The 72,089-nt window shown below is 47.8% G+C and overlaps 1 protein-coding gene and 1 non-coding gene across 2 annotated transcripts; both read right to left on the reverse strand.

Moving 5' to 3' along the window:
• Positions 1-16,432: 16,432 nt before the first annotated feature.
• On the reverse strand, positions 16,433-50,082 carry LOC144100095 (uncharacterized). The gene is made up of 8 exons (XM_077633136.1): positions 49,704-50,082; positions 44,964-45,055; positions 41,512-41,710; positions 36,923-36,974; positions 21,816-21,913; positions 20,494-20,585; positions 19,836-20,067; positions 16,433-16,608 (listed from the first exon to the last, which is right to left on the reverse strand). The coding sequence occupies exons 1-8, from the start codon at positions 49,812-49,814 to the stop codon at positions 16,585-16,587; spliced, it is 900 nt and encodes a 299-aa protein (XP_077489262.1). The 5' UTR covers positions 49,815-50,082; the 3' UTR covers positions 16,433-16,584.
• On the reverse strand, positions 25,021-25,094 carry TRNAP-CGG (transfer RNA proline (anticodon CGG)). The gene has a single exon. It is a non-coding gene; the product is annotated as a tRNA-Pro (tRNA).
• Positions 50,083-72,089: the final 22,007 nt, after the last annotated feature.

The raw sequence follows: 72,089 nt of genomic DNA on the forward strand, positions 1-72,089 counted from the left end.
CATACTGGGTTCCCTTTTCGCCACCTGTGGGCTTCCGTGTTCTGAATTTATCTCGGAATCCCTTGGGGGTGAGTGGGAATCGCTTAAGCAAGGCGGCTTTTACCTCCTACATTGCATTTATTTCAGACCCATAATACTGTACGTGTAAGCCATATGTATGAAAACAAACTTTTACGCTTATATCACCTCTCTTCCGCCAGCTTTCGGGCACTTCTAGAAATAACTGCTTCATTTCAATCCCAAACTAACAACTTAAACACAAGAAACAAAGACAAATGGTTAAGTTTTTATTTCCGCACCGATTACAAGCTCTACTCCTTGGGCCACAATCTCCCGTTCATCTGAAATAAGTGCTCACCCATCAACTGCCCAACGCCGCTTCAAGTACTACTGCTTTCACCAGTTTGTGATCTCAAATTATTGCTCCAAAATATGTTTTGTTATTGTTTGTTTGTATTTCTGTCGCTTAGATCCCTGTTCATAAATTCCATTCAATTTGTCGCTTTCATTAAATTTGTGCCTTTATATTAAATTTTTTATTTAGTTGTGCAGCAACATATTAGGATTGTTCAGAGGTCTCGCTTGTACTGCCTTGCGACGATTGCTCGAGCCTCGCCAAGCTGTTTGATTTCAGCGTTTAGCCTGGTTATCCAGCAGAATGTCTGGTCAAAAAATTTCAATGTCAATGTCCCCAAGTTGTTTTGTGGCAGTCTGTACTGAGTTGGATGGTTGCAGCGATGGCGTAGAGGTAGAACATCCGCCTCGCGTGCAAGAGGACCGGGGTTCAAATCCTGGTGCCGCGCAACTCTCTACCGGGTTTAAAAAAAAATCCGCGTGTCGATGGAATTGCATAACCAGGCCTGGAGTGCGGCCTTATCTCGGTGACCAGAACCGACAACGCACTCTCTCACCAGAGCAGGATTTGGCCACCCTGGTGTAGTACTTGGCCACAACCTTCTATGATCAAACCAATTAACCCTCGGCCCTCAGTCCCCAGCGGCTGCAGAGCAACTGACCACGGCGGCGGTCAGACCTGTGACGCAGCGGAGGGTGCTAAGAATCTCTGGCTCCGGACAGGCCGCCATTGGAATCTGAACCTGGCAACGTTTAACGCTAGAACTTTAGCTAGTGAGGCTTGCCTAGCAGTGCTGTTTGAGGAACTAGCGGGAATTAAATGGGATGTGATAGGGCTTAGCGAAGTTAGGAGGAGAGGTGAGGCGTATACAGTCCTAAAGGACGGACACATACTGTGCTATCGCGGGTTAGAGGATAGACGAGAACTAGGTGTGGGTTTCCTCATTAATAAGGATATAGCTGGCAACGTAGAGGAGCTCTACGGTATTAACGAGAGGGTAGCAGCTATAGTAATTAGGCTGAATAGGAGGTACAAGCTGAAAGTGGTGCAGGCCTACGCACCCACATCCAGCCATGATGACCAGACCGTTGAAAGTTTCTATGAGGACGTAGAATCGGCAATGAATCAAGTAAAATCGCAGTACACTGTACTGATGGGCGACTTCAATGCGAAGGTGGGCAAGAAGCAGGCTGACGACCACGCGGTAGGTGACTATGGGGTAGGCTCTAGAAATAGCAGGGGAGAGTTATTAGTCGAATTCGCGGATAGAAATAATTTACGGATCATGAATACCTTCTTCCGCAAACGAGAAAACAGGAAGTGGACCTGGAAGAGCCCGAATGGTGAGATTAAAAATGAAATCGACTTCATACTATGCGCTAAACCTGGGATCATTCAGGATGTGGCCGTCCTCGGAAGGGTGCGTTGCAGCGACCATAGAATGGTAAGGTCTAGAATTGGCTTAAACTTGATGAGGGAACGGAAGAAGCTAGCGAAGAAGAAGACCATTAACGAGTTAGCCGTAAGAGGGAAAGCACAGGAGTTTAGGATAGCGCTGCAAAACAAATATTCGGCTTTAACTGAGGAAGATGATCTTGATGTTCATTCAATGCACGATAACCTGACATCAATAATTACGGAGTGCGCAGTAGAAGTAGGCGGTAGGACAGTTCGAAAAGATGCCGGGAAGCTATCTCAGGTGACGAAAGATCTGATTAAGAAGCGTCAAAACATGAAGGCATCTAACACTACCGATAGAATAGAACTAACGCAGCTATCAAAGTTAATAAATAAGCGCAAGGTAGCCGACATAAGGAAGTTTAATATGGAGAGAATCGAGCATGCTATAAAGAACAGAGGTAGCATAAAAACAGTGAAGAGGAAACTAGGCATAGGTAAAAACCAGATGTATGCATTAAGAGACAAGCAGGGCAATGCCATTAGCAATATGGATAAGATAGTTAACGTAGCCGAAGAGTTCTACACAGACCTGTACAGTAGCCAATGTAATCAGAGCGCTAATGAGAAAGACAGCAGTGCACAGCAATGCGTCATCCCGCCAGTAACGAAAGATGAAGTAAAGAAAGCCTTAGAAGCAATGAAAAGGGGAAAAGCAGCTGGGGAGGATCAGGTAACAGCAGATCTGTTGAAGGATGGAGGGGACATCGTGCTAGAAAAACTAGCCACCCTGTATACGCAATGCCTTATGACCTCAACTGTACCAGAAGCTTGGAAGAATGCAAACATTATCTTAATTCATAAGAAGGGAGACGCCAAGGACTTGAAAAATTACAGGCCGATCAGCTTACTATCCATTGCCTACAAAGTATTTACTAAGGTAATCGCTAATAGAGTCAGGGCAACGTTAGACTTTAATCAACCAAATGATCAAGCAGGCTTTCGTAAAGGATATTCCACAATAGATCATATTCACACTATCAATCAGGTGATAGAGAAATGCGCAGAATATAACCAACCTCTATATATAGCTTTCATTGATTACGAGAAAGCATTCGACTCAGTGGAAACCTCAGCAGTCATACAGGCATTGCGTAATCAGGGGGTAGAAGAGCCTTATGTCAAAATACTGGAAGATATATATAGCAACTGCACAGCTACTATAGTCCTCCATAAAGTCAGCAATAAAATTCCAATAAGGAAGGGCGTCAGGCAAGGAGACACGATCTCGCCAATGCTGTTCACCGCATGTTTGCAGGAGGTATTTCGAAGCCTGAATTGGGAACAGTTGGGAATAAGAATAAATGGAGAATACCTAAATAATCTGCGATTTGCTGATGACATTGCCTTGCTGAGTCACTCAGGAGGTGAACTGCAAATCATGATCAACGAGTTAGACAGGCAGAGCAGATCGATGGGTCTAAAAATTAACATGCAGAAAACCAAGGTAATGTTCAACAGCCTAGCAAGGGAACAACAGTTCACAATTGGCAGCGAGAGACTAGAAATTGTGCCGGAATACGTCTACTTAGGGCAGGTAGTGAAAGCTGATCCACATCATGAGAGGGAGATAACTAGAAGGATAAGAATGGGCTGGAGCGCATATGGCAAATTCTCGCAGATCATGAGTGGCAGTTTACCAATTTCCCTCAAGAGGAAAGTGTACAACAGCATAATCTTACCGGTACTCACCTACGGGGCAGAAACGTGGAGGCTAACGAAAAGAGTTCAGCTTAGGTTAAGGACAACGCAGCGAGCCATGGAAAGAAAAATGATAGGTGTAACATTAAGAGATCGGAAGCGGGCAGAGTGGGTGAGGGAACAAACACGGGTTAATGACATCCTAGTCGAAATCAAGAGAAAGAAATGGGCTTGGGCAGGGCATGTAATGCGAAGGCAAGATAACCGCTGGTCCTTAAGGGTAACGGAGTGGGTTCCAAAAGAAAGTAAGCGTAGCAGGGGGCGGCAGAAGGTTAGGTGGGCGGATGAGATTAAGAAGTTTGCTGGCAAAGGGTGGATGCAGCTGGCAAAGGATAGGGTTAATTGGAGAGACATGGGAGAGGCCTTTGCCCTGCAGTGGGTGTAGTAAGGCTGATGATGATGATGATGATGATGTACTGAGTTGACAGGGCAGCCTTCAAACCTACGCTAAAGTCTACGCAAGACGTACACAGTGCCGGTGCCTCGAAATGTTTATTTGGAGCCATTCGGGTTAGTTACAAGTGCGTATTCAAGCGAGGATCTTCACGATCAGCAGCGAGAAGCAGTTTCCAAGGGTGAATTTGCTGTGCGCAGAGCAAGCTTCACTGCGCAGTGACAAATGTGAGTGTAGTGGAAGTGACTGTGGTCGAAACGAGGGATTTTGCATCAGTAAGCTTTACCGCCTGCTAGTATAATTGCGTTTGAAAAGCTCGCTACGTGTGCCTTGTTTTGCAAATGCTGAAATGAACTTCGAGCTGCACAGCAGATCCTGGTTCGGGTGCACGCGTGTGCACTGTGTTTGGGAAATGCCGTGATTGCGAGGTGATGAACTTCGAGCTCTACTGCTAGTCGCATTCGTTGCAGCGGTTGCTGTGATCACGAGTACAAGTCCTTGTTCTTGTGGCGTAGCCATCACCGATATTTATCGTAGTTCGTGTGTACTGTGTTAGTCAACCGCCTTGAGTGGAACGTGGCCATTCTGAAAGCTGTGTTTTGCGGATGCTAAATGACCTCGGCTGCTCGGCCGTTGAGTTCTTTTCTGCCGGGACTACACAAACGTCGCCACCATACGGCGGCATTGTGCTCCGTAAAGTGCATTTTGCGACTATGAGAAGCCGCATTACGGTGGTGCGCCGGCAGCAATGTGTAATCTGTGTGAAATGCACATGAGTGTGCATGGAAGCTTTCACTTCTGGGACGTCTTTTTTAATTTCCTGCCAGCTAGAGGGGCCTTGGACGCCCCCTTAGCTGGCCCTTCCCATTGCACCTCAAGCTTGTTTCTTTTTGACGGACGCAGCAACATCACCTGGTCACCAGGTTGAAAGGTGCGCTTGCGTGCCGATTTGTCGTAGTACACTTTAGACAGTGACTGCGCTGATCTGACATTTTCTTCCACGAGGTCTCTGGTTTTCGCAAGTCTTTCCAGTAGTTTCAGGACGTATTTCACTACACAGGGATCCTCTTCGTAACCCTCCGATGACTCCCTTAGCATGCGCAATGGAGTCCTCAAGTCACGCCCGTAGGCTAGTTCAGCGGAGCTAAATCCTGTGCTTTCGTGGGGGACGTATCTCATTGCAAAGATTGCTGCTGGAATTCAGCCTTCCCAATCACAGAGACCTAAGTATCCGCTTTAGCACTGAGTGCATACGCTCGACTGGATTTGACTGAGGGTGGTGAATGGAACTGCGGATTATTTTAATCCCACACCGTTCAAAGAACGTTGTTGTGAACACGCTCCCGTTATCGCTTTGTATCTCTGCAGGGAACCCCACGCGAGAGAAAATTGACAAAAAGGCATATATAACACATGCGGAACTTAGCTCCTTCAAGGGAATGGCCTCGGGAAATTTGGTTGCCTCGCACAGTGAGGTCAGAATGTAGCGACAGCCAGAGTTGGACGCTGGCAGTTGGCCGACAGTATCTATTACAAGTCGCGGAAAGGGCTCTGTAATTATGGGAACTAGTGTCGTGGGTGCTTTCCATTTATCCGTCGACTTGCTGACCCGCTAGCAGATGTCGCAAGATCTAACAAGCTGTTCCAGATTTTTCCAGCAGCGAGGCCAGTAATATTCGAGGGCTAATCTAGCTTTTGTTTTCTTTATGCCCAGGTGGCCCACCCATGCATTTCCGTGTGCGAGCTCTAGAAGCCGCCGCCGGTACTTCTCAGGCAATAGGAGTTGCTCATATGCGCGTCCCTTTGAGTCGCAGTATTTCTGGTACTGAAGGCCTGATTTCTCATGAAAGCTGATGTTCTTTCTTGCGACTCTCTCGCTCACCTTATTGCTTAGAGCTCTTAACGATGGGTCGTTTTTCTGCTCTGCAATAAGTGCTTTCCTATCAACCTTAGTCAACTCCTCCCAACAAGCCGAAGCAGCTGTTAATGTCGAACCGTTCGCGTTGGTTTCTGTTGCCCCATTCTCTACGGAATCGGCAGTTCCTTGGATTTCGTAAGCTGCCACTTGTTCGGGAACACCTTCACGGTCATGCTCATGCGGTTTAGACGGATCAGTTTTTCTGCAAGGATCCCCCGGCTGGTCTAGAGAGGGGTTCGGTGCCTGCTCATTTATCGGAGCGCAGTCGAGTTTCATTGCGAGATTTCGCGCTCGAGAACGTGTTAGCGCCATGCAAGCCAAGCCCGAGGTAAAAGAGAGACCTTTCTCTTTCAGCAGCTGCTCGGATTTGTTCGAAAACAGGTAGGGCAAGTGTGTCGGCAAGTTTGCGCAAACTGCCGCTTTTGTGTCTAGCCTGCCAAGAGTCCCCTCTAGGGTCACCTTCGCTATAGGCAAGCATGCACTCCGTTCTTCGGCGACCTGCTTAATCCAGGCGCATTCGCCGGTGTAGTCCGTGGAGGAAACACAGGACAGGTGAGCAACATGCATGGTAGCCGCTGAATCCAGCAGTGCCCTGAATTTCTTGCCATATATAACCACGTCCCGCATGTATGGCTCGAGCAATTTAAGGTTTTCCTCCGACTATCGAAATGCACGCGAACGCCTCTTTTGCTGTTTGGAGTTCACTGAGATGTGACCCTCCTTGTTTCAATTACAGCAGACAATGGGCTTTCGCGCTTCAAACGCGCGAGCTCCATTTGTCTGCTGTTTCGGCGAATCGGCAGATTTCGGTGACTCCATCTTGTTTTCGCTACCTCCTCCTTTTGATCCCGCTTCCTCTGTTCAGTGATCTCGGCATGCTGGTGGCACCCGTCGGTCGGGGATTCTCTTTAAATAGGTTTCTTCCTTTCCTAACATGTTATCGTACCCTGTCTTGCTTTGGAGGTTTCGGCGAACGTAATACTCGCCTGCGAGCTGTGCTGCTTTGTCTAGGTCTATATCTGTTAGCCTATCTTGCAGCCAAATCCTCAGATCTTCTGGAATTGCGCTATAGTACTGCTCTAGTGCGATGCACTCCAGTACATTGTCATGACTTCCGTGCACCTCAGCGGTCTTAAGCCACTCGTTTAAGTTGACTTTAAGCCGGCACGCTGTGTCAGTATGAGACTCTCCGCCTTTCTTTGCCTGCCTGAATCGCTGCCTAAAGGCTACAGCAGAAAGCCGGTACTTTCTAAGCAGTGCGCTCTTTACCTTCTCGTAGTCATCACACTCTTCCCGTGAGAGGCCAGCCACCACTTCGGCCGCCTCGCACGGAAGGAGACGAAGTAACTTCTCAGACCAAGCGCTCTTGTCGATGTGCACCTTCCCGCATGCGCGTTCCAAATTTACCAAAAAGAGTGTAATATCGCCTCCTACGCGGTATGGTGAGACAAGATCCTGCAATCTCTGCCTCCCTTGTTCTTCTACCGAAGCTACAGGGCTAAGACGCGCCATATTCCCTCCCTTCGACGCGATTTCGAGCTCCTTCATTTTTCGAGCATGTTCTCTCGCTTTTTCCTCTGCCTCACGGACCTCCGGTCCCTCTTGAGCCAAACGAAGCTCTTCTTTTTCTTTCTGCTCGCACAAATCCCGTCTCTTTTGTGCCAACCGAAGCTCTTCTTTTTCTTTCTTGCGTCCAACAATCGTTTCCAAAGCCTCGTCGACCTCCTCAGTAGTCACCTCCTCCTGCAGCATAACCTGGAGAATTTCTTTTTTTCTTTTCGCGGAACGTAGCGAAATCCCCAGCTCCTGGCAAATTTCGAGCAGGTCCTGCGCTTTTAACTTCTCCATCGTGAGTTCCACCATGCGTTAGCAAGCCCACTAAAGCAAAAGCCCTATCTTGAAGTGGACAAAGCCGTTTCCCTAAATCAATTTCCCAGACAACAGGAATCCGCACCTAGCATCTGCCTGTGCTAGTACGGTCTGGAGAAATGAACGGAAAACATTGGGCACTCACCCTGCCAAGGTAAAGCTGACGCCTGTCAGTCCCTTAGCTGCCGAGGTCCGTTGGAGCCGGTAACTTCACGTGGACGTCCCACATCTGCCATCCAGTTGTTGGAATTCAGGTAGCAGCATCCCACCGCTGACACCAGTTGTTGGGATTCAGGTAGCGTGACTGGGCCGGAGAAGAGACGAGGACGATCGGAGGAAGAAAACTTGGAAAACTTTATACAAGGACGATTTACATTATCTACAAGTACGGGCAACTGAGAGTGCTTCTCAGTAAAGAAAGCTTCTTAGGAGTCGGGAGTCTCTGATACCTCTCAAGAAGAGGGCTCTCTCTCTTGGTATCAAACCAGCAGCTCCTTAAATACTCTTCGTATTCCCTAGATCCCTAGCTGAGGAATACAGTTCGAAGAAAGATGTCCAATCACACGATGGCACTCATGATACCACCCACGGCAGGGCGGTCCTGATGTTTCTTCACAGCTCGGTCGAGGGAAAGGGAACAGGACCCGGTCACGTTGTCGTCCCCGCGGCTTCCAGTTGGCCACGCACGTGCGTCCGGAGGGCACCTGCATGACAGGAATGCAGGCTGTCTCCCCGCAGGTGTCGAAAGAGCTTGACTGGTGACCGGAACGCGGACGCTCTGTCGCAGGTGCGGCACTCGGGCAATTGTTCAAATCCAGCGTGACTGAAGGGGACCACATTGATACCGCACTTCGTCGTGGCGAGGACCGGAACGAATACGCTTATGGTAGTCGTTGGCATTCTTGTTGAACGCTATCGTCGCTATGGGGATGCTATCGTCGCTGCTTCCGGCATTCGTGTTCGAACACGTGAGGACGCTATTGTCGTCGTTCCCCCTGGCAGTCCTGCAGTCACGTCTCCCCCAGACGGCTCACCCACCCTCGCGGTGGTCTTCAGGGAATCCTCCCCATGCCCCACTTCGCCAAATTCCACAGCAGGAAGGAAGCGCGAGCACAACAGCAGGCTGGCAGATGCGTGAACGGCGGCTTGTTGAGCACGCAGATTTACTAGGAAGGGACTCTTTTGTCTGTATTAGAGTACTGGGCCGAAAATTCAAGTGCACGCCACACTTTCCAATCAACCTGTTCCGTCATCTGGAGCAGGTAACTCGTGAAGTGATGGACGCCTTTTTTATAAGGAAAACACTAACCCGTGTCTCAGTAATCCTACAGTGTCCTTGTCAGCAAAGTATTCCGCTACTGAGATGCCCAGCTGCCCCCTGCTTCTGAATAGTATTTATGTATTGGTTTTCTTTCCTTGGCACTTATTTCACCTTGTCTTCAGGTTATGATGTGCGCAGTTTTCTATGGTTCTCTGCATTTATGCAATTGCCTTTTCATTAAACCTTTACTTGCGAGTCAGCGCATGTGATGTCTTCTTTCTCTTGCGTGGTGCGTATAGTTTACTCTGTTTTTCACTGCGAATATTCATCAAGTAGCCCAAACTTCTGCTTCGCTACAATTTCACTGCCTGGACATCAAAGGGTAAAAAAGATCCCTTACCTTGATATACCGATTCTTGATTAAAATTATAAGGTGGCAGAAATATAGCCCTAGCGCTCTATTACGTCGCGTATCGTACGCAATATGTAGCTAAGGCTTGTAAACAGATACTAATTTGATTTCAAGTGCCAATATGCTTCACGTAACGATAACTCACTTTCTGTTTCGCCTAGGCAGGGTACAGGGGGAGTCAGGATTGTTTCCCGCCCGGCTAACTGCAGTCTCGGCAACTGGATAAAAGTGGTGTGCCTACCTGTACTTCTCGTCTTTGCCGCTACAGCACTCATCTGCATGACAACGACGCATTGGGTGCGGATCCAGCGCGGGGATTTTTGGAGCACAAGCCCACTGCGGCACCGCGTTAAGAACTCTGATCCACCCAAACAAAGACTTCTATCGATTTGTGTGTGACGGCTAGAGGCAACAGCACCGTGTGCTGTCTGTTGCGGATGCTGCACAGGACATGATGTACACCCGTGCGCTCAATGACATTGAGGGGGATCCCGGATTCGCCATGAGTAAAAATACTGCAGCAGCGTCGGTGCCGAACGTCCGAAAAAGGGTAGCCGATTTGGTTGCGTTCTGCGTGCAGTATTCTCGGAACAGCCTACACGAACTGAAAATATTCTTGGCCGAACGACACCTCCCATGGCCTGCTACCTCTCCCAGGGACCTGTTAGAGATTTTGCTCGACTTCTCAGGAAAGTGGAATCTCCACTTATGGTTCCAAGTGACCTTAGGCCTGGCACCTTACCGCAGCGGGACGGGACAGCCCTTGTTCAAGTTTGGAAACAGCGCCTCTTTCCGAGCCTGGATATTTTTGATGCGTGTGTTGAGCGACCAAGGAAAGGAGACCCCGATGTCTCTACGCTACCGGAAGTACATCAGAAGTGTGTTGGGTCTCTTCAGAGTTTCGGAGTCACGAGCAGAACAACTCACCTCTCCTATCCAGGAGATGGATCGGCTGACACTGAATGTGTTAGGTATCGCGATGGCCGATCCCGAACAGAAGATCCTTCGCATGTCAATTCACAACATGACTGCAACTGCGACACCTGGCATCCCAACCGGCCGCTAGTTGCCCCTTCTGAACGAGTACTTCGCCTGGGTGCGGCTCTTTTTTGCTAACAATTGTGGAAATATGGGGGGAACAGCCTCCCGCCCCGCCCGCACTCCCACTCCGCGAATGCAGTGTTCCCGCTCGCTAACCGCGGAGGGGTTCGTGCTCGAGGGAGAAAGGGAAGGGACGACACAGCGTTAACACTCATATGCTAGTATATGCTATAGCGGGCAAGCCAGCTACAAAACATCATCGAGGCATTCCTCGGAAATAGAAGGCCACGTAAGAAGGACTTCCGACTTACCGGCTGGGGCAGCGGCGCGACTTCGGAAGTATCGGCGGCGAACATTTATATGCGTCGACAACGGCAGCCGGGTTTTCCCGTGCGCGCCGCATTCTTGGGGTAAAGCCCTTCCCTAGCGTTTGCTGCGCTCGCTTCGCTGCCTGGAACCAGAATTCCAGCGGCAAGGCACAAATAATCCCCGTACGCCTGCCACGGAATGTGACGAGAGCGTGCGGCTGCAACCGCTCGTGACGCTGGCCGGATCCCGAAGAGTCTTTGCTCGGTCCCGCAGAGTTCCACGTAACCTATGAGGTGGCGCTACCGTCGCCGTTCTCTTTCCCCCATGAGGGAGACTTCCCTCCTCGCCCAGCCGGGGTTTCCATTACCGACGGCCGACGATGAAGATGGTCCGCATCGAAATGGAGGGGGAAACAGGGTTCCACATCTCTTTCTCCTTAAATGTTGGCCTATGGTTGAACTCATCCATGGAGGCCAATGACGAAGGGTCCACGAGGTGTTTCGGTGACGACAGCAAGACAGCTCGTACAGGCGGGTTGCCGGGGTCATCGGACGAGCAGCAAGGTCACCGGGCACCCGTCCTTGTCCCGCGGCAGGCTTCCAAAATTATCTTGTCGGGAGGGTGTTCGCGCCGACGCGCCTTTTATGGAAGGTAGGGGGGCTGCTCCGCCCGCTCTCGTAGCCGCTTCAAACTGCTCGCCGGAGACTCCGCCGCTCGATAACTCACGACCGCGAGGCAGCAGGCAGGGATCCATACATTGGACAGCAGGCCGGGGCAGCTTCTCTTGAACTCTGCATATTGCTCGTAAGATCTCCAAAAGTTTGAATAAAAAACAATGAAGACCGCGCAAGCTCACCATTTGGTAAAATGCGGAGCAATGCAAGTGCCAAACAATCCTATCCGGCACCGCCCAAATGCTCGGTTCATTTGAAAGTAGCTTGCTGTCTTCGGTCGAAGCACATTCGCGGTTCGCTTTCCGACATGGTGGTGTTAAGCTCATTTGAACTGGTTTAGCGTCTCTGTTTCCGCGAAATCATAAATTCGCTTTGCAGCCCAAAAAAATACTAAGTTCGTTCGAACAAAGTCAGCTTTCTGTAGTTGAGCGAGACTTCTCGGCTCTAGCGAGGTTAAATATAAAACATGCAAACCCGCTTGCGCGTGCTTGTGCCACGGCACGACTGTGTCCTCCCAAAAGCGAAAGGCAGCTCCCGAAGAGCCTTAGGCCTACTCGATCTTAGTCTTCCGGGTGCCAACAAAGGGCCAAGAACAATAGCTAGAACACAACGCCACGAGGAGATACGTTTCTGCCAAGGTGACCGTAACGCGAACGGCGCCTACCGCTTCTCAAGGTGTCGCAGCGCCCCGGTGCCTTTTCTGTAATCACGACTGCAATCCAAATCAGCTGATTACGGCACCCTCTTCCCAGAGCCAAAGAGAAAAACAGAGAATATTTACAACTATGTACAAGAGAAATCGGGCTACCCTTCAGGCTTCCGCATTTACTCGCTTCTGGCTTGCTGTTCTCCATGGACGTCTCGGTCTCGCTCTCCATGTGCGGACCTCGTAGGATCACCTTCCAAAGGTGTACCGATGAAGTGATCATCAAAAGCGTAGCATGCACGGCAATTCTCCCATGCTGCTATTGCGCTCATCTCGGTGTCAAGAAAGCATCTTAGCCTTGCTAGCAACTCCGAATTCAGGTCAGGCCTAGCGCTGTTCCAAATCCGGGCGGGCATTCCACGAACCGAACAGACTTTCGTCCCTCGTACCAAGAGCTTTCACACGTTGGGCCGCCATTGTGTAAATATGGCGGGATACAAAGGGAGGGACGACCAAACGTTAACACTCGTAAGCTATTTATTGCAGTTGCAATTAATACACAGAGCGGGCAAGCTAGCTACAAAACATCAACGAGGCATTCCTCGGAAAAAGAAGGCTACGTAAGAAGGACTTCCGACTTACTGGCTGGGGCAGGGGCGCGACTTCAGAAGTTTCGGCGGCAAACATCTTTATGCGCCGACAACGGCAGCCAGGTTTTCTCGTGCGCGCCGCATTCTTGGGGCAAAGTCATTTCCTAGCATTTTCTGGGGAAGGCGACCAGAGCGCGCGTTCGCTGCGCTCGCTTCGCTGCCTGGAACCAGAAGTCCAGCTGCAAGGTGCAACGGATCCCTGTGCGCCTGCCGCGGAAGGTGACGAGAGCGTGCGGCTGCAACCGCTCGTGACGCTGGCTGGATCCCGAAGAGACTCTCTGTCCGATCCCGCAGAATTCCGCGTAACCTACGAGGTGGCGCTCCCGTCGCCGTTCCCTTTCCCCCATGAGGGAGACTTCCCTCCTCGCCCAGCCGAGGCTGTCCATTACCGACGGCCGACGATGAAGATGGTCCGCATCGAAATGGAGGGGGGAAACAGGTTTCCACACAATGAAGTGCAGTTGGAGAATCCCGGGCTTCTCCGGGCTGTTGCTTACTTCCGGGGGTGTAAGGCGGAGACGCGGGATTCTCTTACCCTCAGCCTAGGCCTTCACGTGGTTACCGAACTAGGTTAGATGGCAGACAAGGAAATTGCGGATGGCACACTTCAGCTCGTGGATCTTCCCTGGTCAGCGCACACCTGCCGCTGCCTTGTTGAAGTAGAAATGACACAGGCGTGGCTTGGTCTAGCCTCTTTCCCAGACACCAAGGCGTAGAGGCTCTTGTTCAGAATGTTCGAGACATCCTGGTTAGTGACGTAATGCGCCTCAGCAACGCCACGCTTCAGCTAAGCGCAAGAAAGGGACGTGTCCAGTGGGACATCGAAAGGTACCTCGTGAATGTACTGCCGGAGCCCAACCTCGGATCAAGCTTTTTCATCATCTGGAAGAGCTTGATGAATATCCAATGGCGGCTGCAGCAACGTGGCTTGAACAACGTCATCAGACCCAGATCCGTGCTGAGCCACACATGGAGTATTTACGGTGCACTCACTGCCTCCGAAGAATTCTTCGTATTCCCCCTGTACCACCCGGAACTGCCGCCTGCAGTCAACTGCGGTGGCGCAGGAAGGCTGCTGGCAGACGACGTTCTGAGGATACTCTTCTACGAGCCCTTTCACGGCCAGGAACAAGTAGGCCAGGACTACCACGTCGGGGATCTCAACGAGGGGGCGCGATGTAATCGTTGCCGGAGTGGTCCCCGTTCCACGTCGACACGAGAGCACTGCTGGCGGCCTGGAAGGCATACAGACTGGACTTACAGCGGCACTCCACTGACGTTCATTCCGGGCGGTGTGGTCGAGGCTTGCGGATGACAGGCTCCTCTTTGTGGCCTCTTGCTACGCACTTTGCTCAAGTGGTTACTACATGGACCAGCTGGACGGGGATGCCAGCCGCCGCTGCAACGTGGCGACTGAAGCGCTCTGGGAGTTTAGGACGGGATTTCAGTGTGACAATCAAAAACGTTAGCAGTAGTGCCTGTAGTTGGCGTTGTTTTGTTTCTTTTTTTCTTCTGCTACGGGGACCTGGACATTTTCTGCCGATGTGCTGAAGGTGTACGCATCAGTGTGCTTTCTTTAGAGCACCAGCTGTAGACAACGTATTGGCGTCATGTACTGGATTGTGTTGTTTGATTGGCAGCTAGAAAAGTCTCACTGCATCCTGAGGAGACGTGTACTTGAATGCTACAGGAAAATTACACGATGGCTGCCGTGGATATTCTACCCTCGTGAGCTCTTGACTGCCTAATGGGAATTCATTTGGCATATGGAGGGGCTCTTGCATTTCACAAATGTTGCTCTGGTGCCTCGTGCGATCGGAACATTGAAAAAAGATGCGGCTTTTCGCCGGCCTAGATTTGAATAAAGTTCTGGAAAGGTAGTATCAAATTTTGTACCTGGAAGAGCCATAATAGAGAATTGTACATTGTGAATGACGATCTCATGTGTTCCACTAAACAAAATCATGTGTGCCTAGCTATCTGCCCACATCATTACCACTCTGTGCTATTTCGGATAAAAGATTTTTGTTGCTTGTTCTCTGTTAGATGAAATATTGTGTGTTCCAAGCTGTTGACATTCCTACTGCATATACCAATGGACCTTACGCGGGCCTTACGCATATCACGAATAAACATGGAATTGCTGATCTCTGGCTAGATTTGCGCCGTGGTTATGGACAGCGAAAAAAAACTCATTAAAAGGTTCATGCAAGAAGTCTACTGGCTTTCATCGCAATTTTTGGCAAAGCTTGCTAGCACAGTTTCTCATGAGGTCTTATTCCTTGTGAAACAGTATCTTCTTGATAATATTCTTCTTCCTTTGTTCTCATTTCTTTTAATGGGATAGCAGATACAGCTCTGAGTAGTGTGGAGGGTTTAAGCCGGAGTATTTACCGTGTGGAATACCAGGCAGGCAGCTGGTGGAATTATTTAGAACCACGCAACAAACTGGCACTAAGAAGACGATAACAGAATTCAACTAGTTACTCGCACATGCGTGAAAAACAGCTACAGAAACAAGCTTGTGTTCATGGCTCTGGTCTGCCTACTATCCTTTAATTCCACGGATCTGCATCTGTCTCTTACCAACGAGGGCGCAGTCAACCATATTTTATGGGCATAAATCAGGCGGGATGACAGCGAAGTTCACGCTGCGCTTATTTCACGGGTTTTGCGAATGTGAGTCGATATGTCTGGGTAAGCCTGTCGCATCGAATCGCTACGGCTACTGGTATAAAACAAAGATCGCAAGTGTAATTTTTCAGTCCAGCACTATCTGAACTGAGGCAAGTGAAAATACACTCGACGTTCAACAATTTTGCGATGCAGTGCGCCAGTGATCGCTCACATCTGCGTGCATGCCACTTTCAGTATGCCAACCCAAGCGTAGGGTAGATATCGACAATCATAAGCGCTCCCTGTAGTTACTAACTTCCCTTTAGTCCAACCAAGCTTTCGAGTTCGAATTAACTACTATAGTCCGAAAGTATCCACGTTACACAGGCACTTGCTCAGCCCTGGATAATTGGAACGTACGTCTCGCCGCTAACATTTTGAGAGAAAATCCTAAATTTGCTGTTTTTGTTCTGCGTCTCAAGCTGGCCGGACTTTTCGCCGCCTATGCAGTCGTTCGATCGGTAGATCCAATAAATTCAAATTCAAATTTAGAGATGCTGTAGAAACGATCGTCACAAAAATAATGCCAGAAGGAATGGAACGTACAAGTTTGTATTCATCATTAGATTAATATTAATATAGCGATGTTCATCTCATGGCAGATAGTGCAAAGACCAATGACGGAGGCTACAAACCTGCCGTGAACGCTCAGTCGCTGCCGCTTGGAGGCGGCGGCCGCATTTCATTGAAGCCAAAATGCGAAAGCGTCCGTCCAACGAGGTTTGAGTGCATGTTGAAGATCGGCCTAACTTAATCAAGAGCCTTCCAATACGGTGTGCAGCACGGTCCAGGTGGGTCCTTTTCTTCGTGTATAAATCTATTAATTAATTAAATAAAACCTCCACAACACACTGAGGGTCGAGAAATTAGCTGCTCTTTATTTTACATTGTTTAGTTACAGAATGACTAAAGAAAAAAGTTATGCACAAAAAGCTTCTGTCTAGCAGAGTTTTTGCAAAAACTGATATGGTGGAAAGTTACACGCAAGGGGACAAATTAAGAAGACGTGACTATTGGAAAGAATGTTTCTACTTAAAGCCATGTGGAAACAGTCGGTAAACGACAATATCTGTATTGATCACACACCTGTTTATTGTAGACTGAATGTAAGCGTAATCATGCTGCCCTTGCAAAAGTATTGCACAGAGTAAACGACCAAATTCTCCTGAAGAAAATAAAAGTTCGCGAATCCAAAGTGCTCCGTGTACGTTTGTTGTTTGCTACGAAGTAAATGTACTCCACTCCTGAAAAGAAAAAGAAACCAAGTGCAGATCAGGTGTCGGTTTCTCCATACGAGTCGAGCTGCCCGTCCGCAGCTGGCTACGAGCGCTGAAGGGAATCGCAATTGCGACTGACAACCGGCGCGAGTCGCCGGAGCGCTCGACGTTGTTTGCACAAAGGTGTTGCGGTGCTTCAGTACGCCTGCGTCGGTAGTGCAGAGCTTACCAGCATAACAGTTTAGGCCACCCCCGTCAGCATGATCGTGCATATAAGTTAGTCTTTAGTCTACCCGTGCCATCAAGGTGAAGTAGCGAACGAAGATAGCTATGATGGGCAACCATTGTTAATGCATTCCTGCAGTAGTTACACGCAGCATTTCGCATGTTTTCTGCAAATATTTGTAATCATCCGGGCAGACCGCATGGCGTACATGCGTTTCTTGCAGCTATATCATACAGGCTTCCGGGACAAGGGTCATTTGAAGCCGTCGTTAAGGTAAGACAGACCAACCAAAATAGACTTGTTGCGGGGACCTTTCTCTACGGCGGCTGGTCTCCTGATTGAAGTTTCGAGCAAGTTTCGCGTTGCTGACAACCGCTCAAGGTGTAGCGGCCCAACACTCGTACATCGTTTTCGCCGCAAGGCTCCAGAAGCGATCCATACCGTCTGCGCGATGCTCGCGACTTTCTGGTCTGAACGTGCCTTGAGTTCTGCGAGTGCAAACCGAGTGCAGTGGGGCATGCCATTGTCCGTGCGCTTATAAATTATCTCAGTGCAAATACCGCAGCTACTATATGCTTTCTGTTACGAGCACTACTGTGGACGTCATATTTCCACAAGGTGTGAAAGCAGTTGTCACTGTAATCCGTACAAGCCCTGCCCCTTAAAGCTTGTACTTTAAAAGCAAAAGCCCTGCGTACCTATTTGCTGTGCGGTGTCAACTAGCGGCAAGCATGACGCAGTTGTGCAGATCGATTCACCTTAAGATACATGTAAAAATTTGTGATTGAATACGCGCTGCCTAACTGAAGGCGAGGGAAGGTTACTTGCATCTTGCGCTGCTGTGTTAACCACGCATTCTGAGTCATTCGCTGCACATTTCTGACTCTCCCCAGTAGACCTTTAACTAGTACAGTCGAACCGGAATGCGTGCAGCACAAATATAGTCTATAGAATGAGCAAGCACCACTTTTTTAAATATTGTTACTTAACCCGATTAGCAGCATACAAGCATTTGCCTCAAGAAGCCACATTATAGGTTCAGTCTATAAATGCACAAGAAATAAGGGACTGTGGCAAAAACGCACAACCGGCGAGGAAAAAATTACAAAGGGCACAAAAACTACTCAAGTTGTTTGAATGTGAAAGCGGTTTATTGTTTTTATTTACATTTGGTTCATTTTACTTTATTTTTTTCTTCCTTCCTAATGAGACACCTACTCATTAGCATACAGTCGTAAGGCAGCGCATATACTAGGTTCGCCTTTAAACGCCAAGAAGCAGCGCAGTTTGATGGTCTACGTTTTTTATGTTCGCCAGATCACTCAGCACTGGTATATCAGTGTGGAGCCTCAATTGTAACTGCCACTTTCGATATTATTGTATTGTTATTGTTGTTTTTTTCTAGACGTTGTAGTGAAGGTCCCTGGACTGTTTTCGAACACCTGGCGTTTTCTAAACTGCGCTATCATCACGCAGCATTGGGACGGTTTCTCATTTCACCCCAGAGACATGCAGCCGCCACAGACGAGATTCGGACCCTACCACACTGTGCTCAGCAGCAGATCACCTTAATTACTACGTCATTGCGAAGGATGTGTCACTCAATATGCGGCATTGCGAAAGTCGTATTTAGAAAGCGAAATAGTCGCATCTGCATTACGGGCCATTCTGTACCTCATCCAGACCGCAGACACCTTTTTATTGTGCGATTGAAAGCGGTGATACTTAAAACCAAGATGCTAATATGCGACTGTCTTAATGTAGACAGGGGCACTGTTCTGAATTTTGTTCACAGCACACACTGTGTTCATGTCGCGCGTTTGCATCGTTTAGAACTTTCGCACTAGAACAATTTTTACCATAATCAATTGTTTCCATCACTGCTTTAGAGACACGTAAAAATGAAAAAAAAGTCATTGGCGTCACTAAAGCGCGAAGAATGCTGACTGACGGTCAAATATAAATGAAACAATTTTTTCTTGTCTTTACTGTTTTTCTTTGAGTTATTTTAGACAAAGTGCGTGTTTTTGTTCAAGAACCATCACATAAACCTTGATAATAAACGAAGCTTGAATGTCCTATTAGCGGTCACATTTTTAGGCGAGCGACGACGCACAACCCACCAGCGAAGCGTCATCCGAAACGCCAGTGAAGTGCCACCCTTTTCCGCTGAGTGTGTTATGAATTGAGCAGCCCTATATATGGGGTGACAATACAGAAAAGTTCCTTTCGCGCACCCGGAACCATGCATTGCAAACATTATTTTTTAATTTATTGTTTTTCCTCTGTGTCATCAGCGGCTGAATTAAGCGATATCAGGGGGTCAATATATTCTGGTCGATGTCTGTTACCAGCCCTGGTACCGTACTTGATGCTGACCGACAGAGAAGAGGTAGTCTAATGGATAGTAAAATGAAGCACATGCGAAATATGGCTCGTACTTTCAAATATGTGCGCCAGCGGCTCATCAGCCCTATCTGACGCTTTTTTGGCGTGCTCAAAAGCTTCAGCAGTCTACCGACTGTTGCCGCTGAGCTGGAGCAGACGCTATATAGTTACTGCAAAATTTTTCCATTGAATTAAGCATGCGCAGTGCATGGCGTCAATATCCTCAACTGTGGCAGCCCCGTTAACAGTATCACTCCCTGCTCAAAAGTGCGCATTCTTGCTGCAGCTTGGAACCTCTGTTTTCTATATTGGATCGTTGTCTTTTGTGCGCGAACAGCTCACTCGGTCGTCGAAGTTAGTTATGGCGCATGCCTTCGCGATGTCCTCTAAGCGCTATTTTTGTCCAATGTTTTGTGTTGCCCCATACCAAACTCTTGTTTTGTCCCCTCTGTGTGCATGGGTTACCGTCAGAGAGTGCTGGGCATGAACCCGGCTAGTATGCGTAGTCTTCCGCTTAATGGGAAGCTGGAGACGCGTTTGCGTGGATCATTACGTCATTAGATTAAGCGCTACAGTGCGGAACACTGCTTGTGGAATATACATTCCATGGCGAACCACCAAGCAAGCTTGCCATACTTACGACGTAGACGTTTAGCAGGCGGAAACTGTCGCTGAACTCGGGTTTGATTTCTCCGCTCTTGTACGGCTCGTCTCCGGGCGATATTCTTCTGGCGCCCTCGTTTGCAAAGTCTGCCAGAATCAAAAACGACTCTTCCGTTCTTTTCACCAGGAAAGCAATAGTTCTGCCCACATACCAATTGCCGGAATTGAATGCAATACTCATGTCTGGATGGCCAAACTTGGCTTCAATTCTGGAAAATAAAAACAAAGCAAATTATAAGAATACACGCTTATGCACACCAGGAACCAGCGCTGATGACGGATGGCTGTGCATCGAGAGATTCAAAGCTTATTTATCAGGAAATCAGTTTATTTAAAAATCGCTCACATGCTTTTCTGCGTGGGGAAGGAAATTTGGGAGATAAGGACGGAAGGAGAGCGGTGCGGAAAAGGTAACATAAGCCTGTTCAATTAATAGGCCTATTATTGGAATATTTATTTGTACGGAACGCTAGCTCAAGCCATTTGTATATGCAGAGTTCAGGTGAAGTCGGTATATAAGCGATTTAATGAAAAAAACAAGAATTTAGTTTTTTTTTAATTGAAGCTTTTCTGTCTCTCTCTCTTCTCTTCGTTCTGTTTAGATAGGAGTTCGGAGAGTGGGAATTAGTGCTCACATGTCTGCCTCGTTGAACCGGACGGCTTCGCCTTGGAATTTTACCGATGTACCCACCTTCAGTTTTAAACCCGGGAACCAGAACGACGGTCCCTGCAGGCAGCAACACGGTTCCCAAGCCTAAGTTGGTATATTCAGTACTTTCCTCATTAATCCCGAAGATGAGATCGGTCTGGATAAAAAAAGTGTACTGATTGCTGCAGAGCAGATAAGCTCCATAAAGTTATCTGCATCGAACTATACCGTGTAGCTTAGGACGGTGAAGAAGGAAATATTCTTTGATGTGTCGAAAGGGCTTAGAGTTCAGAGGAAACTCTAATAGACTAAACTTATCTGCAGTGATAATTGAGGCTGCTGTTTTGAACGGGGAGCATATGTCGAATTCGCCTCCTTCATACGCTATAAAAACTACTCTAAGATAGCATTCAGCTCAAATGCCGGGCTATTCTCGCCCAGTAGGTGGAGACAACACAAAGAAAAAGCAGAAGTGTCATTACTTGAAGCAGGACGACCACAGCCTCGTAGGTTTGTTTCAGAAAATGTGAAGTGAAGATGAAGATAGTAACACGTGTTCTGTAGCTATTTCACCGTTTTTCTTCCTTTACTGGCCATCCTCTAACAGTAAATACAATAAACAGGAAAAGGTTCTTAGCTCTAGCTTATTTGCATTCACTGTCTTTTAATGGTTTTTCGCTGTATGTTCTGAAGTTTTTCACTGTGTAATGCAGCCTTTCAATGAGAGTACAGGCATCATCACCACCAGCACTTTTCACAAGTGAGCGGCGATCACGTAAGTACGGGTTTAGTGTGCTGCTCTCAGGCTCTACCACACCGCCATTCACTGCAAATCTTGATCACGGAGCTCATTATTATATTTATGTATTATGTTTGAGTTTAGCGGTGGTAAAATAATGTTCCATTTCTAAATCTAATTTTCGCAGCTATGAATGTGTCTTTTGCTGCGAAACAAACATTAGCATAGCAAATAATGAAGGTCGTTAGCACATAAAGTTGGTTTAGTTGGTTTTCTGTTCTCTTCTGTAGGTCCCGTTTCTTGCGCTAATTTTCTAGCAAGAACGAGCGAAACTCTGAATTTAAAAAAAAAACAAATATTGGATGGAGTTGCCCTCAGAGTCTCTATCACTTTCAGGTGAAGCCTGTAGTGCCAAATGAATTTATAACAGCAGCTATCTTGCAGCCTAAAAGCACGCATTTGCGGACAACACAAGAGCCTGTAGACAGTTCATTCAGAGCCCGTTTGATGCACGAGCACGTAATCTTGTGAACACTGAAAAAAACAACATAGAAAACAAAGTGGCTTACTAGTCCATTAGCAGGAAAGAATTTCTTCTTTTCGTCAGTATAGTGTAGAGAACATACGACGTGATCTCCTACAGAAAATCTCACCTTCCAGGTTTTACCTGCAACATCCACAAGAGGAAAGAGATGCAGAGTTTTTGAGAGCCAGTGCATTCTTCAGACAGTGAGCGTTCAGACATTGAGGAAGTGGTGATTTAATAGTGGTCACACGCGAAAAGAAAAGAAAAATTACTCAATTTCTTTTTTCTTGAACAATGCATTAACGGAAGCGATGTAGAGTAGTTTACCAGCATTGTTTGTGTGAACACATTAAAGCTAAGGGGGCTTTCACCGCTTTGATCATCGTCACATGCATTGCCTTATTTTGAACCTGTCATGCTACGGTTAGGATTCAGCGTACCCCGAAAATCTCACAGTTTGACTAAAAATTCAATTTTAAAATCGTTCTCCGACTAGCTCTTCGCGCCACAAAATGCCTCTTTTTTTTCTGATTAGAGTCATGTCACTTATTCCCGAATAGAAAGAACGCAGTGAATTATTTGTGCGTTCCACTACGAGACCTGACCCCAATGTGTGACACTGCCATTAAAAGGGCCCTTAAAAAGAAGAAAAAAAGAGACAGGTGTTAGTTGTACTCACCAATCTGCATTCGCATCGAATCTCAGACTCGAAGGAAAATCTGAGTGAAGCTTGTGGGAAATCGTCTTTTCCATCGCCCGCCGATGGAAAATCCCCCCCCCTCTCCCCCTTCATCTTCCCTCCGAGCGGCAGTGGAGAACGCGGGGGAGAGACGGATCTTCTCTCCCCCACTTCTTGTCTTCTGCGGCAGTGCAGGAGTTGGTGATAGGAGGGACGGCGGAGCGACGGCGATACAGGTCTGGAGCACGCTGGAAGCCGCAGTTGTCATGATGACGCCGCTTCTTTCACGTTGCTCGCTCGCCTGCCGCCAGTGCTGTACCGAGGAGGCCACTAGTTGAGGAGTTCCCCAATAAACACCTTAGCCGGCTGGCTACTACTCGGTGCGTTGTTCTTCGCTGCCGCAGCTGTGGTCCCATCTAGTGGAGCGGTCCTGTCTCAGACCGCACTGCAGACCCCAGAAGCTTTTTCAGAGTACGTCTAAAACGATGTTCTCATAGCACGTTCCATTTCATAGCATGGGTGAATCGCGTGGCGCTATGTCCACTCATGACTTCCGCTCCCCGTAGGCATCTTCGCTCTCACTTAACTATGCCGACGGCCTTGGCGTGCTGCAGATCACCACACGGACCGCACTCTGTACAGGCTCCCAACACACCACACACCACGAGCTGCACACAAGTACCCCATCGGCTCAAGGCTGGATGGATAGTTGCATGTTAGGAGCGTCCTCTATATGACAGGGTGGTGGCGAGTGCCACCATGCTCGTTATTTTTTCTTTGTATTCATTTAACGAATCTGTCCAATTAACAGGTGCTTTTTAGAAATTATTCCTTTTGATGATGAAGTTGAATTTGATTCTCGCAATGGAAGCTTTGGCCAAAGCGCGTCAAAGACCCAGTATGCTCTGAAATGTGTTTTTTTATTAATTTGGTTGGTCGTTTATAATTTAAATTTGTTCTTTTCGACGCATTTAACACGAATGAAACCGAAAACCAGGTCGCGGGAAATCTTTTACGCATCGTACAACCGGTGGGTACCCGGTATCACTCGTACTCCTTTATCAGAGGTGGAGACTTGAATCACAAGGCCTCCGCTGCGGTCATCGTTCTAAAATTTTTCCCAGTACCTTTTCCATGTTCTGCATAGGACTACAGTCTGTTTTTTTGTTTTTCAACGAATGGCTTCACCTCTAATCCCGTGCCTTTTTACCCGGCGTTTAAAGCATTATTTCCCCATTCCGGTTTCTTGCATCTTTGCTGTATAGTTTTCTAGTTCTTTTATGCAACATCGAGTCAATGCCATTTCTGCACCAGCATTTCAGTACATTAACTGCCCATCTTTTTTCGTCCATCTCCCTAGGAGTTCTAACTAAGATGTATTACTTTGTGCTGCCCGCGCTTAGAACGTGCACAGGAACTTACACTACAAGCGCCGCCCCGTGGCGTTCCCAAAACTCTAGTCTATCCCACTGTGTCACCCGATAGCGCCATCCACACCGGCCCTCTCATTGTATAATAGAGAATGGAGTGTGGGAAATTTGTAAGGAGGAAAATTTACCAAGACATTGCAATGTACGCAGGAATATGTGAAGTACACCTTTTTTGAGGTGTTTTGTAGACACTTCAAGGAATCTCTTGAATCTCTCTAAGGTGAGATTGATTTTTCACGGATGAAGTGAAGAAATTTCACTTCCTACAAAAAGGAGAGAACGTTTATGAAGAAAATGGAGGGCATTTGAAATTCTTTTCAGTAACGATTAGCAGGGAAGAACAAACAATTACCGCTTTACATTCTTCATGTCTCTTTTGGAAGACTTCGCAAGTGATGTCCTTGAAGTTTTTGTCTTAGCTTTTGGCGGAGGCTTCCTGAAAGCTCTAGTGGTCATGTGTGTTTGACAGACTACTTCTGTTCTATGCTCTCATGTATACATGTTTAACAAAGGGGCAGTGTTACTCTGCTCTTCCCGTCCCCTTGTCTTAAACGTTGCGCTATTTTCCGTTTTTCGCTACCTGGAGATGATGTAACTAACATTGATGTCAACACGCATTCAGCACAGGTGCGTGGTTTAGCTTGGTAAGGAGCTTGAGCTCAGTAAGCTTCTCAACTTTTATGATGTTCAAGTGTGAAATGTCCGCGCGCAAAGGTTTCACGGCGCAAAGATTAACCCGAGGTGCACTCTTTAGACTGCCGCTCGTGGCGGCATGAAAAAAGCAGCAATATATGAAAAACTATTTTGGTACTCTTTTGATTTTTTTCCTTTTCCGCATATGTTTCGTCGACTTTGATCTGGTGCGCTTGTACTGTAGCCCGCCATTCCTCCCTGCGGCCTTCTTCTAGGTCACCCCTCCACTTCCCCTTTTTCTCTTCATAACCAAAGAAAAAAAAAAATATATATATATATATATATATATATATATATATATATGAAGGAAGGCAACAGTCTCCGAAACCAAGGTGCTTAGTGGGATATTTCTTTTTTTATATGTAGTGCTAATTAGTGGGAGAATAATGTTCGAATAATCTGTCGCTTAAGGAAAATTACTTATCAGGGAACAGAAAATACAACCATGCCGCCGGTGGGATTCGAGCCCACGACCTCCGAATACCGCGTCCGGTGCTCTTACCAACTGAGCTACGGCGACGGCTGTTCAATCTGCTGTTTTCTTGGGTATTTATGTTTAACGGGTGTAAGTGAACCTTTAGAGTATTCACCAGCGCCACCCTCGACCATAGCGGTGGACGTAGCACGTCCTGTAATACTGCGAGTGTGAGGTAGAACGTCATCTAACGGCGAGGGCGGATACTGTGCGAGAGCCCTCTTATGCTACCTATGGCAACAAGACTGCCAGAGCAGAGACCCCTGTTATGCTATTAGCAGACAATGTAAAGGAAATGAAGGGCTTGTTTGACAAACATATTAAGGAAGCCAACAGTCACTGAAACCAAGGCGCATAGGGGAATGTTTTAAATTTCAAAAATTTGTAGTGCCAATCAATCGGCTTAAAGAAAATTGCTTATAAAGCAGCAGAAAAAACAACCATGCCGCCGGTGGGATCCGAACCCACGGCCTCTGAATATCGCGTCCGGTGCTCTTACCAACTGAGCTACGGCGACGGCTGTCCAATCTGCTGCTGTCGTGGGTATTTATGTTTACTGGGTGTAATCGAACCTTGAGAGTGTTCACCATCGCCCCCCTCGACCATAGCGGTGGACGTAGCACGTCCTGTAATACCACGAGTGTGACGTAGAACGTCATCTAACGGCGAGGGCGGATACTGTGCTGGAGCACTCTTATGCTACTTATGGCAACAAGACTGCCAGAGCCGAGACCCCTGTTATGCTATTAGCAGACAAGGTAAAGGCCGAGACCCCATGTTATGCTAATAGCATAACATGGGGTCTCGGCTGTGGCAGTCTTATTGCCATAAGTAGCATAAGAGGGCTCTCGCACAGTATATATATATATATATATATATATATATATATATATATATATATATATATATATATATATATATATATATATATACTGTGCGAGAGCCCTCTTATGCTACTTATGGCAATAAGACTGCCCCAGCCGAGACCCCATGTTATGCTAATAGCATAACATGGGGTCTCGGCTGTGGCAGTCTTATTGCCATAAGTAGCATAAGAGGGCTCTCGCACAGTATATATATATATATATATATATATATATATATATATATATATATATATATAATTGTGAAGAAGAAGAAGGGCATCATCCTATATTTACTGAGGAAAACAAGAACAGGTAGCCACACTGCCATCGCTCGGACCGAGCACCTGCTGATCTGAGCAGACGAGAGACTCGGTCCCCGCCGTGGTTTCGCCGCCGCCTCAGCATTAACCTAAGCCACTGGTACATTTGTTGGAGGTTCGGTTTGGCATCCCCGTACCACGCTGGATCTGCGCAACTGCACGCTACCGACCCCCGCTATGCCCGCTATGCCTGAAGCCACCCACCACCAAGCCGTGCAGGTTGGCTCACCAGTCCTCTGTTCCGGCTTCCTCCGGCAGCGAGACCCGGCACTCTTCAGCGGTACTGACGATCATGACGCTGAAGACTGGCTCACATCATATAACAAGTAGGACGATACCACCAAGTTGAACAATGTCATCTTTTATTTGACCGGCGTTGCCATTCTGTGGTTTAGAAACCACGAAGCTGACTTCCCCACGTGGACTGCTTTTAAGGCGAACCTCGCCGAAGTGTTCGGACGACCTGCTGTGCGCAAGCTACGCGCCGAACACCGCTTGCGCGAGCGCTCTCAGCAGTCGGGTGAGAGTTCGCCAGCTACATTGAAGACGTGGTCAACCTGTGCTCGAGCGTATACGCCCAGATGTCCGAGGCGGACAAGGTCAAGCATATTCTGAAAGGCATCGAGGATGACGCCTTTCAGAGGCTGCTGTCGCGAGATCTCCGCACCGTTACCGAAGCCGTCAATTCCTGCCAGAGCTATGACGAGCTGTGGAAGCAGAGGCTCACCACTCGCCATCACGCAGCAGCTCCTGTCGATTCGCTTGCCGGCCTGTCGGCTGCACCCGACCACTCGCAACTGTTGGGGCACATCAAAGATTTTGTGCGTGAGGAAGTTGCACGTCAGCTGTCGCTTCTACCATCCCCCTCCGTGCAATCTCCATTCCTGGCGCCCGACCTTCGCACTGCCATAAGTGAACAAGTGGCTGAGGCCCTTCCACCGGTCCCTCCGCCCGCACCAGCACAGCCGCCCGCACCTGTCGCTACACCCCTGACATACGCTGCCACCGTCGCACGGTCGCGGCCGCCTAACTACCGCCCAACCTACGCTCCACCTCAAGCGTCTGTGCCTCAAGTTCCTCACCCTCTGAAGCCTTTTTTTCCGACCGCTTCGACAGTTCGGCAATCCCTGGCATACTAGTGACAATAGGCCTATTTGTTACTCTTGCGGACTGCCTGTTCATGTGGCCCGGCTTTGCCGTCGTCGTGCGCCAATCTCCCCAGTTGCCGGATACTAGCCTCCTCCCAGTGACTACTCACCGCCAGCCGAGCCGCCATAAACTTGCCCGCTTTCACCTGATCGCACCACCATCTCCACCCGGCGCTCACCTTCTCCTCGTCGCCGCTCCCTTTCTCCCATGCGTCGGCACCCGAATCTTTCGCAAGAGGCAAGCTAGACGCCGCAGTCCCTGAGGCGAGAACTGCGCCACCAGCGAAATGCCCAAGGCTTTAGTTATGTCCCGCCAATCTGATCGCCGTTTTCGTAGAGGGTATTTTTGTTCTGGCGCTTGTCGACACCGGTGCTGCTGTTTCTGCCATGGCCGCCTCCTTTTGCCGCTCCTTGCGAAAAGTGACTACCCCACTTTCTGGCTTCTCACTGCGCACCGCAAGCGCGCAGGCTATTGCGCCGCTAGCGGCGTGTACGGCTCGCGTCGTTATTCAGGAAATCCTCTACGTGATTGAATTCGTCAGTTTAGCAACCTGTTCTCATCAGATCATCTTGGGTTGGGACTTCCTGTCGCGCCATAACGCAGTCATCAATTGTGCTCGTGCTGAACTTGAGTTCTATGCGCTCAGCGGTTCCTCGCCGCCCAATGCCCCTTCTGGGGCTCCTGCCAAAGGCGTCGTTGCCGAAGACGCTGAACTGCCTGCCTGTTCTTCTGTTCTTGTGCCCATCGCTTCTGACCTTGTTCGCGACGGCAACGTACTTTTTACACCATCGCCCCTCTTTCTGTGGCGCAAGTACGTGTCCAATACCTTACAACCTCCTCACTCTGTCAGCTGGCCTTAGCGCGTTGTTCGTGACCAATCCATTTACATATGCTTCCGCTGTACGTCGCGGTGAGTGCCTTGGTACCGTGCAAATCATTGACTTCGTTCTCTACCGCGATGAAAATGACGATTCCCCGTCCCTTGACGTCGATGCCCTCAGCCCGCCGGTTCCTGCACCCGACACTTCGTCTCTAAACGTTTTCCTTCCCATCATCGATGCCTCTCTTCCTGCATCTCAACGAACTCAACTTCTCGCTCTGCTTCATTAATATCCCCCTTCGATTCCCACCAACCCGCTTTGACCCGCACGTCGACTGTCGCCCACCATATCGACACCGGTGACCACGCCCTTCTGCGTCAGCGCCCATATCGTGTCTCAGCCAGTGAGCGCCAAGTTACTCAAGACCAAGTTGACACTATGCTTCAGAGCAGCGTGATCCAGGCCTCACACAGTCCCTGGGCTACGCCCGTGGTCCTCGTGAAAAAGAAAGACGGCTCCATTCGTTTCTGCGTTGATTACCGCCACCTGAATAAGGTCACACGAAAGGATGTTTAATATTAATAATAATAATAATAATAATAATAATAATAATAATAATAATAATAATAATAATAATAATAATAATAATAATAATAATAATAATAATAATAATAATAATAATAATAATAACAATAATAATAATAATAATAATAATAATAATAATAATAATAATAATAATAATAATAATAATAATAATTGGTTTTTGGAGAAAGGAAATGGCGCAGTATCTCTCTCATATACCACCTGAATAAGGTCACACGAAAGGATGTTTACCCTCTTCCGCGCATTGATGATGCTCTGGACTGCCTTCGAAGAGCGGAACTCTTCTCTTCTCTCGACTTACGCTCTGAGTACTGGCAGGTCCACATGGCAGCCGACGACCGCCCTAAAACCGTATTTGTGACCCCTCCTGGCCTGTATGAATTTACCGTCATGCCTTTTGCTCTCTGTAATGCTGCGGCTACTTTTGAGCGCATGATGGACAGCATTCTGCGTGGCCTGAAATGAAAGTCGTGCCTGTGTTATCTCCACGACATCATGATATTTTCGCCCGACTTTGCCACTCATCAATCCCGACTGAAGCACGCCTTAACATGCCTTACGGACGTCGGCCTTCAACTGAACTTAAGAAACTGTCGATTGGCTGCTCGTGAGCTGACAATTTTAGGCCACGTTGTGTCAAAAGAGGGCGTCCGCCCTGACACAGCCAAACTTCATGCTGTGATTGCGTTTCCAAAACGTACTTGCATGGAAGAACTGCTCAGCTTCCTAGGCCTCTGTTCCTATTTTCGACGTTTTATTCGCAACTTTGCGGCCATTGCTGCCTTTGTAAATCATCATCTCGGCAGCAATGTGGATTTTTCGAGTTGGTCGCCTGCCTGCGACGACGCCTACAACACCTTGCGCAGTCTCCTCACGGCATCACCCATCTTGCGTCACTTCGACTCGCAAGCCCAACTGAAGTACACACGGACGCCAGTGACATTGTCCTCGGGGCTGTGCTCGCCCAACGCAAGTCTTGATTCCAGGAATATGTGGTTGCTTACGCCAGCCGCACCCTCGTGAAATCTGAATACAACAACTTCGTGACGGAAAAAGAGTGCTTGGCCATTGTCTGGGCTCTTGGAAAGTTTCGACCTTATCTCTATGGCCGTCCGTTTGATGTGGTCACCGACCACCATGCCCTATGTTGGCTTTCTTCGCTCAAAGATCCCTCCGGTCGCCTGGCTCGATGGGCTCTCCGTCTCCAAGAGTATACCATACGTGTCTTATATCGGTCGGGCGGCAAGCATCAGGACGCTGATCCCCTGTCCCGCTCCCCGATACCGGGTGAGCTTGCCAGCCTCTCCGCCCTCGAATCCTCTGCGCCTTCGCTCACCACCTGCTACATGCCTTCTGAGCAGCGTAAAGATTAATGGATTGCCTCTCTTCTTGACTTTCTCTCCGACCCATCTAAGCCTCCAGCATCCCGCTCCCTTCGTCGCCAAGCTTCACATTTTACAATTAGCGATGATCTACTCTATCGGCGCAACTATAACTCTGACGGACGGAAATGGCTTCTCGTCATCCCCCGACATCTCCGGTCCCAAATCTGCACCTGTTTCTACGCTGACCCGCAATGCGGCCACTCTGGAGTCTTCAAGATGTACAATCGCATCCGTCTCCGGTACTACTGGCGAGGCATGTATAATTTCATCCTCAAGTACGTCCGCTCCTGCCCGTCCTGGCAACGCCGTAAGCAACTGCCTCATCACTCTGCTGGACAGTTGCAGCCACTGCAGTGTCCTCCTTGCCCCTTCGACCGTGTTGGCATCTATATATGCGGCCCTCTGCCATACACCGCTGCTGGCAACCGCTGGGTCATTGTTGCCATTGACCACCTGACCCGGTATGCAGAAACCGCCGCGCTCCCAGCTGCTACAGCTCGTGAAGGGGCGTCCTTCATTTTGCAGCGCTTTATACTTCGCCACGGTGCTCCTCGTGAACTCCTCAGTGACAGAGGACGCGTATTGTCTGATGTCGTTAAAGCTCTACTCGCCGAGTGCAATATCGTTCATCAGACTTGTACAGCCTACCATCCGCAAACAAGCGGTCTAACTGAGCGATTTAATCGCACTCTAAGCGACATGCTGACGATGTACGTTGCTGCCAACCACACGAACTGGGACCTCGTTCTACCCTATATTACGGACGCCTACAACACTGCTACTCAGTTCACCATCGGTATCTCCCCATTTTTTCTGCTCTACGGCCGACATCCACCCGCTCCAATCGACACAGTTCTTCCATACCGCCCTGGCTCACCTGAGTGTACAACTATTTCTGAAGCTGCCCAGCACGCCGAAGACTGCCGCCAGATTGCACGGTTGCTCACGGCAGACACTCAAGGGCCCCAGAAACAGCGCCATGACGACGGTCAGCTTGATCCGGATTTCCCACCTGGTTCACGTGTCTGGCTGTGGATTGCTTCCACTGCTCCCGGCCTCTCAAAGAAACTTCTTTCGCAATATTATGACCCCTACCGCGTCCTGGGGCGCACATCCTCCGTGAACTACCTTATTGAGCCCCTCACACCGTCTTCCGATCTTCGCCGACGTGGTCGCGAGACTGTGCATGTCCAACGACTCAAGCCATGACCCGGTTGTCTTGTCGGCACCCTGAGTCGCCAGGATGGCTCCTTTTCTCCTCGGGGACATTGCGAAGAATGAAGGGCATCATCCTATATTTACTGAGGAAAAGGAGAAGAATATGTAGCCGCACTGCCATCGCTCAGACCGAGCGCCTGTGCCTGCTTACTTGAACAGACGGAAGACTCTGTCGCCGCCGTGGTTTCGCCGCCGCCTCAGCATTAACCTATACCCCGTTATAATATATATATATATATATATATATATATATATATATATATATATATATATATATATATATATATATATATATATATATATATATATATATATATATATATATATATATATGGGCATGTTCAGATAAGAACGGTAATCGAGGTCCCATGATCATTTTTGTTTTCAATTATATTTTTATATGTGATGGGTAAATGTGTCCACACAAAGGAATGAACCTTAGTTTTGCAAGGAACTTTGTAGTTTTCTCGGAAAAAAATCGTATGTCACAAGAGGTGGAGAATGTCGTTTTTGCCACTTCTCAAAGTTGCAAGTTTGGAGCATCACTGCATGCACAATAAGTTGTTTTCGCGCATAATTATTTTTTCAGTACTTTATTACAACTTGTACTATACGAAGAAATAAAAACGTTTTCTTTCTCTGTCAATCTTCTGAGTAAAAAATCGCAAATTTCGCTTCCGGAGCTGTGCGGTGCCAAAAAGGCACTTTTCAGGGCAGCCTTAGGGCAAGATGCGTAAAGATCTCCCGGCTGAATCTTTTTCTCTGTATTTTTCAGCTACTTTTAATCACTTCAGGCAAGTTTTGTAGCTCTACACTTGGCCTATGTTTTTCAATATGGCCTCAAAATTGGCAGAAGTTCAAAAACGTCAAAAAAGTGACAACTTTGACTTGAATTTAAAAAAAAAACATCATCGAATTTTAGTAAAATTTGCCCTAATAATACTCAACATTTCATAATTCTAAGGCTTTAAAAAAGTATTGCAATATATTGTTTTAAAGTATGGAAATAAATACAAAACGGACTTTATGATTTCAATCCCTACGACTGCTCAGTATTCCCTCTTAGAATGCGCAATCGTCAGAAGCTGGTTTTAGTATTGGTATTTTGTAAGTAAATTTTAAACGCTACAGTTGCTGAGTTCATAAGTGTAATTTGTAAGCATTTTTTTCTATTACAATCAAAGGTCTAAAGCTCCTATTCGCTTTCGTACTGTTCTAACGGTGGGACCTAAATTACTGTAAGCATATTCCAACACGTTATTTTGGAGTGACGTGTGTGTTGGAGTAGTTTATGCAAACAATTAATGCACCCGTCGCACTTTCAAGGTGACTTTAACTGCTACCGCCGCTCCAGGGATGAACCGCGCTTTGCAGCCGCTCCTATAGCTATATAACGCCCGGCGCGACCCTGAAATTCACAGCATCATGTGTGCCGCCGCCGCACCGAGGCTTTAGCCGCCGCTATCATCTTTTCATCGCAACGCACCGAACGCCTAGCAGTTATGCCTCAGCCTTCGACCTTCGACCGAGATAACCCTTGTGAGCGGATGTTGTTCGGATCTCGAATTTTGTGTGTCGTTTTCCAGGCCTGGTAGACCCGGTGGGGTCGTTTTCTGTACTCACGTGTTTTCTCTGCGCTGGAGCGCTCCCTCGACAAGCATACTTGATATATCAGTCTCAGCTCGTACGCCAGACCGAAAGAACATCAGTGTCGACGGTGGGCAGCCTGTGTTAAAAATTCATTCATCTGTCTATCTCCTCTTTTTGGAAAAGCAGCTCTGGGCCCTGCATCCGTCACCTGCTCTTCTGTCTGGCGATAATCTCCGGAAGCGGTGAGCTTTTGCATTCATGAAGAGATTTCCGCGGCGAACGTTTTGTGCCGACTACTCAAAAAGGCACAAACAGAGAATTGAAAAAGGACGTAATTTTCGCAGTGTAAAGACACTCAATGTCGCTGCTCTCAAAAAAGTCCTACTTCCCGAAGAAGCTCTCCAAGTACGAGAAAGTGACTTCATCTGTCAGAATTGTTACCGTCGGTTCAAGGAAGACATAGATAATATGCAGGCAGAGTCAACCGAAACATTAGAAGAATTCCGCCCTGGGGAAGAAATCGTAGAAAATGTAAATTCAAGTGTCAGCCTTACCTCCGAAATCTCGCCCCTAAAGCCACCGAGCGCTCTAAAAAAACGCCTCAGACTTTCCTATGCAAAGCGAAAGCAGGAAGAGGTGGCAAGAGCTATGGTGACGAAAATACGATCGGGGATACAGGCAGCATATAATGTCCCAGAGACTTCGCGTGCGTCAGAAGAAAAGTGTGCGCAATGCAGCAGTTGGGAGGACAACCTACATGCTGCCTACAATAGGTGCACGTCCTTTCAAGAGCGTTGCCAGCTGCTGACACTGCTACCACGCAACCTAACCGTGAAATATGTGCAGGAAGTTATTCCAGAGGCAACGAGGTACGTTATCCAAAAATCGAAGAAGATGGTGGATGAGGAAGGCGTATGGTCAACACAGAAGAGATATACAAGATGTAAACTACAACAGGAAGACATTACCACCGTTTTAGAATATTACACCATGGATGAACTCGATTGCTCTAGACAGACTCCGAACAAAAAGGATGTTGTGAGAATCGAGAAAGAAGGAGAGAAAGAATGGATACCTAAACGCTTCATGACGCGGTCCTTGCGAGAAGCATTCCGACTCTACAAGCAAGCTCACCCTGCCTCCCAGGTTGGCCTCACAAAATTCATATCCTTGCATCCTAAGTGGGTGAAATGCTCGCCACAGTGGCAAGTGTGTGTTTGTGTGTGCTGTGCAAACTTTCAGTTGTGCCTCGTGGGACTGCAGAACGCGTCCGGAAGGTCGCTTTCTCCCGAAGATATGCAGAGCCTCTGCGTATGCCAGGAACCTACTGCGTCGTGTTTCCTTAGGAATTGTGAGCACTGTCCACAAGATGGCATTTTCACTTCGGAAAATTTTGAAATGAGCAGCGAGGACGAGGTGTTGATTGCTTCATGGGAATACGGTGAGCTCGTTAAAAAGACTCTGACCGCTTCATCATTTATGAGAGAATGTCTAAGAATAACCATGAAATGGATTCCAAACAACTATATTAGATCTGTGCAAGCAAGAGCACTACATGAAGAAAAACACAGCTGCAAGAGAGGTGCAATTGTTTTGCATTTTGATTTCGCCGAAAACTGGACAGTTGTGCTTCCAGACGCAGTACAAGCTTACCATTGGCAGAAAAAGCAGGTGACCGTGTTTACCTGCGTTGTCACGTCAAGAAAATCGACTCGGAACTACGCCGTAATTTCCGACGATATGTCTCATGATTCAGCTCATGCATGCTTGGCTCTGTCAAAAATCAAAGCACACCTCGAAGACAACGCGCCAATCTACACCAAGATAACATATGTGAGCGACGGGGCTCCCGCTCACTTCAAGAATAAATATCAGTTTCATGAGCTACAACGCAGTGAATGTCGAGAGACGAAATGGATGTTTTCGGCCACTGGACACGGCAAAAATGCTTGCGACGGCGTTGGTGGGCTTGTCAAACCTCGAGCATCACACCACAACTTGCGGAAGCCTGCAAGTGAGTCCATACAAACAGCCAGCGGCTTCGTAGACGCAATTTAAGGAACGCTAAAGAACATCACCATTCTAAAGCTCCCACAGAGGGAGCTTGCAGACTTTCGCGAAACGAAGAAGGAAGAATGGAAAATGGCAAAGAAAGTGCCTGGAGTTCAGACGCTCCATATGTGGAAGTACGTTCAAACAAATGAAGGCAGTGCATCCTACGTGGCCTCCACCGCTGCTTCGGAATGGAAGAGACTGTGATCTGTTTGTGCTTCGTGCTGGACAATATACTGTGCGCATACAGACTTCAACTGCTGCCGTTAATTTCTTGTTACGATTTTCTGAATTGCAATCTGCATATAAAGCGGCATCCCATTTGTAAATTGCGTTCCTATTAAAACTCGTCCTGATTAAAAATCTCGCAGATAAATTGTTCCTCTCCGAAGACGACGTTCTGTCTCCTGACATTGCCCTGTAGAACCTTTGAACACAGAGGTAAACTGATGCAGGTACGGAAACGTCGGCTTCAGAAATACATTAATATAAATTTTTATATATAAAATTTTTTCTAGGAACCCACAAATTATCTAATATTTTTAAAAAATTGATTACATACCAATGTACCTTACGATGATAAATTAGAGAATACAAAAAAAAACGTTTGACCGCCAGCAGTCAGTTCATCAGGTGAAATAACGGATTTATTCCCATTTTGACGCATTAAGAACGCCGCTAACAAGCGAGTAGAAGCTGTATAAACATTCAGGATGGTTCGCATATTGTGGTAATTGAAATGTAACCACGTTCAGTGAGTGCTAAGTCAAATTTCTGACAGTTACTATTTCTAAGAGGCAGTAATAAGCAATTCTAGGTAACAAAAACATAAACTCAGTTTTGCATTTATTTTTATACTTTAAAACAAAATAATGCAACACTTTTTTGGTGTTTTAAAATTATCGAGTATTGAGTATTATTAGGGCATTTTTTAATAAAATTCGATGATGATGTTTTTTTTTTAAATTCAAGTCAAAGTTGTCGCTTTTTTGAAGTTTTTGAACTTCTGCCAATTTTGAGGCCATATTGAAAAATATAGGTCAAGTGTACAGCTACAAAACTTGCCTGAAGTGAATAAAAGTAGCTGAAAAATACAGAGAAAAAGATTCAGTCGGGAGATCTTTACGCATCTTGCCCTAAGGCTGCCCTGAAAAGTGCCTTTTTGGCACCGCACAGCTCCGGAAGCGAAGTTTGGGGTTTTTTGACTCAGAAGACTGACACAGCAAGAAAACGTTTTTTATATTAATCGTATAGTGCAAGTTATAATAAAGTGCCGAAAAAATACTTATGCGCGAAAACAACTTATTGTGCATGCAGTGATGCTCCAAACTTGCAACTTTGCGAAGTGGCAAAAACGACATACTCCACCTCTTGTGACATACAATTTTTTTCCGAGAAAACCATGAAGTTCCTTGCAAAACTAAGGTTCATTCCTTTGTGTGGACACATTTACCCATCACATATAAAATTTAATTGAAAACAAAAAATGGTCATGGGACCTCGATTACCGTTCTTATCTGAACATGCCCATATATATATATATATATATATATATATATGGTGTCAAAGTCCCAGTAGGCTCTGAAACGTTGTTTTTTTTCAATTTGGTTGGTGTTTTCTAAATTAAATTTGTTCTTGAGTCTTGAGAAAGGACAGGCTCTGGCCGAAACGTCAACTCAAAATAAATCAATGGCTAAATGAAGCATTTCACAACTTTGCAATTTGCCTTTAGCACCCACATACGTTTATCTTTCTATACTGCAATATATATATATATATATATATATATATATATATATATATATATATATATATATATATATATATATATATATATATATATAAGCACACATATGAAACTTATCCTACCTGAAATTGTGTCCATATCGGCATTGTATTTTTCCTGGTCGTTGAACAAGAGCTGTAAAAAAAAATCTTTTACTTATCCGAGCGTCAATACAGTTTGTCAGTTTTAAACAAATTTTAAATGCCGTAGTTCCTCTTAGTTGTAGAGCCCGCAGCTATTGCTGCCGCTCTTTTATTTTTGCTGTTATTTCATGCCAGAGGCTTCTAGACGTTCTAAAAATGGCAACGACTAATTTTTGCCGTAAGGACTGAAGTGCAATACGGGATGAGCAATACTGGAATCAAAATTATAGATAACAATACTATATATTATCAGAATGCTAGCGCTTACAAGATCGCTGTGAGTGCAACACTAATTAAGACAATGCAACTTACTTCGAAGGTTAGCTGCTCCTGTTTAGTTCCAAACTTCTCAAAAAGCTTAACATAAGCCTTGTTAAGGGCCGCATGATTTCTATGATTTCTAGCCATAATCAGGCGGCAGGAAGAAAACACATTTTTGAAACGATGCAGAAATCAGTGTGCATTTAAATTTACAACGGGGGACAGAAGTTTCCCAGGGCGTGCCACCGCTGCCCAAAATCATCGCTGCGTCTGCAGCGTCACCTAATGTTCCGAGAATGGTGCGTTTATTCCGCCCACCAAGGGGTGCTTGTCTCTAAATGTCACTCGTGCTTCCCTATTGCTCGATGCGAGAGGTAGCACGCGCGAGGAGTCGACATGCTGGTGGGTACTGCTGCGATACGGGGCCGGCAAGCTACATTTATTTTCGATTTTACCAGCTGCTCGTTGCTCTGGGCTGGCGGTGTGTTGCTTCGAGTATCAAGCGAAGAACTGGAAGCCCATTCTTCGGACATTCTGAGACGACCGCCTCTCTCACAAGCATGCACACGGTGATTAAAAAAAAGCATAATGCCGTCAGTGTTTTTTTTTCGCGCTCGCTCACCCTGGGCAGTTCCGTCCCCGACGGAAGTGCCCAGGACGCGGAGCCAAAGGATCAAATGCATCGCGGCGTCACCACAGTGATCCAGTAGAGCAAAAATGGCACACACTACATTTCACGTGCCAAGGGGTGCTCATCAAGAAGTGTCTGCTTTGCTTTCCTCGGGCTTGGCGTGAGAAGCAGCCCACAAAGTGTGTCGACAAGATCGATTCAAGTATTTTACAGTGTTTTTATTAAACTGAGGTGGATGCCGAGCAGATGGAAGTATACAATAGATGACACAAGGTTCACAAGCTTGGTACGCTCGAAGAATGAAAACTTTCTCCCTGACTAAGGATGCAAGCTGCGGAGAAGTTGCGAAGCGCGGCTCGGTGAGGATACCGCAGTTCTCAAGCTGACCAATAGTTCAGTAGTTCTGCAGTTTATGCTAGTTAGTTGGCCATTTTGCTCAAGATTAACTACGCATGAGGATAACGACAGGGGAATGAGAGGCAGGCAAACAGAAGCTTTGATTTACAAGTGGCTTACAGCTGACTTGCAACAGTGTCGGAGTAAGTGCACGACACATAGCTATAAACGCACAACGCTCACAAAAGACGATTTTGCACCCGTCAACTTCATCGGAGCTTACCTCGCACCTTCGAATAATAAAGCTCTTCAATAGCCAGGAGTATTGATAGCGTCGGAAGGCAGACGTCATGATCATGCATGATTTAGTTTGCATAGACAGCCTCTCGAGGGAACATACGTACAAGTCTAGTTTGCAACTGCGTCGGTGGCATGGGACTGCAAAGTGCAGGTTACACTCTTATTTACTTCGACAGCAGAACCCTTTCACCAGTGCGAAAATGCGAGTACTTTTCCGCCTATCTGTCCCTGTCTGCCGCCTCGAAGCGTGAGGTCTCCACCCGCCAGCCACCTTCACACCGCCACCCTTGCCCACCTTTACTGCCCATAGCGCCGTCTACCACCCTCCACTTCGACTGTACCCTCCAGAAAGTCCTCCTACCACCAAAACATCTACCTTTACCCTCCACAAGGCCTCAATCCCACGACGGTGAAAGGGGGCGGCAAAATCGAATTCAAAGACGCATGTGGAAAGCCAGCTGCCCTCTAGAAACCTACCCTAAACCTTAAGGGCTGCCCACCTCTCCACTCCACCTTCGCCTCGAGAAAAATTTTGACGTGCGTGGAAACCTCGATCGGTTTGTAGTACGAGATTTTATTTGAGTAGTGGCGTCAAAGTAATAATCAAGTTATATCCAAATGCTTTCGAAGAATATTCGTGTTAAATGTCTTATTGTCCCTTATTTTTTTCTGCTGAATTAGTTGCATTTAACACACGTATATATTTATTTGTAGCCTGTGAGACCACCTTAAGGTTGCCTCTGTAAAAATTCTCTTGACGTTGTGACATAATTTAAGTACATACATGGAATACCAGCAACCTTTACATTCCCTTTTAGCCTGCGCTGTCCGTCACTGATTCTCCAGTTCTTTTCTCCGTAAGAACGCCTTCCGCAGCTGTGACGAAAAGCTCAACCTGAGCGTGAAGAGAGTGAGGGCTCAGGACCGAAAAACATACAACTAGCCATGACATGCGCCAGCAACGGAGCACCTTATCTTGTGCATTCGTGCTGAACTTCTGCAGCCGTACAATCAAAAGGATGACATCAGATATACCAGAAATATGAAATGTTTCATATCGAATTCTGCGACGCTCACGGCGAGGTACAAAGAGACGAAAAAAATGGCCGGCGGCATAGCACTGCTAAGCACGAAATATTGAGCGAAAGCACGCTCTTTTGCAGGGGGACACCACCACCACGTACGTCAAAGCGCGATGGAGTTGTCCACTGACCAAGAGAGGCAGTTACGCGTCTTTACTAAAATCAACGGAGACTAAACCGTCGGCTCGTTTGGAGAAAGGGAAAGGCGCATAACTGCATCAAGTTGTTGGTGGACGACAACGCCTACTTATAACGCAATTGAGGTGTTCACTGACACAGTGAGACGCCCTAGCTCCACAGAGGCTTCACACACACGGGCACAAAGTGCTGAAGCCCGAGGATTGCGGCTTGAAGTGCATTCGCACTAAAAAATAAACTCTCAAGCTTTCTCCCTTCCTCCGAGGCTAAGAGGCAGGAGGGGTAGATGCATGATGCCTTACCCGCTTCCCCTCTATTCCCTGATAATGCCCACTCCGAAACGCGCACAATCCAGGTACTTTACAAGCACATGAAACAAGGTCTCACGATTGACTGTTCCATTAGTCAAAGGATGAACGCCGAAGTTTGCGGTTAAAAGGTCCGACGGGGCAAGTAACGTCATTAGGCCTAAAAAAAAACTCCTTATAAACACCAACCGCGATGGCTTAGTGGCTACATGGCGTTCTGCCCCTCGAACAGGAGTTTCGGCCACGGCAGCCGTACTTCGATGGAGGCGGAATGCAAAAGACCACCATGTTCTTTGCTATCCAGCACGCGTTGAAGATCTCCAGGGGGTAGAAATTTTTGGGAGCCGAGTTCCCAGTACCTTAGTCATAGAAATCTTCCAGATGCTTGGTCTGCTTTTATTTGGTATAATGAACAGACAACGACCACTCTACCCAGCGAGAGCGTCCGCTTCCAAGCCTAATTGAGTCGCATGGCTATACATGATATTCTCGAGAGCACTAGCAGCTAGGCAATTTGACATCTCTTTCTGTGCGTCACCTTACTGTTCCCTTTTCTTTCTTTTTGGGCTTACCGCACAGCATATTGAAAACTCGTATAGTGGAGCAGCATTGAAATATCGTTGTTTGAACAAGATTCATTTGTTCAAAATGATTGTTTTTCGCAAAGAAATCAATGACCGAAAGAAATTACATTGGACTGCGACTTCCTCAAGGTTGGTCACATGCTTTGCTCTCTCTTCCTTCTAATGGGCTGTTGTACTTTTGCGTTTTGTTGTTAGATAGCTTGCTATCACTTCTTAGGTGCTTTGTAAATAGATACTCTGAACAGAAGATAACTGCACTGTAATAAATACCGCGCTCGGAAAGAGGCTTCATAGCGCCATGGAATGGTAGGCGTTTTCAGGCGTCATTCTTTCTTCTGATTCTTTGATTCCCAAGTAGCTTTAAATTCCGTTGCTATTTCTTTTGTACCTGTCAATAAAACATTTCCACCTTTATTACCATTTACACACCTTTCATGAGCGCGCATTTGGGCACCTCAGGAAACCAGTTCATCAGCCGAGCCTTCAGAGGTGAATGGGTGGCAAGGAAGATGCGAATAGAAAGGTATGCGAAGCTCGCAGACTACCAATGAAGGTGAGGTTGGGGATCAGGGGTCTCCCCTCAATGAGAGGAGTCTGGTGACCTCAGGGCAGGGCGCGATGTAAGGAGGCGAGGCGCGTTTGAGTGGTGGTCCAGGCAGTGCCTTAGCGTGTGTCAGGGATGTGTCATGATATGAAGCTGTCATCTGGCGATCAAGACAGGCAGTGTCAATGATATCAGTGGTAGAATGGGGTTGCAAACTCGTCATGAGGCCAATGCTCTGTGTGCGTGTGGTTTGTTTGTGTGTGCGCATGCGTGTGTGTTTAATTTTTGATATCGGCAAAGGGGCGGTGCATGTGCAATTCCCATACCCCATGCGTGTTTACGTACCTTAAACATCCTGTCTTCCACCATCTGGACGGCGATGCTATAGTAGCTTCCTATTGGCGCAATGGCGGCCGCGTAGACCCGCTTCTTACCCCGCGGGCCTTCCGACGACGAATAGTACACGTAGGCTGAGGTGACGTCCAAGCCAACGTTCCACTCCTGCTCGTTGCCCTCTTCGTACACCAGGATCTGAATCTGCTTTCTGCAGGGACGGGAAATGGAAGTCAACGCTAAGATTCACTTTCATATTAGTCCACATAAATTTGACGTATATTGGCACTGATGCCTAGGTTTTCCCCTTGCTGTACTTTTTGCTTGTAATTTCAGCCCAAGATCGAAGCTAGTGTATCGTACTAAAACCGGAAGCTGCTGATTATCGAAGATGTCAGAAGACGTTTTCAGCACCGCCCTGTTATTGTTTTATCTTACTTCGTTGTCGTATGTCGAACGAAAATGAGCTAATTTCTTGGTCTCAGCCTTTTTCGGAGGGTCCATGCGCATCGGAATTTTCTCGCTTAAGCCGGCCATTTTCGCGTTGCCTTCAGTTTCACTATTATTTGATTTTACTTTACACCATACATATTGCCAAAAGCTGTTCGGATCCATAGCCGGAGTCAGAGAATAGTCCAAGAGCGAGATACGTGCAGGCAATTACATTGTAGTTGTATGAAAACTGAAATATAGGCGGAAGACCAATATACAACAATGTACAAAATTACATAAATACGCATTTCATAGTGCTGACAGATGAACAAAATAAAATGAAACTAGAACACCAACCGAAATAGCAAAGTAAAGACGCCGGTCACAACGGCTGAAGGAGGTCAATAAAGTGCGTCTTTAGTGCACTAAAGACCTGATTTGACACGACAACCTTTCCGCCCCCAAACCGTGCATTCCCTAGACCTTCAGGCTGCCGCCGAACCGTTTGCTGCAGGGGGTTCTGTGTGGTGTCAAACGATTTGTCGTGTTGCGATGCACACGTCTATAAAAATTGTTAACTGATATAACAAGAAAATATACCGGATAGCGAGGGTGGCTGTAGATCAGTATAATATTGCAAAATCCATGGGGTAGATGGCGCTGCTTGTTTAGAAGGGATGTTTCCGGAAAGGAAATCCTGTGCATATTTTGATTTGGCCTTCTCCACATTTGCTGAGCACACCGATGTAAACAATTAAAGCTCCTGTAGTTAACGCTTTTAAGTAGAACGCTGAGGTAGGGTTGGCGGAGAATTTTTTTATTGCGAAAGCAATACTGCTCGAGGTTTCCGCTCTTGGCCGTCGTCCCGGAGAATCCACAATTGACATTTAGCGTGACCTATGTGTGACGTCATACCAGCTGCGGAAAAGCGAGGCCCCAACTCGGCTCGTCGCGATCGTCCCACCGAATCCTCCATGCTGCAGCTGCGCGCCGCTACCGCGAGGGGCGCTCGCTGTACGTTACGTCATGGCAGCTGTGGAAAAGCGGCCCCCAACTCGGCTCGTCGCGATCGTCCCAGCTAATCCTCCACGCGCCGCTGCCGTGGGGGAGGCGCTCGCTCTACGTGCCGTCATGCCAGCTGTGGAAAAGCGGCCCCCAACTCGGCTCGTCGCGATCGTCCCAGCGAATCCTCCACGCGCCGCTGCCGTGGGGGAGGCGCTCGCTCTACGTGACGTCATGCCAGCTGTGGAAAAGCGGCCCCCAACTCGGCTCGTCGCGATCGTCCCAGCGAATCCTCCACGCGCCGCTGCCGTGGGGGAGGCGCTCGCTCTACGTGACGTCATGCCAGCTGTGGAAAAGCGCCCCCCCAACTCGGCTCGTCGCAGTCGTCCCAGCGAATTCTCCACGGTATGTCGGATGATGTGTATAAGGTGAAGCTGCACCGATGTGCTGCAGCTAAGAAGCGGCGGCGTGCGGAAGAAACGGATGAAGAGCGGGAACAACGTTTAGCTAAACGCCGTGCATTTTGTGGGACTGATTCGATGAAAAACGATGTAAATGCGTGAGAAGGATTTTCGTGTAATAAATAAAAAGAGGAAAATGATGATATATAAAAGCAAGAAATAAATAAGTTGAAATCAAAGCATAAAAATATCAAGCAATAGAAATAAACAATAAAATAGAGGGGAAAGAGAGGAAACGTAAAGGCTTTCGCATTCCTGAAAGAAGTTAGGACGGCGCTAAAACGACAAAGACAAAGAGACAACGACCGGTTTGCCCTATTAAACATCAAAAACTGTTCACGAAATGCAGATCACAAGTTGTATATCAGATTCCTGTAAGCTGCGGTTTAGTTTACATAGGGCAAACCGGTCGCTGTTTTAATGAACGTGCCAGTGAACACTTGCGGAATGTGCGCCAACATCATGGAAGTTTCCTTGCAGATCGCTGCAAGACGTGCAAGGGGTGTAGTCCGGATCTGAGCAAAACAACTTTTTTGAAGAGCGGTAAAGACAGATTTGAGCGAGAAGTTGTGGAGGCATTTTTTATTAAGAAAGCGGGAAGCGCATGTGTTAGTAGGCCGTCCATTTCAATTAGTGACGCTGAGGTGGCGTTTCTCGAAGGCTGTCTTTAGGTTTCAACGTTTGCAAGTTTTCTGCATACATTGTTTTTCATCGATGTGTTTTATCGACCGAAAAGACGTTTGTGTAGAAACCAATATTGTAGCACTTTGACGCTGAGGGCTTTCTCAAAGGTTTGTAATTTTTGACGATAATTATAGTACATTGACGCTGGGAGGTTCCCCCGAAGGTTTAAGTTTTCATGTCCACCAAATTTTCCGCGTTTGTTGTTGGTCATTCTTTCATTTTCACTCTTTGTGTTAAATCACGATTGTTGAGTTTGCGCGCTGGTTTCTTTGCCCAAGCGTGTGTGTATCATTTGGATGATCAATTGCTTTCATGTGGGTTGCGCAATCATTTAATCTGGGGACTTATAAAGTAAGAATAATGCTGTTATCAAGTGGATAGTGCAGAAGGCGTCTCTGGTCTGTAAAAGTAGCGCCTACTTCCGATGTTCTGACTATTGAAGAAATTGCGTTTTGTTGTGTGATAAGCTTGTTGTGATACGGCTCAGTTGATGCATAAAATGTAGGGGTTTGGTGCAATAAACTTCAGTTGCAAGTTGGCGCCCGTCTTGTTGTGTTCGTGCCTCTTTGTCTTTGTCGTTTTAGCGCCGTCCTAACTTCTTTCAAGATATGAACCAACTAGCCCAAATCAAAGTACTTCTTTCGCATTCCACTCTTAAGCAGACTTAAGTGCACTCCTGATTTCTTAAGAAGCAGTGCAAGGTAGGCCCTCCTTCACCTCATGACTTAAGCAAAGGATTAAAGAGGATCCTTTTTATTTTCGCCAATAAACATACTCACCACCTCCCTGTGGTTCCCAGTGCATGCTATACGCACACAATCTTCAAGCATTGCATCCAGTTAACCTCGAGGATACTGATGCACAAATAGAAAAGATGAAACTTACAGGACGTTGGGCGCGAAGCAGAACATTCTTGCTGTCATGCCGTAAAAATATGGTGTTGGAAGAGTTGTCTCAAAATTCTTCATCCAGCCAAACTAGAAGGCGAAAAAGTATGGCTATTATGTTGTTTGTGGCAAAAAAAAATATTGCTGCAAACCTTGTTCGCGCTTGCGTTAAGAAAAAAATATTTGTGGACCAATTTCTGAGACTTCACTTTTAACCCACCATGCAATCCTGGACCCCAAGACCCGATTTCCGAGACAAGGGCTCGTAACGAACATGCCATTCGCCGTTACGCATGTGTCCAGATTAAGAGAAAAACCTAAACTGCGATGAGTTGAATGCAAAAATAGAGTGAAAGGCTTTCTCTTCTCGTATTTTGTCTCGCCTCGTGCAGCTCATGTATATATTGTTCAAAAGGGGATTCGATAACTTGTAAAAAAAAAAAAACATGCCGTTTCTCAGATTTGGCAAGTTGCAACAACTCTACTCCTTTATATTTTTTTCCCCAGCGTTCCAATGTTCCGGCAGTATCACGCTCTTACTCTGCGAAAGTAATGCGGGGATTTAAATTGTTAACGCACTAAACGACCGACATGCAAAAAAGTTTCAAGGGACGCGACATACATTTCAGGTAAACTTGGTTGCAATAAACCTATAAAGCAACCATGGAGTTTTAATTGAGAGTCGCATTTATCTTCAGCCCCGCAAGTGCAGAGGAATAGTTGCTGTAATTGTATGCGGACACTTCAACTGCACGACCAGTAACAACGGTTATGAATATAACCGGTGAGCTCCCAAATCCGTGGTAGTCTAGATCATGTACTGTAAACTTGGTAGCACCCTAGAGAGCGATATGGCTGCCAAAGCAAGTACATTGGGCTTTCAAAAAATGCCAGTCTCTCTCCTCATCGACAGTAGATGTAAGCATGAAATGCCTCGCAAGAAATGCGTAGCGCACTCTAATCTGCCTCAAAGTTGGAAGTAGCCGCACTGGCCTTGAGAATGATTTGTCCTGAGCAATGTTTCTATTCCTGAATGCCACGCACGGCTTCCTTTGCCGCTTTGTTGTGTAGTGACCGGTATTACCAGCGCCAGCCAAGTGGATGCCGAAGAGAAGGTGGCGTTTGTACAATCTGCACAGAACGCTGGGACGTTCGCCTGCAGTTAAACGCCGCGGCGGCCGCTAATTCGATAGCCTCATCGAGGCAACTGTAATAATTGTGGCCCCTTCGCGCGATTGACCACGACATAAAATGATATCATTGTTCTTAGTTGTTATTCTCCGAGCGTCCATTTCATCGGCTAATCTTTCTTCTGACTGGCGAGCGCCTCGTATCGTTCCTGTTCTCAACAAAGGCAACTCCACCCTCCCTCAGAATTATCGCCCCATTTCATTGCTATCATCATGTAAAATTTCAGAACACATTATTAGAAATTACGTAACTGAATTTTTAAATAGCAATGGTTTTATAACTGCACTTTAGCATGGTTTTAGGAAAGGTTACTCAACCTTAACTCAATTAACTTCAGCTGTGCACAGCTTCTTAGAAATACTCGATAGATCAGGCCAAGTAGATGAATTTTTTATTGTTTTCCCGAAAGCATTTCATCTTGTTTCACATAACAAACTAATTTGTAAACTCTAATTCGCTGGTCTACCTTCTTTAGGTTTTCTGCATAACTAAATGACAGAGCCCAGTTTGTGGTGATGGTGGTCCTTCCTCGCGCTCCCTCCTGGTAACATCTGGAGTCCCTCAACGAGGCGTCCTTGGTCCGTTATTATTTAATATCTATATAACGATATTTTTAATGTTATCACAAAATCAGTTCAAATTAGGCTGTTCGCTGAAGACTGCGTTTCAGTCACAGAAATTAAAATTCCGGAGGTCCAAGTAGTGCTTAACTCAAACCCACAGCATTAACGATTGCTTTTGCAGACACGATATGAAACTAAATTCTGAAAAACAGTTTTAATGAGAATAACTTACAAAATAACAGTCTATCTTATCAGTACCACCTATCATCACGTTTGCTATCAGAATTAACACAGTACAAGTACCTTGGTGTAAGAATAACTAATACCTTAAGTTGGAATGCTCACATTTCTAACATTTGTGCATCATGCTTCCTAAACTTTGTTACCTTGGATATCAATTAAAACGAACCTCTTCCGCAACAAAGCTTTTAGCTTATACATCAACCATTTGACCAAAATTAGATTATGCTTTTACAGTGTGGGATCCTTTCACTAGAACTAATATCCATGCGTTAGAAATGATTCAGCGAAAAGCACTTCGGTTTATTTTTTTCTAAATTCCGCACTACCGATTTCCCTACAGCTTTAAATATTGTTAATGGCATACAAACACTGGAAAATCGAATAAAGCTTTTGCGCCTACAATTTTTCTTTTTGTATAAAAATAACAAGTTATCAATGAACCAGGACCCTTACTTAAAACCACTAGTGACGCGATTAACGAGACATCGTCACGGCCAGTCCTTAACACCTTATCGTGCCAGAACCAACTTGTATAAATATTCTTATTTTCTCCGAACAATACCACAGAGGAACAAGCTTGCTTTGAGTGGAATATTAGGCACTGATAGCATTGCCAATTTTAACGAAGACTTTTGAACGTTGTATGCCCAGGTCTGACGGAAAATTGCTGTCAATTTACCTAAAGTTTGTTGCAATCATGCATGTGCTGTCTTATGTTTGTTTATTTTTTATTTGTGTGCTAAATGCTACCTTGCCTAGTATCTCGTTTTATTTCCCCTCCTGCCTGGGCCTACCAAGGCTGGCAGTATTGAATAAATTAAAATGAAATGAATAAAATGACCTGTAGCGCGTGCTGGCGCCACCTCTTCTTCAGCACTTGGCCAACATTGGTCACGAGTCTCGCTGCAGGTGCTTTCAGTGCCTCCGCTTTCAATCGCTTCTCTATACTTTTTTAAACAGCGCAAAGAGGTGGACGCAGAAGGGACACACAAGACACATACAGCGCTGGCCCAGTGCTCCATGTGTCTTGTGTGTCCCTGTCTGCGTCCGCGTCTTTTGCTCTTTTTAAAACAAGTATGAACCACCATCTAGCCCGCACGTCTACCCTTGTAAGCTTCTCTATACCGTACTGTATTCGTAGAGACCGAAATTACGCACTTAGGCCAGAGCGTTCAATGCGTCTCGCTGTTTGAAGCGTCATAGCTCCCTCCCGCGGTTCAGCGGCGACCACCGTGGTGGCTCAATGTTTAGAACGCCGGGCTGTTGAGACCTAGGACGGGGATGAAATCATGCACGGCCCCGGCGGTCACGGTTTGGCGGAAGTGAACTGCAAAGCACGCCTATATGTTCTCCGATCATGTGTTCATGTGTTCATCAAGTTGATCAAACCTAAGTGGCCCAAATTAATCTTAAGCCGACAACTATGTTACCTCTTTGCCTCTTCCTTCACCGTTTCCCCGAAGGCGCGACTGAGGTGTCCACTGAGAAGTCAGCCAGCTGTTGCGCGTTTTTTTTTCAAAACCAATTCTTGCTCTTCCAGGGCCTTCGGAATAATCGATGTCGGTCGTACTCAGATTTCCTGGCTGTTTGCTCTCCTGTTTTGTGTTTTCAGTACATTTAGCAGCTATTCAGCGCAGTTCGGCCATCGAGTTACCAACGGCTGAGAGTGTTTTAGTGCGGCAGAGATTTAGAGCGCAGCTCTTATGCGCCCGTTTGTGGGTCGAGCCGCGTCGCCATCGGTATATTGTTCTAGAAGAGGTATAGTGTTCAAGAACACTGTACCATCGGTGTAAACGAACGCGAGGGTCGAGATAGAAGGGAGGAGAGCGTGGTGAGCTAGAGCGTCCTCCCCTCGTGGGTGGTTCTGCTGTGGGGTCGAATGTACCGCCGCTCGCTCATAGAAGACGCCATAGCGGTGCGTGCCACCTCACCACTGCATGGGCGAAGGTAAGGTGGCTAGGGGAGGAAACGTTTGTCTTCGCCGGCAAGCGCGCTCTCGCGCTGCTTCCTCGCAGTCGCGCCAGGCTCGGCTACGTTGGCGAGCGGCGCTGTGAAATGTGCTGCACGCGATAGATTGTCTGCGTCGGCATCGCCACTCACAGCGTTGTCTTCCAAGTATAAACCGTCTGCTTATAAAGCCTACATTGTTGCAGATTTTTGAACATATATCCATCCACTGCTACGACCACAAAGCCATCTTCATGACAATCAAAGACTAAGCGAAGTGTTGCTTGACGAAAGAGTGCACGCGGAAAATAAAGAGTGCTTTTCGTCTGCACGTATATATGAGTATCTCTCAAATTCTTTACCTCAACGTTTCGCAAAATCAAAACACCTACAGATCTGCGCTCAAAATTCGTAGGGATTGTCGTAATCGTACACAGAATTTTTTTCTTCCAAGCTCTCTTCTGTAACCGTTGGCTAATTGTTGGCCTCGCACGCTGTGAGGATTCACTGTTTCGCGTGAAATCTGAGAGCATGGCAGGAAGGCTACGGCTGGAAAGCTTTTGCATCATCTTCTTGTTTTCTGCGCCTCGCCTAGGCTTTTTTTCGCTGCTGTATATCCGGCCTTTCGCCTACTTACTCTAATGCCTTTCCCTTATTTCTAGCAGCTGCGTCCTCTCTCGCTCGGATCTTCATCCATCCCTTCTTTCTTGCAGACGGCTCTGTATCTCATAACAACGGCAAAGCGCTCAGGCTTGGCACAGGAATGTTACACCTTCTATAAAGTTTGTACTCACAGGGTAGAAGATATGAAGGCCTCTGTTGCCCTTGACGTCGATAAAAAGCTTGAGCAGGGGCAACGGCAGTGGCCTGTGCGGGTCCCAGACGTTCGAGGGCGAGACTCCCATGATTGCCGCTGTATTTTTCTGTTCTCAGACGAGCGAGCTTGCAGGTGATCAAGGAAGTAGCGTCAAACGCCGTCCTCTTCTCGGTTCGGTAAGGTGTGTAAGACGCGACTGCTCGAAACGGCCAGCCTTGCGAATATGAAGCGCACTGTGGTGGAAAGCAGCATTGCATGGGGTGTCTTTAGTGGTGTGAATATTCATCGCCAGTGTAGCAGTTAGTCACTGTATCGAAAGCCGCTACACCATTCAAATGTCAAAGGAATGATGCAAGCTTGCCATTCAATGGATGCCGCGTGACCTTCGTCATGGCTTCAGCGTGTGGTTTATGACCGTATTGACTCGCTGCCAGCGCGTGATCTGTGTTGAGGGTTAGCGATATAAGTTTGAACATAGAATGAGGCGGAGAGATGCAATATGGCGGTTAGTGTCTCTAGCGCATGCGGCAGTTTACAGTAACTTTCATACTTCATCCAACGAAAGGAACATTCACATAGGAACGTCAAATACTTTCTTAATCACCAACTGCGCAGTTCTCCGCGAACCCAGCACTGCTTGCGTAGTGATTTATGAGTACTGCCCTAGCAGCCCTGTGCAAGCCAGCTGGATTTCCCCTTCCCTAAAGAAGGCTATGCTGTCCTCACTGCCAACCGCTTTGTAGATGTGCGAGTTTCGTAATCCTATTCCTCAAACCAAGACGGCTCCTGGGATTCTTCGCAGCCAAACCTTAAAAAAGAAAAAAGAAATTGTAAGAAATGTGGAGAAAGCATAATCTCCACGCTCACAAAGCAGTTCAACGAGATGTTTTCGATAGCGGAATTTGAAACGTGAATTTGATTCACGAGTGCTTCATGTTTTATATTAGCGGTTAGCACGTTTTCTACTCGTGTTCGGTTTGATATAATGAACACAAGTCTGCACACAAACCGAAATAGCCTGGTTAAAGTAATTCTGCTCAATCTTTATTAAAATTTAAATTTTCTCACATATGATATAAATATGGTATGAAAATTAAAATATGATTTAAATTTTCTCACATATGAAGTACAAAAGAAGTTATCAGCGCCCAAGGCATGACTGAAAGGGATAAGCAAGCTTCAAAACTATTTCTTTGTCGCGGCTTGCAAGGTAGCAATGGTGAACCAGGATGAACCTATTAATTTTTGTGTCTCACAATTACAAAAGATAGATTGCTAACTAAAATTACAATATTTTATTTCATAATTGGGCTCAAAATAATTTTTGATACACACCCATGCTAGTTGAAGATGCTTTTCAATGGGTAAAGATGTCTGTTGTTTCCTTCTGCATCAGAAAAAGAAACAATATGAGTAATAAATACTGTTGTTTCAAAGAGCTGCGCGCTTCACCCGCGTAAGCATTTGTGCATCGATCTCCATTCCCCACGGACATCTGATCGATACTGCTAGCGGTTGACACTTGTTGGCTTAGCCTCTCGAGCCCAATGGGATTCCGAGTGCATAAAGAACGACATTAAAATTTTTGCAATTAGGCCAGCTAGGGAATTCTTAGCATAGTATTGTGGTGCCAGCATTTTTCGTCCAACGTGTGGAAGAAAAAACTTGGCTTTATTGCCTTCAGAATTTGCTGTATAGCTACACACCTGTATAGCTGCACACCTAAATACCTTCATTCTTTCTCTAGCCGCGGTGGCTCAGTGGTTATGGCGCTCGGCTGCTGACCCGAAGGACGCGGGTTCGATCCCGGTCCCGGCCGTCGAATTTCGATGGAGGCGAAATTCTAGAGGCCCGCGTACTGTGCGATGTCAGTGCACGTTAAAGAACCCCAGGTGGTCGAAATTTCCGGAGCCATTCACAAAGGCATCCCTCAGAGCCTGAGTCGCTTTGGGACGTTAAGCCCCCATAATCTGTATTCAAGAACAAGGGAGCAGACGGGGATGTCGCCGATCTTCTTGATGGTGGCTAGACTTTCTAAGGCGCTTCGCTCCGTAACATCGATGGCAAGGAGGTTCTTTTCCGGAGACCTTCACTATGGTGTCCCTAATAGCCAGAGTTGCTTTGGGACGTTAAACTCCCTTAAACTAAACTAAACTTCGTTATTTCTCACTTTTAAGGTTCAGTTCACTGCTTGCATGCACTAGTTTCGTGTGAACGACTATGACAACCTTCGTAACTGGTACTTCGGGTGAAAATCGAACAGTGAAAATCATTTCACACCTCATGGAAAAGTGCCAAGGCGATGCCGTGCCGAGGTATGGTACATGTGCAGTCCTTTAACAAGTAGGCTTTGTCTCGGTGCCATTATACGCTGGTTGACACAGCCGACATAGTTGCACGGACAGTTAAGAAGTGTCTACTCCAACGCGCATGGCAAGTTATTTCGTGATGAGAAAAATTTCTGTAAAGTCACAGCGTTACATCGATAGCTGGGCTAATTGGTGGCCTCGTAATCGTCGCTTGTCACCACAGATAGTTACGCATTCCCCTGCTGAAATGATGCCATGTAAATCCCGGTGCTATCCAGAGTATTACGAAGGCAGTGAGCATGCGCACTTTCAAAATTTGCCACACGACCATGTGATTCAGTGGGTGTAGGACTGGGCAACTTCATAGCAGGGGCTGGAGGAGATTTACAATTTGAGTTGCCACGAAAGTTGGCTTCGAGTGTTATGAGAGAGTTCTAACAGAGTTGTGAGAAAACAACGTGCATGTGAAATGCGTGTCTGACGAGGATATTTGTCTTCGACAGTTATGTTGTAGGCGTAGCGCGAACGCTTTGCGTGCTGCTCAGGATATTGCAGCAGCAGGTGGCTGGTGAGGCCAGTTCTCGTTTACAGTAGAAGAAAACCATTGCCACCCTTAAGAGATCGTGGGAATCGGATATTTCTTTTCGCCACCGTTCACCGGCAGCCTGCATCGCATGCATATTTTGAAATGAAATTCTCATTAACTTCAGTGCGACCTGAAACAGCGTGATATGAAATGCGCACTGCGTCAAGTAAATACGTCTCAGCGCCCTAATGAAGACTACTCAGGTGTGCGGAATAGTGATTATGATTCGTGTTATCGGTTTGAAGGTTACTAAACTGCTAGCAGAGGAGTAAGCTTGTGTTGACCGGTCTGTCTTGTAATAGAAAACTAATTCTTTTTAGGTAGGTGTAGGTGGCGGCTTAGAAGAGGCACAGCAGTGGGTATCACTTCGCTTCGGAAAGGCCGGAATTTGGTTTACTGTTTATTAGCACGGCAAGCTAGAACAACACGGTTGTGAAGAAAATTTTGTGGTGTAGCAACCGCTTAAGAGGTATATGACATTTCCTGTGCTTTAGTAATTGCTGTTGTCATTCCAAAAGTTTATCGGCTCGGTATACAAATCAGTCATAAAAATAAAAGATATTTCAAAGTCCAAAAGTCGTGCAACGCCTAATTCTAATGCAGCGCATAAGGGCTTTTGCTGTTGAGCAACATAACGCATTTTTACTGTGCAACGTACTTATAATAAACTCGTATGCACAGAATGCGCCTTATAACGAACTACCGAAACTGTGTTAGTAATAATTGCAAATATATTGTTTAAATTCAAATAATATTATACTCGAGGTGAATGCGTACAAACACCTCCAAAACGCTACTCTCGTTTGCGCCCGGCGGTAGTGGCTTTTTAAGATATCCCCTCAACCCCACTGAATAATACGACGCGGCCAAAAGGGGGATGGGTATATTTACAAGTTGAAAGGAGAGATTCAGGAAATCGTGAGATGGTAGCCTCCATCTCAGTTCTGCGCATTTTGAGCTCGTCTTGTTCTGACTGCACCGCAGCTCGGCGTAACACTATGGTAGGTGAGCAGAAGCAGCGCTGAGACCTTTCATGACTGTTTGTGGAAAAGTGAGACCCGTTCTTACCTTTGATGGTGGTATTAACCAACACCTTCGGTCGACAGTGTTTACTCACAATTCAAGTGTTTGCGCACACCACGATTAGTCTGCTCAGAGAATCCTAGAGAAAACAGTAGCGTTTCAATCTGTGGTCGATTACAACTTCAAAGGTATAGGACAAGCCCGCTACTAAAGAATTTTTGCAATTTTCTGGGCCTTCAGCCAAGACCCTATGGAACTGCTACTACTAAGGCAGAAAAGCCTGTAGTTTAAGAAATAGAGTACTGTAAACTTGAAGTGTCGTACGGTAGACAGCTGCGCCAGAGAAGTCCTAATAGCGCCAGCCTGATTTTATACCAAGGAGAGTTTCAGTGCCCTTTGGAGCAGGCATTGTTACGAATCCATTCATCCATGACTCGTGCATATATCGCAAGGCAGATTTTGCTAAGGGCTGTTTTCTTAGTATGCAAAACGCTGTCCAGCTTTGCCAAGCAATCGGCATCGCATATTCTTTACCTTAGAGAGTGCTCTGCGTGCCAAAGTCGATCGATGCCACACCATAACTGGGCACGCTAAGTTAATTCAAAAGCAACTTTTCGATAGCAATGAATACAGCGAGGGCCTACGCACATGCATTAATCTCCCAAGATTTATGGAAAATGACAACGCTTGGTTTCTGATTCATTCTTCAGCGCTTTGAGGCTATGCTTTGTTCACGTCCAAGCCTGAATGACGGAGTGAGCTGCCGAACGGCACCTGCTCTGAAAGCTCTAGCTCGCTGCAACCGTGTCGTTTTTGCAGCTGCCTTCTATACAAATGCGAGCTCTCTGTTCTTGCTGTCGGTACAGACGCAGGAAAAGGCAATGAGGCTAGCTTGTCAGAAGTTCAGATGTTAAAAATAAACACTTTTCTTCTTCACAAAACAATAACGAGGGGTAAAGACCAGAGGGAAGCATAATCAATAGTTTGGCGGCGGTACTGTACTGCAGCCAGCTGTACCTCAATGGGTGGCTTTTTGCTTCTTTTGTTCGTTTGTTCCTCCTGTGCGCCACTTTGGATTACCGTTTCTTTTTCCCTTCTTCAAGCCACACGGGCGAGTCACGACCAGCGCAAGCGGCTAGAAATGAGTTCTTAATGGTACTTAATGCTTAGGAGTTAATCTGTTCGTTAAACCTCTTAATATTTTTTTTTCGACCAAACAACCAAAAATATACAGGTTAACATCGATCCACTACACCTTCAGTCATAATAAAACTGCACGAAGAAGACAGAAGAACAAGAAGAGGAACAAACAGGAACACACAAAGTGCCTCTTCATGTTGTCCTGTCTTCTTCGCGCAGTTTTAATGACTGATCAAAACAACCAACTAGGCCAAATTCATGCCTTTCTACAGGTTCCGCGATTTCTAACGCAAGTTATTCCCCCTAGCTGCTCGTATTTACCTAGTCATCCGCCAAATACTCCTCGCCCTGAAAAGAAGCATCATATACATCTGAATGAGTGAATATTCGACGAAGCCACTGGATTCAAGTCGCTGCTCGTGTGTTGTGAACATCCTTTTGCATGTATCTGCTTCTGTCAGTCTTCTCGCAACTTTTCTTAAGTAATTCACTTCCCTCAATTCACCCCCAGCTTGTCATGCTCCATTCTTCTCCCTGTCTATTCTGACTTAAAGCTCCCCTTGTCCACTAAAAATGGCCAAAGATCGTCTGTGGAGTAGTGACCCTTATTTGCGTTGCACAAACATTATTCCTTTCTTTCCCTCCAATGTTCCACGAAACTTGTTGACAACGCTGCAAGCCATCCATCCTATGCCCACCAGGGTTCCAAAAATACTTAACTAGTTCAGGGTTTTAAAATTTTGATCTTGGAGTCACTGACGAAAGTTATCGTTAGCCTGAAATGTACGTACTTTTGTCGATGAAAATGGCCTTTCAAATTAAGCCTTTTTTCACTATGTCGAATGTGATAAAGTGATGTAAAATAGTACTTTGAGCAGCTCCAATGTAAAAGTCTGAAAGCAACAAAAACATCACATAAAGCTGCAATAGAGGCATTATTTCTGAAAAAGTCATGAATTTCACATTGCCCTGCGCCAAAATTTTTTAGCCTTCTCCGCGCTTGAGGGAGATTGTGCGCACTGCTTCTCCTGTCGAATAGGTGTGATTTTGCACGGCAAATATTCCAGGGGCCAGAAGCCAGAGGCTGACGTCACTAATTATCGCCTATATATATATATATATATATATATATATATATATATATATATATATATATATATATATATATATATATATATATATTGTAACAGTTGTTACACTCAAAAGGAACTGCAGCGGCTGAACGAGGGCACCAGAGAAACGGACCTACACTTCAGCGTCGTCTACTTCTAGAGGCTGCGAACTCTTTCTTCTTCTACTTCCAACCCTCGTGTCACTGCCCCCTCTTCAGGAGCATCGCCCCGATGCGGTGTTACCGTCAGACCGAATAGCGGGGAGAAAAAGTGTTCAAGAGGTACACCACGAGTGTGACATCACGGAATATGACTACATGCAGCCGGAAAGTCACTCGGGGGGTCGCTCGTAGTACGGCTTCATTCGCACCACATGCACAGCATCGCTGCTCTTGCCGTTGTGCGATGAACGAGCTGGCGAGGCTGGTGCAACTTCGTACGTTACGTCGCTGAGGCGGCGGACAACAAGGTAAGGGCCGAAGTAGCGGCGCAGTAACTTTTCGGACAGCCCGCGATGAAGAACGGGCGTCCAAACCCACACATAGTCGCCTGGGTGTTAGGTAATGTAGCGGCGTCCAAGGTTGTAGCGGTCAGCATCGATCTGCTGCTGACGGTGAATGCGGTGTCTGGCCAGTTGCCGTGCTTCTTCCGCGCGCTGAACATAGGTGGCGACGTCGATAACAAGTTCACTCTCACTGTCAGGGGGGTCCACGGGTAGCATAGCACAGAGCGGGGTGGTAACCTGTCGACCGAAGACTAATTCGAACGGAGTGAACTGCGTCGTCTCTTGCTGCGCGGTATTATACGCGAATGTTGCGTATGGGAGAATTCCGTCCCATGTCTTGTGCTCGATATCAATATACATGGAAAGCATGTCGGTCAAGGTCCTGTTGAGGCGTTCTACCAAGCCATTTGTCTGCGGGTGGTAGGCTGTTGTACGTCTATGGCTGGTGTGCGTAAGCTTGAGTACAGCCTGAGTGAAGCGGGCCGTAAATGCAGCTCCACGGTGAGTAATGATAGCTGCAGGAGCGCCATGACGCAGGACGATGTTGTGGACGAAGAAGTCGGCGACTTCAGCAGCAGTACCGTTTGCAAGTGACGTGGTCTCAGCGTATCGGGTCAAATAATCTGTCGCGACCGCAATCCACCGGTTTCCTCTGGTCGACTTCGGAAAAGGGCCGAGGAGGTCTATGCCAATTTGCTGAAAAGGGGTCTTTGGTGGTGCTAAGGGCTGCAAAAAGCCGGCTGGCTTCAGAGGAGGAGATTTGCGCCGTTGGCAATCCCGGCATGTTGTTACGTATCTACGCACGGATGGGAGTAAATTGGGCCAGTAATACTTAAGCCGAATCTTTGCCAGTGTGCGACTAACCCCCAAGTGGCCGGCGGATGGTTCATCATGACAAGCGCTTAAGATTTCAGAGCGTAACTGGGATGGCACAACAAGCAGAAACGTCTCTTTGTTGCTGTCAAAGTTGCGCTTGTAGAGGACTCCACGCCGCAGAATGAAGGTCTGTAGTCCACGGCGAAACACACGAGGGACATGAGAATTCAAACCCTCCAGATACTTAACGAGTGGCGCCAACTCAGAATCTGCTCGTTGAAGCTGCGCCATACGGGAGATGCTAATGGCACAAAGAACAGGGCAATCTTCGGGGATGTCTTGCGTAGACGGTTCCACGGGCGCTCGTGATAAACAGTCCGCGTCCTGGTGCTGCCGACCCGATTTATAGACGACCGTAACGTCGTACTCCTGTAAACGGAGGCTCCATCTGGCCAACCGACCAGAAGGGTCTTGAATGCCGGCCAGCCAGCATAGCGAGTGATGATCGCTGCCAACACGAAACGGTCGGCCGTAGATGTAAGGTCGAAACTTACTCAGAGCCCAGATGACGGCAAGGCACTCTTTTTCGGTCGCCGAATAGTTCCGCTCCGATCGAGAAAGTGTGCGGCTCGCGTAGGCGATTACTCGCTCTGCGCCGTCCTGCCACTGTACGAGGATCGCTCCGAGGCCGACATTGCTGGCGTCAGTGTGGACATCAGTCTCTGCATTCTCGTCAAAATGAGCTAGTATTGGTGGACTTTGAAGGCGGCAGCGGAGTTCCTCGAAGGCTGCGTCTTGGGCACTTCCCCATACGAAGGGTGTGTCATCTCGAGTCAAGGCAGTCAATGGCTCAGCTAGGCGAGAAAAATCTTTAACAAAGCGGCGGTAATACGAGCAGAGGCCCAAAAAACGTCGGAGGGCCTTCTTGTCGGTTGGGCGTGGAAAACTGGAGACGGCGGAAGTCTTGTCGGGGTCTGAAAGAACACCTTGTGCGCTGACAACATGTCCTAAGAAACAGAGCTCCTCGAAGGCGAAATGGCATTTCTCTGGCTTGATCGTTAGTTGTGCAGACTGAAGAGCTTGAAGGACAATGCGCAATCGCTGCAAGTGTTGTTCGAAGCTAGACGAAAAGATGACCACGTCGTCCAGGTACACAAGGCACGTCTGCCACTTCAAACCAGCTAAAACAGTGTCCATAATGCGTTGAAATGTGGCCGGAGCGGAGCAAAGTCCAAACGGGAGCACCTTAAATTCGTACAGACCGTCGGGTGTCACGAAAGCCGTTTTTTCGCGGTCTCGCTCGTCCACCTCGATCTGCCAATATCCGCTTTTCAGATCTAAGGAAGAGAAGAACCTGGCGTCCCGGAGTCGGTCAAGGGAATCATCGATCCTCGGGAGTGGGTATACGTCCTTTTTGGTAACATTACTCAGTTTCCTGTAATCAACACAGAATCGCAACGTGTTGTCTTTCTTTTTCACCAGGACCACCGGCGACGCCCACGGACTTGTTGACGGCTGTATAACGTCGTCTGCAAGCATTTCATCGACTTGCGTCCTAATAGCTTCACGCTCTTTAGGCGAAACGCGGTATGGACGCTGACAAACTGGTGGCGTGGCCGAATCGGTGACAATGCGATGCTTGGCTACCGGTGTACGTCCGACTTTGGAGCTCGCCGCGAAGCAATCTTTAAAATCAAGTAGCAGCGACGACAGAAGGTTCTTCTGATGAGGTGACAACTCCGGGTTGATTTTAATCTTCTGAAGGGCGTTACTTGGTGCGGCATCGTCGTGAAGATTCACCTGTACGGGGCACAGATTCGGCAACCTATCCACGTCGTCGAGGAAGGCGACGGCCGTTCCCTTGGCGAGGTGCTGAATTTCGTTCGTGAAATTCGTCAGAAAAACTGTCGCACAGCCGTCATTCAGTTCAACAAGACCGCGCGCGATAGCCACACACTTCTCGAGCAACAGCGAAGGGTGACTGTCCTAAATACCTTCGTAGTCGTGAAACGAGTCGTTCCTCACTAACACCAGCACACTGGACCGTGGTGGCAGCATTACGTCGTCTTCGACTATACGCAGAGCGTTGACTCCTGGGCCTTCTGTGTTACTGCGCGCCACGGCTTGCTTCGTCGAAAATGTGACTCGCGCCTCGTGTAGATCGATCACAGCACCGTTTGCCTGTAGAAAGTCGAGGCCCAGGATCAAATCTCTCGAACACTCGCTCAACACGACGAATTCACCCACGTAGACGAAACCGCGGATGCCGACTCGGGCTGTGCACCTTCCGGCCGGGCTAATGAGGTGACCTCCAGCCGTGCGAATGCTAGGGCCCAACCATGGTGTCAAAACTTTGCTCAATTCCTGGGCGAGGGTGTGGCTCATCACGGAATAGTCAGCCCCAGTATCAAGTAAAGCGATGGTGTCAGCTCCGTCAATCGTCACACGCAAGTCAGAAGTAGCGCGTCGGATGCTGTCGCTACCCTGCCCCGGTGAGGAATCAGCGTATCGGTATATCCACGGCGGAGGATCTTCAGTTTTCCCGACAACAGCGGCCTTGCCTCCGGAGACCGCTGGAATTAGTTTTCCCGGCGTGGACTGGGAGAACGCCGCTCAGGGTAGCCGGCGTCTCGGCGAGGGCTTGGGGAACGGTAACGCAGCGGAGATGACGACCTAGGATCGTAGCGACCGTATGTCCCAGGCCACTGACGGGCCGACAGATGAGCTTCAATTTCGAATGGTCGTTCGCCATTCCGGGGGCAAGGGTCGTCGGGCGCGAAACCACGCGGACGCACTCGGCGGTACGGGCAGGCCCTGTAAAGATGTCCCGCCTCACCACAGTGGTAGCAAAGGGGCCGCCGGTGCGGTGCACGCCACACTTCACACTTCCGTGGCCGCTGATAAGCTGGTCGAGCAGGCACACGGGAAAGACCAGACTGCTGCGCTGCGTGAGTCGCGTTTGACAAACATATTTAGGAAGCCAACAGTCGCGCACCGGACGCGATATTCGGAGGTCGTGGGTTCGGATCCCACCGGCGGCATGGTTGCTTTTCTGCTGCTTTATAAGTAAATTTTCTTTTAAAAAAACTAATTGATTGGCACTTGATATTAAAAAAAAAATAAAAAGAAACATACCCCTATGCACCTTTATTTCGGTGACTGTTGGCTTCCTATATATATATATATATATATATATATATAGAATCATGCTGAAATATGAAACGTAGGCACGTCTCATGCTGCAATGGGCACTGCAACAAAGGGTATCCTATATTTGGTGCGAAGTAAATCTTGTTTGCAATAATTAAGCGCAATGCGGTTCTTTTGTTAACAGTAGTATTTAAGTTTTCAGGGGAGTTTGCTCTCTAAGCCCCGTGATAACATTTTGCTTTGCTTTACTCTTATTCGCCCACTCTCTTCTTATAGATTACATGCCGAGAGCTTGTCCGAGGAACGACTACAAGTGTCAGCAGCGCTGCCTTAACGATGGCCACAACTGGGCTTTCTGTGCGGGCCACCAGTGCATATGCAAAGACTGACAATAGCGACCGGCCTGGTCGCTCGACATTCGAAGGTTGTGAAATAAAATACTTGGAATAATAGCACGTAAGCACACACCAATAATCCCCATCTGAAGACTCTGAAAAGCGCTGAGGCCTAGCTTAACGTCGGAACGACTGTCTACATCGTTCCGTGGCGGGTCCAATTACCTGGTTTGCTGTAAGCCTTGATGCTTCGAAAATTCTACGTCAAGTATATTTCCAAGCGGTGATATTGTCATCTAGCTCTCAGATATACAGTACTGTCCACTCTTAAAGGGAACAGGCGATCTCGTGGCTGCCTCTATTCGCGAAGAGCTGCCGCGAGACCCAGCTAGAATCGGGAGCACAAGACGCATGCGCAGTAAGGGCGGTCGGCTACGCTTTCCGTGCATGCACCTAGTGACGCGTTTCGCGAAGAGCTGCGGCCACGCGATCGCATGTTTTCTTTAACAGCAAACCGTACTGTGCGCAGCGGTCTGCTTGTTCTAATTTTATAAACGCCTTCTGCATCACGTAGCCAGAAAATGTTTTGATAGGGGGATATTATATAGGAGTGTACTTTGCTATAGACCTTTTCAAAAAGAGGTCGATGGGCCGTAGTGCAGGAAAGAGTTGATGATGAAGCGCCCTCGTGTTCTCCCCACAGCCCAGAAAACTGGTTTCCCCGAGAACGCTGCGCATCTAGATCTGGAGCGACTCGCGCGACTCTAGCGGCAGCGCAGGGCCTGAAGTGGGAAAACGACAGCTACTCCGCCCGCGGCGGTTTTGTCGATCAGCATCTTACAGTTTGTCGCAGCGATTCTTTGAGACAGCTATGGAACCTAAAAAGAGAAACTCCAAGTTCTGTGTATGGTGGCTGCAACAGCTCTGGTTGGAATTTCCCGGGGACCATGTATTGCTGCCTTCCGACGTTACACTTGAAGCAGGGACTTTGAATGCTTTGCATGGATTCTAATGGCTCGTTGTGAGGAGTATGCTGTTATTATAATCTTTCTGCTTATTGTGAGCCTTCCAGGGATCTTCTTCTTTCTCTTGTACATACCATCATCATCATCCCGCGGCTGCGCTTGTGGCACGCGCCTCGGGTCCGCCATTAGTAAACCGCCAGGCACAGCCATCTTGCCGTCTCGGCCTATCCTTCTTTCACAAACGTCTTGCCGTCGCGGCCTGGCCTTCCTTCACAAGTGGTGGAGGTGAAACTCGATCCCCTTGCTGCCTTACACCCTGCCTCTCGCTGGAGCTGCGTTCTGGTAGCCGTTTCTCACCTCCCACCATTGCCATGCCACCCGAAGACAACCAGGACCCTGCCGGCCCCTCTCCTTCGGCCTCACACCGCCCCCACCGACCGCGCCCTTCCGACAACGCGACCCGCCGATGTTCGCTTGTCGTCGCGACGAAGACGTGGACGAGTGGCACGACACATACGAACGCTGTAGTGCCTACAACCGGTGGGACGACGCTTTAAAATTCCTGAACGTTTCTTTCTTCCTCATTGAGGTCGCCAGAAACTGGTTCATAAATCGCGAACCGCATACCACTAACTGGTCCACCTGCAAACAGCAGTTCCGTCAGTACTTTGCCGACCCAGATGCTCGGACTGCAGTCGCCAAGACAAAGCTCGCTTCCCGCTTCCAAGGTCCCAATGAATCCCATGCATCTTACATCGAGGACGTACTTGCGCTCTGCCGTCGTTTTAGTCCCACCATGCCCGAAACTGACCGCGTCCACCACGTACTCAAAGGAATCAATTCTTTGGTTTTTACCACTCTACTTGCCCAAAATCCCTCCAGTGTGGATTCAATCATTACTACCTGCCAACGCCTCGACCAGCTGCAGTCCTCCCGCTTGCAGCCCAGCCTCTCACAGCCCGGCCTCGCTACGGCCTTGCCCTCTGCTGATCTCGATCTGCGCACACTGATTCGAGCGATCATCCGTGAAGAGCTCCAAGTCCTTAGCCCTTTCTGCCGCCACGGGTGCGATCATTCTCCCGCAACTTGTCATGACGCTGGTCTCCGTCACATCATCAAAGAAGAGTTGGCAACAATCACCCACCCTAACGCATCCGACCCTCTTGCTCCCCGCCCTGCGCCGACTTACGCTCAAGTCGCTGCCTCGTCCCCTCCCTTTGTCCACCCTCCTCGGCCGGCACCGACATCCAACCACATCAGCGCAATGGCGACGGCTCAATCTGCGCCATCCTATAACGCACCTTGGCGCCCCTCCCGGCCAGTGTGCTACTACTGTGGATTTCGAGGACATATCTTCCGCTTTTGTCGTCGACGCCTTCAGGACGAGCGCCGTGGTTACGCCGCCTTAGAGAGTGAGCTACCCTCTTCTTCCTATTATCAACACCGGCCTTCTTCCAGCCCACCTCGCCGCTTCTCTCCGCCGCCGGTACCCTCGTCTGCACCTAGTCGGGCCCATGTTTCCTGACGCCGGTCCCCGTCTTCATATCGCCGCTCAGCCTCCCCCCTCCGACCAGCAAGCACTCTGCCTCTCCGTCAATCGGAAAACTAGGAGTTGCAGTTTCCGGAGGTGAAACTGCACTTTGCGAAATCCCCAAAAGTCCTCCAGATCGCCGGTTCAATATGATTTCTGTTTTAGCGGAAGGATTACCGGTTGAAGCTTTGATTGACACAGGGGCTGCAATTTCTGTTATTCACGCTGATTTGTGCGGCCGTTTGCGGAAAGTGACGACACCATATGATGGCCCTGAACTTCGTGGAGCAAATGATGTCACACTGCGTCCTTCCGCGAAGTGCACTGTGCGCGTTGTTATCGACGGTGTCCGCCACCATGTGCAGTTTGCTGTGCTCTCACCTTGTGCGCATCTGATGATTTTAGGATGGGTTTTCTTGTCTACAGCTTCGGCGCTAATTTCTTGTGGCGACCGTGTCATCCATATGACAGACAGTGATTTTTCGTGTGATTCTTCCGACCGACATCATTCCCATCATTCCCTCACTGCAGCAGCTGATACAGTTTTGCCTCCTCAGTGCGAAAAACTCCTTACCGTTGTTTCCGACCGCATCACTGATGGGGACGTCCTCATTGCACTATCTCATCGCCACTTTGCGCGTGGAATCGCCTTCCCATCCAGTCTTGTCCGGTTCTGCAACGGCTCAGCGATCATAACAGCCATGAACACTTCACGAGAATCCCTCGTGTTGCCTAAAGGAACTTCCCTTCCTTGTGTAGTGTATGCTCAACCTATGTCCCTGATGGTGCTCACCGCCCCTCTGCATCAGCAGCCTGCTTCATCAGACGTTCCCCCCCCCCTGTTATATCAAAGACAAGTAATCCTAACCTCACGCCGCATCAACGCCAAGAATTGCTCACATTGCTTCGCCACCACCAAGCCATTTTTGATGCAACTTCCCCACCACTCGGCCGGACTACTGTTGCACACCATCGCATCTTTACCGAAGGGAACTCGATTGTACGGCGACGACCTTATCGGGTTTCTTTCTTCGAACGCAAGGTCATTGAAGAAAATGTCAATGATATGCTACACCGCAATATTATTCGTCCTTCAACAAGCCCATGGTCCTCACCAGTAGTGTTGGTAAAAAAAGACGGCTCGGTCCGATTTTGTGTTGACTACCGTGCGCTCAACAAAATTACCCGCAAAGATGTCTACCCGATGCCACGGATTGATGACGCCCTTGACTCTCTCCAAGGCGCCGAATATTTCTCCACCTTAGACCTACGCCCAGGCTATTGGCAAATACCTATGCACGAGGCCGACAAAGAAAAAACTGCTTTCGCAACTCTCGATGGACTTTACGAATTTAATGTTATGCCCTTCGGCCTCTGTAATGCACCAGCCACATTTGAAAGAATGATCGATACTGTACTTCGTGGCCTGAAGTGGAGAACCTGCTTGTGTTACTTGGATGACATTATCTTTTCTTCAACTTTTCAAGACCATCTCACGCGCTTGAATGAGGTTCTCACGTGCCTCGCTTCAGCGGGCCTTCAGCAGAACACCAAGAAGTGCCACTTTGCACAGAAGGAAATTACAATTTTGGCACATCTCGTTAGTCGCGACGGCATTCGTCCAGACCCTGACAAAATCATCGCGGTACTGAACTTCCCTCGTCCTCAACGGACTGCAGATTTGCGCAGCTTTCTCGGCCTGGCGTCCTATTTCCGCCGTTTTATCAGAAATTTCGCAACTATTGCTGCTCCACTTCATGAGCTACTTAAAGCACACAGCATCTTCGTGTGGACTGACCAGTGCGACACTGCTTTTACCAACCTCAAGCACGCTCTCATATCGGACCCTGTCCTTGGCCACTTTAGTGACACCGCTCCAACAATTCTTCATACTGATGCCAGTTGTCACGGTCTCGGCGCTGTACTTCTGCAGCGCGCCGCAACTTCGCGTGAGAAAGTGATTGCGTTCGCCAGCCGGACCCTGACTCCATCAGAGAAAAATTACACCATTACCGAGCAGGAATGTCTAGCAATCGTCTGGGCAGTCCAAAAATTTCGCCCTTACCTGTACGGTTGCCACTTCACAGTTATGACCGATCACCATGTCCTTTGCTGGTTGTCTTCGCTCAAAAATTTGACAGGACGTCTTGGCCGTTGGGTTCTACGCTTACAAGAGTACCACTTCGACATCCTTTATAAATCGGGTCGCCAACACAAGGACGCTGACGCGCTTTCTCGCTGCCCACTTTCGGAATCAGCCTGCTGTTTTTCTACGCAATGCCTTTCCTCCTCTGACCAAAGCCGACCCTCTCCAACGCACATCACATCAGTTTATTTTGACGACTCTTAGAACAAACACGCTCTCCGCTCGCAGCAACTAGCCGACGCCTACTGGCGTCCCATCATCGACCACCTCACCGGCGCTTCGAGACCACCCAACGCTCGACTGCGCCGGCAGCTACGCAACTTCAAGCTCGAAGATGGCATCCTACGCCGCTACGTATATTGCCCCGATGGCACTCGCTGGATCCCAGTCGTGCCGCGGGTGCTTCGCTTCCATATCCTAGCGGCTCTCCATGATGACGCTACAGCCGGTCATCTCGGTTTCCACAAAACCTACGACCGCGTGAAGCGACGTTTCTTTTGGCCTGGCCTCTCCTCAAGCGTTGCTAAATACGTCGCTTCCTGCCTCCTGTGCCAACGTCGCAAACGGCCGACTTCTCCACCCGCTGGCGTCCTTCAACCCCTTCCCTGTCCCGCCACGCCGTTTGAAGTCGTCGGCATCGACTTATATTGTCCCCTGCCTCTCTCCTATCGAGGTAACCATTGGGTCATCACCGCTGTCGATCACCTTACGCGATACGCCGAGACAGCACCCGTACCCACTGGCTCGGCTCAAGAGGTTGCAAATTTCTTTTTGCGATCTGTTGTGTTGCGGCATGGTGCTCCCCGGGTGCTCCTAAGTTACCGCGGGGAGACCTTCTTATCGACAATTGTTGCCGAAGTTCTTCACGCATCGTCCACACTTCATAAGACAACCTCAAGCTATCACCCCCAGACCAACGGTCTAACTGAGCGTTTTCATCGCACCCTATCGGATATGATCTCCATGTACGTGACACCGGATCATCGAAATTGGGACACTATTCTTCCGTTCGTCACTTTCGCCTATAATACAGCAATACAGCAGACTACCGGTTACTCTCCGTTCTTTCTCGTGTACGGCCGTCCTCCCACCACCATTCTGGACAGTTCTTTCTTCTCTACGCCTCAATATTCCTCCACATCAGTACCTGCCGAGTTTGTATCCCGTGTGGCCAGATGCCGTCACCTTGCTCGCCTCAACACTGAAGCCTGCCAGCAAGACCGCAAGAGTCGCTACGATTCTGCTCATCGGGTGGTCTCTTTCCGACCAGGTGACGAGGTACTCCTTTTTACACCACTGCGCACACCTGGCCTTAGTGACAAATTTGTCCACCGCTACCTTGGTCCCTATCGGGTCATCAATCGAACTTCTCCTGTGAGCTACAGTGTCACACCTGTTGTTCCTCCAGCCGGTCGACGCCACCGTGGTACTGAAATTGTTCACGTTTCCCGTTTGAAACCATTTGTGCGCCGCGGAGCATCGGTCGTTTAGGAGCGGCCAGGATGGCCGCTTCCGACCCCCCGGGCAGATTGTGTGAGCCTTCCAGGGATCTTCTTCTTTCTCTTGTACATACCATCATCATCATCCCGCGGCAGCGCTTGTGGCACGCGCCTCGGGTCCGCCATTAGTAAAACGCCAGGCACAGCCATCTTGCCGTCTCGGCCTATCCTTCTTTCAAAAACTTCTTGCCGTCGCGGCCTGGCCTTCCTTCACATTATTTTCATCATTTGATGTTTTGCATCAAATGCATTTTATGTTGTTCTAAAGGATCTGTATAAGGTTGCTTTCTTGTTACATGTGCTCTTTACGGTTAGACAGTATAGTATGTCAGAATAGTAACCTCGTTGTTTCCTTTGTCGCGGCACATTTGTCATAAGCCTGTGGCAGACACGCTGTTATGTCACTCCATTTTTAAGCCACAATTTCTCTCACGTCCTAGACGTAGCCGGATGCAAAAAAGAAAGACCAATTCGATGGACACTTGCGTCCGCGCCCCGAGGCGCCCGCATCAGTCGAAGCCGGCCTGCACATGCTCATGCGTATGCGCGCAGCGCAAGACGCGATCAAAGCGAGCTCCGACGCTCCGAGCTGTCCTGTCCCAGCCAGATATTTGGCTCTCGTGCTACACGCGCTGTGGCGCGTCGGAAGTAAGGGCTGGTACACCGTGGTTTACAACAATCGCAGGACCGCGGGGCTCTACTTGACTCTTAATGACTTGAAGCTCTTCCAGGTTCGCCCAACTTTTTTTGGAATTCTTTCAGCTCCCCAAACTCTTTTCTTCATGGCTTGAAATTATATTATTCGGTTCGAGAGGGGGAGTGAGCCAGCACAGAGCGAGCTTGAAGGCTGACCCTTCTGCCCACTGACGCCACTCGGGTAGGGGAAACACCACCTCTAATGGAGACGCGCGGCGACGTGTGTCGCCCTAATCGCTTGCGAGCTACTGCGAGAGCGATTTTAAAAACTTATTTTTTTAATTATAGAGCCCGCGCAGAGCTCTCAAATTTGACTCGAATACCCACAAACGCCTCCTCTGCAGATCTTTTTCGCTACAATATGCTCATCGATATCATTTCTAGGTGCCTTTACGCATTTAATCAAATCTACACCTCGAAACAAACTTGTACAGGAGGAAACCCCGCTGTATTTACAAACACGCTCGGGGACGCCGGAGGCATCTGCGCCGTCGTCTGTTGCGGTTGGCGGTTTGCTTTCATTGGCTTATCATGTTGTTATAAAACTTTCTTATGAAGAGCTGTCCTTGGCTCTCCAGTTTGAACGAGAGTAGCGCAGGAGGGATATATCGGACTGCACGAGAAGCTTGCACGATTCGGAGAAACACCAGCTGATAGAGTCCCTGTTGGTGATATATGTCCGGAGTCACTTGTATCCACTCAGTCACCCTTAAGGGTAACAGAGTGGATACCAAGAGAGGGCAAGCATAGCAGGGGGCGGCAGAAAGTAAGGCGGTCTGATGAGATTAAGGAGTTCGCGGGATACAGCGGCCGCAGCTGGCAAAGGACAGGGTTAATTGGAGAGACATGGGAGAGGCCTTTGCACTGCAGTGGGCATAGTCAAGCTGATGATGATGACAATACATATTTATCGGGACGTTTTAAAAAGATTGATTCAAAATGACGTTACGTATTTTGTTAGTCTTCTTCAATGCTCTCCTCAGCTGTTAACAAACGGCTGCCTCAGTGAGTACACTGTGAAGCATGAGAAGTTGTTCGTAAACAAAAATTTTTTTGTGTATTTGTAAGGGTTGCGCTCTTAACCGGTACCTCCATCCGAAGTTGACTTCCATGCGCGCGTATCGTGGCATTTTCAAAATACATCGCCTTTGAAGTGTACTCTGCCTTCCTTCACGAAAGAATGGAATCATTGGTAAACTGTGAAGTCATGAAACTGCTATGATGATGATGATGATGCTGAATACGTTAATTTAAAACCACAATGACAGATTAAGGGAAGGCTGATCGGGTCTCTATGCCAGGATGCCGCTTGCAAAAGCCGCTGCCCGTGCTCTGGCGAAGAGGGCTCCTTGTTCCTCGATGTCAGAGCTGGAAAGGGCCGCCTCGCAGCCATCCCACGTGCCTGATTTATGTCAATACTGCTATTTCCCTGAGAAGCCCATACCATATGGTGTAACTTTTCCTTATGGCCACACAATTTGCACTGTGCCGAAAAGGACTCGGGCTGAATGACGTGAAGCGTAGCTGGATTATTAAACGACATAGTTTGTAGACTTCGAAGGTGAAATTCTTCTGATTTACTAAGACCCTTAGCGGGCCTCGGGCGTGTCTGCCTTTGAAGCTGCAAATGCTGTAATATCTCTGAATATGTTATTAAAGGTGAGGAGGAGCCTGAATCAGTAAGGAGGACCTCGAAGGATTGCGAGGAAGAAAAGCTTGGGCCGAAGCGTGTGCGCGCTCGTTTCCACCCATATTAGCTCCTTCCGTGCAGCTGAAAACATACGTTGACTCAGAATTTTGCAGGGTATGAAATTTTTTTTTATATATTCACACCGAGCGCTATCCCACTCGGCACAGAGAACTGGCCACTGGTGACGTTGAACGCAGCCTCTGACTGTGGAGGCGCCTGGTAGACGCACGCGCACGAATCGTGCATATATGTGTGTCAGTTACATCGCTGTCGTAGCTTAGCTTATTGGTTTTAACTTCCCTAAGCGACTAAGCATATGTGCTGGAGCATTCGCGGCCATTTTTGCAAGCATACAGACAGAACCCTGGTACAGGCCATGTGCTTTCTCTTGAGTTTATCGCCTCGCAGAATCTTTGAAGTTTGTCGGCACAGACGGGCAAAAATGATCCGCGACCCGCGTTTCCCTGCACAATGTGCGATGCCATCTAGACAGGCAACGCACCACTACACTTGCTTTTGTGAAGAGTGTTTGAGCTTGTGTGCGCACTTTCTTTCAAAGCCAAAGCTTTACTGGCTGCGAACTTGCGATTTCGCCGTGGCGGTGCTCCGAGAAGGCACATGACATCACAACGCGCGCCTCGCCGCGGAGCCGAACCGGTCTGGCTGGGCTTGTGGCGGCTGGCGCACTCGGCGCGAAATAGAGACAGGCTCCAAACCTCCACCAGTGCGGTCGGAGTGCGCCGAAGCCGTCGAACGCGTCGGCGGTCAAGCGCATTTGAAGTAATGAGGGTCTCGCCTTGGCTGACGTGGCGTCGCCGTGCAGCGCGCTCGCGCGCGCGTTACGCTGCAGTATAAACGCGCCTTAACACAGTTTGCGCTTAACCGTTAACCGACGTATTTGGTGGCGGCATCTACGGGAGCCACTGAAAACCCCTGCACACTCACTGAATAAAACAAAGAAAACTTGTGCCGTGGCTCGGAACCGAACCATGGCCATCGGCGTTTGATGCGCAGACGCTCCCACTCCGCCACGACGGCTCAAGCTTTAATTTGCAGTACAAAGGCTCATCTAGTGAATGCACTCTTCCGAAGCAGAAGTCGCCGCGCTTTCGCTACGTATATGCTGGCCTAACGGAGCACGAACATCAGAAATTCTTTGCTCTCTATTCCCCCACAAGGTATCAGCTGTTGATGCATTTTCACAAAGCTTGAAGCGTGGAGCAAAGAAACAAAAGGCGTGCTGTTCTGTTTCCGTAACAGGTGCGCCTCATGTGTGTGTGGAAATAAGCGGTAGTGAACAGATATAAAATTCCGTCTTTCTTTTGTTCGTGAACGTGCTGGGAACAGATATACGCAGTTACGGGCACGTAATCAACGCGAAGTGTGCATTACTCAGCACTTTGATGAAATCCGAACAGTAAATATTTGGCTGATGCAGGTATAATTTCTAAGCGTGTAACTTGTTGGCGTTACCAGAATGGAACAATGTCGTCTGCTTTCGTTAGTCTTGAAACCAGAACTAAATAACAAAACCAAAGAATGAAATTCGCCATGGGAAAAGACGGAAAGCCAGACTAACCTCCCGAAGACACCTACGTAAAGGTGGGATGCGTGTAGAGAGTTTGGTTTGGTTTGGTTTATGTGGGTTTAACGTCCCAAAGCGACTCAGGCTATGAGAGAGGCCGTATTAAAGGGCTCCGGAAATTTCGACCACCTGGGGTTCTTTAACGTGCACTGGCATCGCACAATATACAGTTTGGCAAGACATCCTCTGAGTGTACCTTTTAATTCCGTTTTTTCCACCAGTCGATTTATTTCTGAAATTTCGAAGAGTTTGCGATGGCTCAAAGATGGCCTTAGAGCTTCCAGCATTTGACATAAAACGCAGCTTGTTTTCTGAGCCCGCGTTGCGCTGGATTGCTCGCCAGACCACGCATGTTTGCAAGCAGGTGCTGTCAGTTTCAAAAATTAAAGCTATATAGGCATAGCCAAATAACAACGTTCATGGTCTAAAACACTATCTATGGTTGTTGGAATGCAAGAATGGTTTTAGCCAGCTGTCCTGAATGCTCTCCACTCGATCACAGCAAGACGACACGCTTTTGTATAAATAGGAACTGCGGGGGCGCCATAATCGAATACAAGGGCTGCTGAGAACGCAGCTGCGCAGGTGACTTTAATATAACGTAATAAAAGCGTGCCACAAATAAAATATCCTCCATTACCTGAGCTAATCCACAGCCTAACTTTATGAAGCGAAAAGCTTCACTACGCCTGCTTTTAGAGCCATCAGCGGAGCCCCATGTTTTGCTTTGAATGCAGATAGAGGTCAAAGAAAGGAACGACGCCTGACTCACATATTTCGATGGACACCCGAAACGTGCCCATAAGGAAAAATTCGTTTTCGGGGAAAGGAAACGGCGCAGTATCTGTCTAACATATCAGCTGACACCTTAACTGCGCCGTAAGGGAACGGAGAAAAGAGGGAATTGAAGAAGAAAGTAAGAACGAGGCGCCATAGTGGAGGGCTCCGAAATAATTTCGACCACCTGTGAGACAGGAGTCATTTTATTTCCTTCAAACCAAGTTTATTTCACTTTCCTACCTTTATGGCGCCATTCGGCTGTCCACCGAGATGTGTGAGACAGGCTTAATCTCCTTTCCTTAAAACCGATTTTCATTTCATTTTCCTTCCCTTTTTGGCGCGATTCGCTGTCCACCGAGATATGTGAGACAGGCGTCATTTCTCAACGTTTGGCCTCTATCTAATTGAAGGTGAAACTTGCGGCCGCACTGAACTCTAGCTATATTTAAGGTCAAACTTGCGGTCCCGCTAAAGGCTCGAAAAGCTGGCGTAGTG

This window comes from Amblyomma americanum, chromosome 1 (genome assembly GCF_052857255.1).
Source record: "Amblyomma americanum isolate KBUSLIRL-KWMA chromosome 1, ASM5285725v1, whole genome shotgun sequence".
NCBI lineage: Eukaryota > Metazoa > Arthropoda > Arachnida > Ixodida > Ixodidae > Amblyomma > Amblyomma americanum.

Excerpts from the sequence above, each read along its gene's own strand:
- LOC144100095 (XM_077633136.1), bottom strand. The coding sequence starts at position 49,814 with ATGGGAGTCTCGCCCTCGAACGTCTGGGACCCGCACAGGCCACTGCCG. Across the intron at positions 45,056-49,703 it reads GCCTTCATATCTTCTACCCT|TTTGGCTGGATGAAGAATTT; the intron begins GTGAGTACAAAC and ends TTCGCCTTCTAG. Across the intron at positions 41,711-44,963 it reads TGCTTCGCGCCCAACGTCCT|AAAGCAGATTCAGATCCTGG; the intron begins GTAAGTTTCATC and ends CCGTCCCTGCAG.